The sequence below is a fragment of the Zea mays genome, chromosome 10 (genome assembly GCF_902167145.1).
Source record: "Zea mays cultivar B73 chromosome 10, Zm-B73-REFERENCE-NAM-5.0, whole genome shotgun sequence".
Classification (NCBI taxonomy): Eukaryota; Viridiplantae; Streptophyta; class Magnoliopsida; order Poales; family Poaceae; genus Zea; species Zea mays.
The window spans coordinates 76,613,957-76,686,045 of NC_050105.1; the positions used below are offsets into that span (position 1 = coordinate 76,613,957).

The 72,089-nt window shown below is 43.9% G+C and overlaps 2 protein-coding genes across 5 annotated transcripts; both read left to right on the top strand.

Annotated features, from left to right (window-relative positions):
- Positions 1–21,270: 21,270 nt before the first annotated feature.
- LOC103641246 (rho GTPase-activating protein 1) lies at positions 21,271–23,676 on the top strand. The gene is made up of 2 exons (XM_008664605.4): positions 21,271–21,913; positions 22,995–23,676. The coding sequence occupies exons 1-2, from the start codon at positions 21,471–21,473 to the stop codon at positions 23,077–23,079; spliced, it is 528 nt and encodes a 175-aa protein (XP_008662827.1). The 5' UTR covers positions 21,271–21,470; the 3' UTR covers positions 23,080–23,676.
- A 974-nt stretch (positions 23,677–24,650) lies between these two features.
- On the top strand, positions 24,651–38,109 carry LOC103641245 (uncharacterized). Of its 4 annotated transcripts, XM_020546125.2 has the most exons (16): positions 24,651–25,371; positions 25,474–25,564; positions 25,679–26,191; positions 26,835–27,028; positions 27,545–28,168; positions 28,261–28,343; positions 30,274–30,431; positions 30,587–31,008; positions 31,094–31,174; positions 31,263–31,354; positions 31,459–31,551; positions 31,624–31,725; positions 31,826–32,238; positions 32,325–32,558; positions 32,654–32,723; positions 33,264–33,595. In XM_020546125.2, exons 7-13 carry the CDS (start codon positions 30,292–30,294, stop codon positions 32,195–32,197), a joined length of 1,302 nt encoding a protein of 433 aa, XP_020401714.1. In that variant the 5' UTR covers positions 24,651–25,371; positions 25,474–25,564; positions 25,679–26,191; positions 26,835–27,028; positions 27,545–28,168; positions 28,261–28,343; positions 30,274–30,291; the 3' UTR covers positions 32,198–32,238; positions 32,325–32,558; positions 32,654–32,723; positions 33,264–33,595. The 4 variants fall into 4 exon arrangements, 3 of the variants coding, with proteins under 3 accessions (XP_020401714.1, XP_023157014.1, XP_020401715.1); XM_023301246.2 differs by lacking the exons at positions 24,651–25,371; positions 25,474–25,564 and having other exon boundaries at positions 25,576–26,191; positions 27,150–28,168; XM_020546126.2 differs by lacking the exons at positions 24,651–25,371; positions 25,474–25,564; positions 25,679–26,191 and having other exon boundaries at positions 26,204–27,028.
- The last annotated feature ends 33,980 nt before the right edge of the window (positions 38,110–72,089 follow it).

Genomic DNA, 72,089 nt, shown 5'->3' on the forward strand with positions numbered 1-72,089 from the left:
GGGTAGTTCTGGCTTTCTCCCAAGTAGACTGCCATAGAGCACTTTTCTATTCCATTTTCACGGTACTCCTTCCAGACATATTCGGGCTTCTTGCGGATAGGAGGTCCTAATCACCCAGGGGTTTTCCATCTGGTAGACAAAAAGAAAGGTCTATTAATATCGGGAAAAGGGGAAGAGTGTTTCTTGGGGGTAAGAGGTGTTTTCTTGTTAAGGCAACTTTTAAGGTCAGGGCTGTGGTCTACGGCCAGTCCTATAGCTCTGATACCACCTGAAGCGTCCCGATCCTTTGGGACTCAAATGTGATACAATTACTAGTCCCAGGAGGCTAGTAACCACATTCATTACTTCAAATAGTTACAGAGTCTGAATAATGTTATTACAATACCGGGGATACAAGCTCGAAAGTGAGCCGAAAGACATAAAGCGCAATGGAAGATAAAATAGCCCAGGCCACAGGCAGAACTGGGTGAAGACACAGCCCCATCAATCAAGCATAGCAGAAAAGAAGTCTTCAGCTGCTGAAAAACATAAATAAATTTGGGTGAATACACTAGGTATTCCGCAAGCCCACCCAGCTCCCGTAAAGAGAAAGTGACCTATATTGTACATGCTTTATATGGTGGAGTTGAATTCACTCATACTTTTTTTTTGAGAAAGGCAGTACTCAATGTTTAAGCTTTTCACAAGACAATGGAAGTAACACTTGCTTGACCACCACTGAGCTTCCCGCTCCCGTGGTACCACCTTCCTTCCAGGACATACACGCACATTTCCCTGTTCCCGGTTGTAGTAGAAACACTAATTGTCATACCATACCAGACTCGTCCATACCAGTGGACACGGACTATTCGAATAGGTTTAGACTCTGCGCAGAGGGGTACACTTTACCCACTAGTCCGACTCTGCGATCTCATGGCCAATGAGACCTGAATCTGAAACTCTTTCCTTCCTTGTACGTCCGAACCTTAACGGTTATACCGGAAGGAGTCAGGCCACCACCATGTCCAAACCGGACAAAACATTCCCCCTCCTTATCCTCCCGGTGCTACCCCAGCCTTCATAACCCTAGGGTTGGACCGTACGAGTTTAGATTGAGTGGCTGCCCACACAGCCTCGAGTGGTTGTACTTTTTGAGAGTACAGGTAATGAAAGATGACAAACCGGTCCTTATATGAGAGGACGATCCTTCTGCTCATGCCTAAACCAGCTGAGCCAACACCTTAGGCCCTCCCCTAAACCAGGGAGTCCCTGATCATCCTACTCCACCAGGGGATGAGGGTGAGTACCCTTCATCGCATTCTTTTGGAAAACATTCCACTTGTACCCTTTTCACTTGTCCCATATCTTTTAATCGAAGTAATAGTTAATGCGGGCTCTCTCATGCTCACCATGCAATTCGATTCCCATCCCATTTTCCAGGCTTAGGCAGTGGTAGAGAGAAATAGGTAAATAATGCATCAAGGGAAAGATGGACTTGCCTTCGTCGAAGCTTTCCTGGCACAAGAGGTTAATCTCGGAGGGTTCGGGTTCTTGCCCTTCTTCCGGAGCTAAGAGTTCCGGAGGATCGGATCCCTCTTCTGCTAATTAAACATAGACAATAACAATACATCAAACATAGTGACCTTTGTGGAGTGTGCAAATTGTTATATTTTATTATTTTTGTGCCCTAATAATTTATTTAGACAATTTTTGGTGCATAAAATATTAGCATCTAAATATATATGTGAAAATGGGAAAAAGAAAAGGGAAAAAGAAAAAGAGAAGGAATTCTCCAGCTAACTGGGCCAGGGGAGGGGATTTCGGCCCACTCAGCGCGGACGCGCTTGCGGCCCAGCTGGCCCAGCTGCAAGGGAGCGACGGCGGGGGACGGCGCCGTAGCGCGGGCCCACCAGCCAGGGAGAGAGAGGGGGCTGACGGCGTTGACGGCAACGGAGGGGGGGAAAGGGCTCGACCGGGGCCGGACGGCGGCGAGCTCCGCGGCGGTTCTCCGCCGCCGGTCCGGTTCTTCGGCGGGGAAGTGGTGGCGAAGTACGGGCGGGTGAAGTGGGTCACGGGGGTGGGGTTAATTGGACCGACGGGGGCCTATGGCGGCCGGTCCGCGGCGCGGTGGCGAGTGTCCGCGGTGGCGAAGCCGCCGGTGAGGTTTCCGGCCATAATTGAGTGGGGGAAGTGGCGTGTCGTGAACGTGAGAGTGTGGCGGAGCTCTTGGCACAACTTAATTGAACGGAAGATCGCCAGAGAGGGAGAGGGGAGCTCACCGGGGCAAGGTAGGCAGCACGGCTGCGCTAGCTCGATTGGCTCGGGGGAAAGCAGAGGAGATGGTCGGAGCTGGTGTGGTGAAGACGGGGCTCGGGTGGGTCCTTTTATAGGCGCTCGGGGAGGGAGGGGGATGGGGGAGACGGCGAACACTGGTGAGCTCGCCATGATGGCGGGAATGGCGCTAACGCCGATTGGGATGGCTCGGGCAGGCTGAGGGGGGTGAGAGGTCGGCTCAAGCACAGTGGCGGGGTTGTCGTGGAGGCTGGCGAGCATTAATGGCGAGGCGACGAGGCGAGAGGGTGCTCGGCGGCGATCGCGCTAGTGAGGGATGGGCGAGTGGGACGAAGCTGACGGGTGGGCCCTGGCTGCCAGCGAGAGGAGTCTGCAAGAGAGGGAGGGGGTGAGGCGCTGACGGGCGGGGCCCGGGTGTCAGCGGGAGGGAGCGGCGCACGGATTGGGCCGCCTAGGCTGGGAAGAGAGGGGGGGAATGTGGGCGCGTGCGAGCTGGGCTGGAAATCGGCCCAGCCGAGGGAGGAGAGAGAGTTTTTCTTTTTCTTTTCTTATTCTAATTCTTTTCTTTTCCTTTTCTACTTTTGTGTCTTTTTGTTTCTTTTTCCCTTGCAACAAAAATTCTCTAAATGAACTTGGGTGATAAATATGGTCTATGTGAGGTGCTCCAAGTCATTTTAAGTGTATGCATATGATTAGGTGACCTAGGGGTAGAGTTAAGGGAGAAGAATAAAATGAAGGGGGAATTAGGAGGTTATGGTTTCAAACCTCGGGTTGGGATTTTTGGGATGTTACAATCATTCAACATCTACACAACATAGCAAAAAATTAAAAAATAAATCTGCTCCAATGCTTGGTCGGCTCTCTCCTAGACAGTGTCGCGGCCATGCGGACCCCACATCCTATCGTAAAGCGCCCCGATGGACCGCTTTAACACCTCGTATCCAACCTGGAAGATCCCACGATCGAAGTCCTCGGTTACCCGATCAAAGACTTTGAAATGCCTACATTCCTCACGGGACAAGGCATTCGCAGCCCCCTCGTAGGTAACAAGCGAGGTGTAGGACATGAGACCGGTTGCGATGGATGAGAGCGTCTCCAGCTCCTCCTGCAGCCACCCGAGGAAGCGAAGGCCCACCTCTTCGCCGGATTTGTCAAACAGGGCGGTTCGCACGCCAAGATGACGGTACGCGTCAATGAGCAACGCGTGCGCTCGGTCAACCCCGACACGGGTGGAGGTCTCCATCATGTTAACATAGCCGCGCAAGCTCTTCAGCCCCGACTCCACGTTGCTAGCACGCTTGAGGGCAAGGCTGGCCTCAGCGCAGGCAGTTTGGACCTCGGCGCGCGCTTTTTCCGCGCCGTCCCTCTCTTCCGCAAGCTGACGGCTGAGGTTGTCTTTCTCCGCCTCTACCGCCGTCAGCTTCTCCAGCAGGTTATGGCTCCTGTTCTCCGCTGCCAACTTATCTCTGACGGCTTCCGTATGTTGCGTTCGGAGGCGCTCAATCCTCCCCTCAAGTCACCGCCTCTCAGTAGAGAACTTCAAGGTCAGCGCCCCCGAAGCAATGCGCTCGGCGAAGGCAGCCTCCTGTAACAAGAACTATCAAAGCAGAGCTACGAAAGCGATACAGTTCAAAAAAACTCGTCACACTCACATGTTTCAGCTGCTGCGCAACTGAGGCGGCCACATCTTTCATGGCGGCGGCCGAAGAAATCTCGTCGTCGGCGCAGAACTTGGACCACGGGTCCTGCGAGGACCCCACGCCCCCTCACCACGGTCGTCACGGCTGCCGCGCCGGCTGACTCCGCCACCGAGACAACAGCCAGTTGCCCGGACTCCGCCCCTACACCATGGCCAAGTCAGAAATGTGAATTTCACAAAAAAAGAAGTCAGAATCTCACCAGCAGGAGCCAGTCCCGTGTGGGCGTCGAACATTGCGACCCCACCCACAAGGTAGTCGTCCACGGAAAGCTCCATGGAGACTTCGGCGACCGCCACCGTCGCCTCCGCAACGTGCGGTGGCCATGGAGGCCTTCACTCATGTGTGGGCGTGGCAGGTGGAGGCATGCTGGTGCCAGGGCGGAAGGCTTCACGCTCGGCCACGCCATCTTCACCTCGCGCCTCGGGTCCGCCAACCTGGCCTACGCCCGGCGCTTCCGCGGCGCGTCTTGGCGATCCTTCTCCATCACTGCCGATACAACAGCACCAACATTCCATCCATAAGGGAAAATCTTCATCTCACGAGCTAATCGAGACGTAAACATGTCTTCACCGGTCGCCCGGGGTATCAGAACATTCCTAGGCCAGCGACTTTCAGTAACCTCCAGCATTCGCGCGGAAGATTCCCGGAGCTGGGGCGAAGACATCGTCTCCCTGGGAACCACAGAAGTCTCCAACAAGTCCACAACGAAATGACTGGAAGCCCTCAACCCCTCAGCTACTGTACCTAATTTCCTCTTCTTGACGGTCGTGCCTAGTGCCTTGTCCCGTGAGGGGCCCTCGTCGGCCGTTGGCATCACCTTTTTCCCCAGCGGATAGCAACATCAGCATAGTCGTCCCCCGGGTAGCTAGCATACGACAAACGGTTCAACTCAAAGACGCGGTTCAACCTGACATTCGAACCGTGGATATCCCAACTCCTCAGCGTCTCCGCCTTTGGCAAATATTTTCCTACAATTTTCGCGGCCTCGGCCTCCACTTCATGCATAAACGTGGCCGCGTTGCGACCGTGCAAGTCCACCACGAAGGCTTGGCTTCGCACCAGCTAACCACTAAGGGTAGGCATCTGTCGAGGGGTCACTTCGCCCAATACCCAGCCATGCGCCAAGGGCCAGACCCCGTAGGCGATAAACTCCTCCATTAAATCACGCCCGCTAATCAGGCGGGCAGCATGTCGAAGGGCCCCTTCATCTTCGTCCTCCTTCGCCACCTCGAATTGAGGGAACGCCACATAACAGTGTGAGAACAGGATGGCCAGAGGCAGACTCGACATGCCTTCGACATCACTAGGAGCACATAGGACCAAAAATCCCACTAGTTACCCCATTTGTTCCTAGCGCAGTGGACTATCTCCACAACCTCAGCTGAAGTCTTCCCAGTCCTCGGCGTGAAGGTGCATGATCCAAATTGAGCTATTTTATTCCCTATCTTCCTCTTCTGCCAATGCAGGCAATAATTCTTGGCAAAGATCTCCACAGACGGCTGCCCGCCGTAGGAGGTAACTGCCCAGACATACTTCGCAAGAGCCACCACTACGTTCGGTGTCAGCTGGTGGACTTGGACCTCAAATCGTCGCAACACCTCCACCACGAACCGATGTGTTGGGAGGCGAAGAGTGGCAGCAAAAAAGGCCTAAAAAACTATCAACTCACCTTCAGGCTCGGGGATTTCCTCCACACCCGGGGCCCACCCGACACCGTTACCAAAGTAACCAAGCCGCTGCATCTCCAGCACGTGGCCCGAGAAAATCCTCGACGTACCAAATTCCACGATGTGACCAGGCTGCAACTCAATCACCGCCAAATCACTCAAGGTCTCCTCGGATGATGGCGCGGACGACGATGCACTCACAACAGACAAGGAGGAAGACATTGCAACGTACCGTCGACGGCGGCGCGCGGTCTGCTTGATGCGGGCCAGATTTCCAGCGCAGAGCGAGCATGGAGGGCAGGCGAGCAACTGAAAGAAGCTAGGGTTTCTACAACGCAAATGCAAGCAGGAAAAGCTCTCGGCCGAGGTCGGCTTTTTATAGGCGCGACGCGACGCCTCGGGAAACCCGCAGTCCAACAGTAACACGTCCATCAACGGTCACATTTCAAAAACCCCCGCGGGACCACTTCGAGCGAGGGCAGCGTCTTCACCATCTCACGGTGGTCTTCGGCACCAGCTGACTTAGTCGAACTGGTCCCTCGGAGGGCAAATGTTAGGACGAAGGCGAACACGCCACCCTTGGCTCCATGACTTGCACCTCGCATTACGCAGATGAAGACCACGCCCACAAGTCCCACCGGATAGGCCAAGGGCATGGACCAGACGGAGGCCCGTTCGACCCCCTTCGCTCCGACGAGACAAGACGAAGGCCCCGCCGAAGACCCCAGGACCTCCCGCTCCCTCACCACGGAGAGTGGCCCATGTACGGTTCGGCCCACAAAGCTGGGCCCCGTGTGGACATGCGTGAATTGGGTCGTGTCTGTAATAAAGTATATTATAATGACTGTCTGTACCCCCCTCGTGGGAATATTCTGGGGATAAACTAGGTACTCGAGGGTCTAAATGTCTTTGACAGGGACAGGTAGCCCCTCGAGCACCTATAAATACCCACGTACTTTGCCCAAGCACGGGGTGATTAATGTGGCTTTTGACATCCCGTGTTAGCATTACAAACTCTCTTCCCAATTTCCTGTTGGATCAACCTGTCTTGAAGGGCAGGTTCCAACAATTAACCCATTGAGGAAGTCGCTCTTCACGTCCATTTGATAGAGCTTAACAGAATGGTGAGCAGCATAGGCTAATAGTATGCAAATAGACTCAAGCCTAGCTATAGGAGCAAGAGTCTCCTCAAAATTCAAACCTACGACTTGGGCATATTCTTTTGCCGCAAGTCTCACCTTGTTTCTTGTCACCACCCCATACTCGTCTTGTTTGTTGCGAAAGACCCGCTTGGTTCCAACAACATTTTGTTTAGGACGTGGCACCAAACTCCATACTTCATTTCTCTTGAAGTTGCTTAACTCCTCCTTCATGGCCAACACCCAATCTAGATCCTGCAAGGCTTCTTCTACCTTGAAAGGCTCAATAGAAGAAACAAAGGAGTAGTGCTCACAAAAATTAGCAATACATGATCAAGTAGTAACTCCCTTGATGATGTCACCACGGATTTGATCCACTAGATGATCCTTTTGAATATTTGCTTAGACATGGATTGGAGGTGCATGTGGTACATCTTCCTCCTCCTTCTTGTCTTGTTCTCGTTCTCCCCTTGATCCTTGCCCTTGGGCACCCAAGACACCCTTGGGCGTTAATCGTCTTGAGGTAAGCCCTTGGGCACCCGAGACACCCTCGGGCGACAGTCGTCATCCCGAGGCACCCTCGGGCGCCCGTCGTCTTGAGGTGCATGTTCCAATTCTTGAGTTGGGGAATGCACCATCGTTGAAGAAGAGGGTTGATCTTGTACTTGGTGTTCCTGTGGTTGCACATCGCCTATCGCCATAGTCCTCATTGGAGCCATTAGAACCTCATTTCATCAAGATCAACATGCTCTCTTGGAGAGCCATGAGTCTCATCAAATACAACATCACTAGTGACTTGAACTAGACCCAGAGATTTGTTGAAGACCCTATATGCCTTTGTTTTTGAATCATAACCAAGTAAAAACCCTTCAACAACTTTGAGAGCCATGATGTAGCATTTGCTCCTAAATAAATGAAAATAAGAAACACTAGGTTTGTTATTGATTAGAGGCTCATATGCCATCTTCTTGAGGATGCGATGAAGGTAGAGGCAGTTTATGGTATGCCAAGCCATATTCACGGCTTCCGGCCAAAACCGCTCTGGCATGTTGTATTCTCCCAGCAACGTTCTTGCCATATCCATGAGCGTACGGTTCTTTCTCTCCACTACACGATTTTACTGTGGAGTGTAAGGAGTGGAGAACTCATGCTTGATGCCATCCTCCTCAAGATATTTCTCCACTTGAAGATTCTTGAATTTCAATATATCATCGCTTCTTATCTTTTTCACCTTTAGCACAAACTCATTTTGAGCCCGCCTTAAGAAGTGCTTGAGGGTTTCTTGGGTTTTAGATTTATCCCGTAAAAAGAATACCCAAGTGAAGCGAGAATAGTCATCAACAACAACAAGACCATACTTACTCCCCCCGATGCTAAGATAAGCAACGAGTCCGAAGTGATCCATATGAAGAAGCTCCAACAATCTTGACGTTGTCATCACATTCTTGCTTGGATGAGTTGTTCCCACTTGTTTCCCTATTTGGTAGGTTGCACAAGGTCTGTCTTCCTCAAAATAGACATCGGTTAGTCCTAACACATGTTCTCCCTTTAGAAGCTTATGAAGGTTCTTCATACCAACATGTGCTAGATGGCGATGCCAGAGCCAGCCCATGTTAGTCTTAGCAAGTAAACATGCATCTAGATTGGCATTCTCTTTAGTAAAATCTACTAAGTAAAGCTTGCCATCAGATACACCTTTAAATGCTAATGAACCATCACTTCTTCTAAAGACAATTACATCAGCATTTGTAAATAGACAATTATATCCCATATGACATTACTGGCTGACAGAAAGTAAATTATATCCAAGTGATTCTCCCAAAAGACATTAGAAATGGAGTGCTCGGTAGTAATCGCTATTTTACCTATCCCCTTTACCTTGCCCTTGGTTCTCATTTCTAAAGATAATTGTGTCATGGGAGTCCTTATGCTTGACGTAAGAGGTGAACATCTTTTTCTCCCCCGTCATGTGGTTTGTGCATCCACTATCAATGATCCATCTTGAGCCCCTAGATGCATAAACCTGCAAAGAATTTATGCTTGGGGTTTAGGTCCCCAACTTGTGTTGGGTACTTTTAGGTTTGTTAGATAATATTTTGGGACCCAAATGCAAGTCTTACCTCTCCTGCATTTCGGTACCACATTGGTAGCAACAATTTTATCATTCTTATAATAAATTACACATGAAGCATCAATAGTACAAAATAGAATAGAAGGACCATGAGATGCATTCCTATTCTTAGGCAAGTGAGAAGCAACTGAGATATACTGTGCCTAGGTCTACTCCTACTATGAGCATAAGAACCACTATGAAGCAATCATAGTGCGAGGAGCAAAAACAACATCATGACGCATATATAAAACATGATGATCACTGCGAGCACCTAGAATAAGGGGTGAATAGGTGATCCTGTAAAAATTAACTCAACAAAACAGACTTGGTCTAATAAACTAGGCATGAATGTGTGCTAGACATCTTGTTGTAGTTTTCATCTCCTGGCAAATATTTTCAGAGGTGGGAGGGCATGTTGGAATATGTTGCTGCTGATCAACCACATAAGCACTATCAGCATGATCCAGGACGGAATCTGCAATGTTTGGTAAATTCATCTTCTCTTTCACATCATTAGCATTTGTGCCACTGTCCATTACTAGAACATAATCCATTTCTAAATCATTTGCCAAATGGCAAGAGTCTACTACATAGCTAATTGAAGGTCCTACTATGCAAGTGGTCATTTCAACAAGATCATCTGGCCTTCCTCTGGTGATCTTGCTATATGACACAGTGAATGTTTGCTCGCCATCCAAAGGAGATTGGATGAAATTGCTCGTCATCAGAGTATTAGTGTTCCCTTTGTCTCTTATGTTTTCAACGGACATCGTGGCATATCTTTTCTTATCCCTTTGCGTCTTACATTCCTTAGCATTGATCCAAACAAGTTTGATTCATTTTGATCACCTATAATGTAATTTTGTGTATTAGTATTCCCCTACTTATTATGTTTCAATCATTAATCGACATGTGTGTACTAACTTTTACCTCGTGTTTGAAATGTTTGTGAATGGTGTACGACTAGCATTATGCCCCATCAGATCTGTTTATGTTGGTTCTCCATTTTCACTAAAGAAAATCTGCTAGGGACAATGGACTGGTTTAGTTAGTTTTCACAAACAATCCTCTGTATATTGTCACCAGGCATCAGTTTACACACATTTTTACGAGAAATATATCTATTGTTGTCACATAGTTTTATATGATTTATACAGTTCTCAAACACACCAAAGTTCACATACTGTTGTAACATAACAAACAGGTTTAAAGTCAGCCAAAACTATCAGTGTCTGATGTGTTCTTTTTTCGTCATTACAATTTATAGTTGAGAAGAAAAAAGTACTCTCTTTTTGTTACAATGCATAGTTCAAATCATTTTTGCGTTCAAGTGTATTATAATGATGCATTCACATGTGATTAGTTTAATTAGTCGTTCCGTCTTCCAAACTATTGCACACCCTTTTCTATTTATATGGAATGTTTTTGTTCGCCTCCATATTTTGTAACAATTTTCTAGTTATATTTGAATGTATGGGCAAGGGACGATAATAGTGAGTAGTGACACATATGTATGAATAGCAAAGCTATGATTTTTATTTGATACATAGTTGAAAAAATACAAATCATTGTGACTGTTGATTTGATACATAATTATCAAATCCCCACTATAATAAGCTAAGACACGTTTGAACCCGATATCATTGTTGCCAAATAAGCATGTCTGCTCTCTAGAAATCTGTTGATTAAATAAATCTTCGGATTTTGGACCAAGGAGCATCGAATTTCTTTAATTTAGTAAATGATTTTGTAAGAACATAGTTACTTAATTAAATTATAATTTTTAAATTATTGCAAGAACCACTCACTCTACAGCTGATGTGTAGTGTGATGATCTAGATCAAAATGAACGGTGCTATGGTCCGAGGTTTGCAAGCATCCTACTATTATAGTATAGAATTTAGAATTATTAATAAGCATGAAAATTGAGTACATGTTGAAAGATTTTAGGTTCATGAGAAATTACCGTGTAGCTTGTTACGACGGAGCATAGTCTCATTAATTATGCTCTTGTTATCTCTAGCTAACACCCACCGTAGAGCAATTCTTTGCAACAGGTCATCCCACCTATAAATAAAGCTTTTATTGTTTGAATAAAACCTAACAAATGTTCAATGTTTAAAAAATGTAGTTATGAATCAATGACCTGGAATCCATTAGTATGGTCTCTCTATAAGACCTTCCATAGATGTGCTCTAATGGCATTAAATGAATAACTATTCCAATTACATATGAGCCATTCACATGTGATTAGTTAAATTTGAATAATTTATAGGGTGAAATCGTTATAAGTATAATCCATATAGAAAGACGGGGCGTTACCTACAAACGTCTTTTGAGGTTGTTGGACGGTCTCATGACAGGGCATAAGATGTTTTGGGTATGGAGAGAATTGAATTGGCATGTTGAATGGCTCCACAATAGTATGTGTTTCCAATGTCAATTCTAGCCTATGTCTAAAATTCCGAAATTGCCACACCCCCTAGTTTACACAGAACGCCACTGCATACAATGTATATGTAGATCCTTGTTTGGAGTAAGGCGTCAAATCGTTGGAAATTATAGTGGTATGAAATTGCTTCGATTTTTTATCCCTAGACAGATCGTATATGTCAGAGAATTACGTGGCTATATTGACTTTATTTTAATGTTTGATGAAGTGACTCACGGTGATGTCCTGTAGAATGAAATGTTGGCTATAATGATGACTAGGAAACTTAACAACTATTTTCGCAACGACACTTTTTACTTTTGGTAAGCCAATGTCGTCAACATCATCAAATAACATGAAACTACATGAAATAGTCACTTCAGATTAGATTTTCCACGCATATAGGTGTGACAAGTGAAATGTGTACATACGAAGACTCTGAAGGGAAGGTAGGTAGGACCATAACCATCCTATTTTGGCTAACTATACATGGTGCCATTGATCTTCTAGTATCGATCATAGAATCATTGTAAATACAAACAGTAATATGAAAAAAGGATTAAATAGCATATCACAAATATCATCAACAAACCAAACGTGTTGCATAAATATAGTGATCACAATTTATTCAAACAATTTTGCTACGATGGTTATGGTTGTGTTCACAATTGACCAGATTAATTGGATTTCTGGGTAAAAACTCTAGAGAAGATTTAAGGAGATCACTTAGACATGGAATGATCTACATATGTCTAATAGATACACCATTGAGAGAAGAAGAACAACAGCCCCTGCCAATGGCAACGACCCCACATGAAAATTGCAAGGAGGCAAAAAAGAGATACTTGATGTGTTGTGACCTCCTTCAATAGGTGTTGTGAACTATTACATTATAGACACTTTTGAATTATTTTGATTTTGAAACCACAAATAAACCAGAGAAGTGCATGAAAAGTACAAGAAAATCTGAAAAATAGAAGCTTGTTGTTACCTAGAAGAATTCATATACTCGTTTCTATAGGTTCTTTCATGTGTGCAGCTTCAAGCTCCTTTCGACGATGTTCTATTTATATAGTTGGGCAACAAATAAGAAGAGATCAATTCATACAACTGCAAAATAACCTGGGGATCTTTAACATTATAACCCTACACAATAGAAGAAAACCAATAGAAGAATTGCTCAAAGAAGAGATCACTTCAGCCACTTATGAAAACCTATAGAAGAATTGGTGCAACAGAATCTAAGGGCTACTCAATCAGTGCAGTTACTACAAAATGTATCAAACATCATGAAATGCTTCAGTTATTAAAGAAATGTTGTAGGCAAATTCACACAAGCCATATACAAGTTATGTTTAACCAATGGTAGAAAAACATAGGAGCAACTAAAGATAAGGACAACTCAATCAGTGCAGATATTACAAGATGTATCAAACATCACATAATTCATCAGTGATAAATCACTCATTTATCTAGGTGCAACATACTACCCCAAAGGTATCTTTCCCAAACTAACAATATGACATGTATATAATAATAAAAAATAGATACCTGCAATAAGTGACTCTTTCTTTGCCAATGCTATGTCTTAACCCGCTCAATTGCAGCAACTGTAGGATAGCAGGGAAAAAAATGAAGTTACAGAGACATCCATATGCAATCACTCGATAGCACGAAGCAAGTGTTCGAAAACAACGATCGTCAAAAACAAAAAAGTTACCTAGAAAAACCGTAGACAATTCAAGAAGAAAAGCTACACATATAGTTTTCTTCCGTTGTAAATAATCCTAGAATTAGTTGTAGAGTTATTTGTACCTTTTTAATCCTTACTTCTTAAAGAAATATATGCAAGACAGGGTTGCAAAAACTTCAGGCATATCATGAAAATATCCTACAAACACCGGCACCACATTGCAACCTTTTATTCATGATCTATGCAACGCTATTTGTTAAATCATTCACATACCTTGAGGTCATAGAGAATGAATAAGGACCTATTTAAAAGTAAAATATTTTTTATAGTGTTTAGGCAATACCATGATTTAGTAATATCATAATTAGCAATTCACCAAATAAAAGGTTCTATCAACAACGATGTTCCCTTTAATATGTATAGTGTATAACGAACTAAATATATTATCAAAAGGAATTAACTATTCCATCATTCTTCTATGACAAGGGAATAAAGCACGAACTGTAAGTTCAGGTTCTATTGATATCTAGAATTGAAAGTTTAGCAACCTTTGGTTGACATCTTCCGACAAGTATTTATGGACCCAAAAGAAACATGACTAGAAGAAGCTTGATTTCAGTAGCTATTTAAACGGGTTAATCAGGCATAAGAAACATGACTCAGAAGAAGCTATCAGATTCAAACTGTTAATCGTTCCCACTCAAACCGCTTTGATTCCTGGACAGAATATTATGGAGGGGGTGATTGTTTTACACCAAATGATCCACAAGTTCCATCGAAAGGAACAAAGTGGGGTCATTTTTAAAATTAAATTTGAAAAAGCCTATGATGAAGTGAACTTGGCTTTTGTGCAACAGACTCTGCGTATGAAGGGATTTTCCAGCTAGTGGTGTAATTTGATTAATTCTATCATGACAAGGGGTCATCTTGGAATCAAAGTGAATGACTAGATAGGAGCAAATTTTCAGACTTACAAAGGCTTGAGACAAGGGGACCCCGTTTCTCCGATTTTGTTTAACATAGTAGTGGATATGTTGGCTAGACTGGTTAACAAGGCGAAAAATCATGGCCAATTTGAAGGTCTTATCCTGCACATGTTTGATGGTGGTTTATCCATTCTGCAATATGCAGATGATGCCTTGTTGTTTCTAGACAATGACTTGGCCAGGGCATCAAACTTAAAGCTTTTATTGTTAGCCTTTGAATAAGTGTCAGGTTTAAAGATTAACTATCATAAGAGTGATTTGTTTTGTTTTGGCTGGGCGAAGAATAAGGAAAACATTTATCTTAGCCTTTTTGGTTGCAAAAAAGGGGTATACGCTTTAAAGTATCTTGGAATCTCGATGCATTTCAGGAAATTAACCAATAATGATTGGAAAATGGTGGAAGACAAAATTGAAAATAAATTAAGTTGCTCGAAAGGGAAACTGTGGTCGATTGGTGGTCGTCTAGTTCTGATAAATTCGTTCTAACTAGTTTGATAGTGTTCATGATGTCTTTTTTCGAGGTCCCAAGGGGAGTCCTAGAAAAATAGACTACTTTAGATCCCAGTTCTTTTGGCAAGGTAATGATCACAAAAACAAATATAGGCTTGCTAAATGGGAAATTCTTTGCTAGCCATAAGAACTAGGGGGTTTAGGTATTCAGAATATAGACGTCCAAAACAAGTATCTACTAAGTAAATGGCTTTTTAAATTATTGAATGAGAATGGTTTGTGGCAATCTTTGCTTAGGAAAAATACCTGAGTAGATATACGCTCACAAAAGTAACCTCAAAACCAGGTGACTCCCATTTTTGGACAGGTTTGATGAAAGTGAAGGACACCTTCCTAAATTTAGGTTCCTTTATCTTGAAAAACAGGACTCAGATTAGGTTTTGGGAGGACCGCTGGTGGGGAATCAACCTCTAATGACTTAATATCAATCATTGTTTAATATAGTGCGCCAAAAGAATGCTAAAGTAGCGTCGGTCTTCGGAACAGTTCCACTAAATGTTTCTTTTAAGAGATCGGTGGGTGAAAATATGAGGTTATGGCATCTTTTGGTAATCAGAGTAGCTCAGGTTGAGTTATGCGGGGAGAATGATATGTTCAAATGGGATTTATCTATGTCAGGTTAGTTCTCTATCAAGTCAATGTATAGAGCACTTCTCAACAATAATCACATGTTTTATAATAAAACACTATTGTTTATAAAGTTGTCACACCCGATTTTGGAAGGCAAACCGAATTCGAACCATGTACGTGCCAAGATAAAAAGATTCACATACACAACGATTACATAACGAACATCATCGCACAGTGCTCGAATAATAGCATAAAGAAGTAGTACTTTATTACATCATGATGTCCAAAACATCCACATGGTCATTAACTTAAACATAAATCAAAGTGCTAAACAAAACGTAGTAAGATAAGGCCTTCATAGGCAGCTGACTAGGGGTTTGTTGTTAATCTAGTTTAGAACTCCTCAAAGTCCTAAAACTCCTCAAAGTCCTCTGTGTTGCCTTCATCATCTCCTGAGCAATGGTTGCAATAGGGACAACCTGGTGTTTGGTGTTTAAGAAAGGGTGAGTACACATCAACATACTCAGCAAATGTCTCGTTTGGCTAAAGTGGACTAGCTATATGTGGGGTGAAGCTCAAGCAGTTTCTTTTAGTTTGTCAGGTATTTATTGTTAGTAGAAGCCAAGTTTTAGAAATAACCCCAAGTTATTATCCCAAAAGAGTACTTCCTCAGAGAGGAAATTCAAAAGGATCCATAATTATAATCATCATCATTAAACCACCATCTTAAATGAATCTAGAGTATCTCTAATCAAAGGAGCTCTTAGGATTGCTCATAACTGTGAGCACGACTAATATACCAGCTTCTAACCTCTGCAGAGGTCGCACACTTTACCCACGAGTCGTTATCCCTTTTTGCCTCGGGTTGTAGAGACCCTCAAAGACTCCTAAGGTGAGCCGACAAGGTTCCACCACATAGCCTTTATAAAGATTCCCTAGAGGTCATAGATGCTCGTTAGGTTTCTCCAGATTGATAAACACAGTACCTCTCCCCGCCGGAGGGGTGACTAATAAAAGCAAAACGAACAAACCTCGGCATCCAGACTCGACAGAGCAATTAGTATTGTGCCTGAACCCCATTGACGGCACAATGGCAAAGCCAACTACACCTCAAGTTCCTCTAATTAATCAGCTAAGGGCATCCCATACCACCCTCATGGTTGTACTATTTTCCCGGTGGTCATCCAACGAACAGGTCCTTACGGAGAGGTACTCGAGAAACAACCTGAGCCCCCTTTAGTTCCACAAGTTCATCATCATATCCAGAATAACATCATCGTATCACAAAGTATTATCATCATGTTCATTGGTTAAAGTAAAGAACTAGCATGATGTTAACCATAATAGCTCAACCCAAAAAGGTAATTCAAGGACAGGATAAACAGAAAACTAGTCAATCCTTAAGTTGATCATGGTATGTGGGACAGTGAATTATAAAGTAAGTAGGACATAATGGGTCAGAGGACACTTTCCTTCACCAAGTTGTTGCTCAGGGACTTCTCCTATAACTCCCTCGGGAATCACGGACTGCTCGTTGTCTACGCAAAGCAATCATTCATTCAAAACACTTGGGGAATAACAAAAGAACAATACACCAAACTTATGCAATAGAGTAAACACAGGTTCCACAGAAAGGTAAATATTATAAGGTGTTTCATAAGTTCGGGGTAGGTCACTATGCCAAGTGGTTTATTATTCTCTAACCAAGTCTATCTTGTTATAACACTTGTTCAAATTTAGTTAGTTCAGGGATGGATTACTCATTAGTTAGTGTTAGGTCTATAAACTTAAGTATTTGAACATTTATTAGAGGTTCCTACCTTCATTTTATTTCCATTAGGATTCTAATAACATCAACTCTAAACTAGAGATAAACTATAAATTGGGATCTGAAAATAGTAGATGAACATTATTTTAATAGGTAGACAAAAACATGATGAACATTTTGCAATTTCAAGCACCCAATTTGGAGTTCATATGACAAAGTTATGAAATTTACAAGTTTTGGAATTTAAAACTCAATTTTAAGTACCACTTTCCTGATTAAATAAGAGTCTGAGGGCCTTTCTGCAAGATCCTAGAGACCCAGGTGAAACACACAGGGACAACGAGTTTATTCTCAGAAAAATGAGGGTCTCTTTAATAAAAGTGTCACACAAAGGGGTATCAGGTTTCCTCGGTCGTTGGATCTCAGACCAATGGTCGAGATTAGATTGGTGGGATGGGCGCGCAAGGTGCGGGCGACTGACAGGTGGGGCCCAAGAGCAAGGGCGCAGTGCTGACGCATAGGGCCCACAGGCCAGTGGCTCGGGCGGGCAGCAAGGCACGCGGCAGGCTGACACAGGGGGACCACGTGGGACCGGGCCTGCTGGTCAGCGACCTAGGATAGACGCGGGTGTGGTGAAACGCGGGGGCTGCCTGGACGGGCAGGGTCCACCTTTCGGCGACCCAGAGAGGGGGAAAGAGGGGGCAGTGCAGGGAGGCTTACAATGGGCCTTGGATGTCAGGTTTGCTGTGTACCTCCAGCCCGTGCATGGCGTAGGCACTATGGCTGGGGCTGGAGGCACTCGAGGGAAAAAAGGGGGACATGGAGTGGCGGCGGTCGATCGGAGGACCCTAGCACGACGCGCGCAATGTCGTCGCCGGCCTTCACCGGCGGCTACACAATGGAGAAGAGAGAACGGGGTACAGAGAAAAGAAAGATCAGTCGGCGGCTTAACTCAGGTGCAGCTCGACCGGGGTGGGGCTTTGGTCGACGGTGGCGGTCCTCGGGTAGGGACACCGGGGCGGCCTTGTCGTGGGGCTCTAGTGCGTGGGCGGCTCGGTGGGCGCGTGTAACCGGCGAGCTTGGAGCGTAAGCGGTTCTATGTAGGTAGGCTGTGGTTAAAAGAAATGGGGCAGGGGAAGGGGGCGGGTGTGCGCGGGGCTCAAAAGGAGCCGGGGCAGTGGCAGTTGCGTGAGGAGCGTGCAATGGGGGCCGCCTTCCGCGGCGTGTGTGCACGCCGGGTGGAGGGGCAGTTTCGCGGGGGGGGGGGGGGGAGGCAAGAGTGAGGCTAACAGGCGGGGCCGCGTGGGTTTAAACTCCCGCACTCCCATTGACGAGCAGGGTCCATAGGGCGGCTCCGGGGCACGGTGGTTGTGCGCGCAAGGCGACTGGTAAGCGGGGCCCGCAGGGCAGAGGGAGTGGGCGCGCGTGGGGGCTGAGGGTGACGGCGCCGACAAGGCTGGCCACCTGGTGGAGAGGGGGGAGAGGGTGCGTGGGAGGGGGAAATGGGCCAGTTGGGCCGAAAGGCCGAGGGGAGAAGGGGTAGCAGGTTCTTTTCCTTTTTCAAGGTGTTACAAAGGTTCCACTAAAGATAAAGATCTTTATGTGGTATTTAATTAGAGGGGTGGTTTTAACAAAAGATGATCTTCTTAGGTGTAACTGGCAAGGAAACAAAAAGTTGCCTTTTGTCACTCTGATGAAACAATTCAACACTTGTTTATTGATTGTCACTATGCTCAGTTCATGTGGAGATTAGTTTTTTGGAGTGTGGGTTTGAGTCCTCTGAGGTCAGTTAGACACGCTTTTGGGAACTTGCTTTTTGGGATGCCTTCAAAAACTAAACATTTGATTATTTCGCTATATGATGGGCTATCTGGATAAGTAGAAATGATTTAGTTTTTGACAATAAACCCATGTTAACCTATTTGTAGGTTCTCTTCAGGGCGACACATTGATTTCGGACGTGGGCTAATCTTCATAAACAAGATGGGGTATCTAAATAAAGGAAGCTTGCCGTCGGTTGGAGTCCGCAGCTCTTCGGATTTTGGCGCAACATGGATGGAGGTTTACAAATCGAATTGCTTCATAGTTCTGTCTATGTGTGTGAGATTTATTTGTTTATCAAATTGTGGTCTTTACAGTGTGTTTTGGGAGGTTTGTCCCTCAATGTGTGACTAGTAGTGTGGTTAGTTCATGTAAAAACATTTTTTGCTGGCTAATCCTCCAAAAGAGGTGAAGTTGGACTGGTCTCCATTATCTAATAAAAAAGTATGACCCAAAAGAAATATACGTGAATGGTTTCACCCTAAATTATTGACTACAATTCAAGGGGCAAGTTTATGTATAGAACAAATCCTTTCCAAAGTCCAACCATGTACACCAAACCAATTTATACCCCAGGGCTTCTAGCCCCATGTCTGCTATATAATACTGAAAATGGAAGTACCAGCTACAGGAACAAACTAAAAAATGGACAGCTTACATTCACCTAATATTTTGACAGTTAAAGCTAGACCTGCGACATGACCAGGATGCATCACACGATGTAAGCCACAAATTAATACTAACAAATTTCTTATGGCCAGCAACTCTAGATACTTTGACTGAAAAAAGGAAAACTCACATGCTGAAATCCAGATGAATGCACCATCTAGTTTCATGGCAGATCTCAAATTCATGCAAACAGTATAATATAAAGTAAATAATCAGTAACTAGGGGTATACTGTGTACTACAAGTGTATGCTTCTATTTTGCTCCCGTGACACGAGTACACGACTATATAAACAATGAACACGAGCAGCGCATGCGCTCGTGACGGTACGAAGCAGAGAACTCACCGGTGACGAAGCGGTTGAAGAGGAAAGGGGTCGTCACGAGCAGCGAACAGAACACGAGCGTCGAAGATGATGGGAATGGGGTGGCGGCCTCGACTTGGACGTGTTCTTTAATATCAGTTGATGTCATCAAGGGTGCCAAGGATGGTTCCCATTTACTCGCCGTCGGTGGAATGTGTCCATCGACGATGGAAGGTGGGAATCGACGATGGAAGGTGATTGCAGTCTCGATTTGGATTTCTATGTTTGATGGAATGGCGTGGATGGAGGAGATTGGAGACACGCGATCGATTGTTCTCGTGCGGATGGATGAGATTGTGGGCTGGGGGATGACGATGCGGGCGTGGGGGCGAGGTTGTCGTGCGAGCGTCGATGGATGCGGGCAGATGGGGCGCGTGGAGGTGGAGGCTAGTGGAGCGGCGCCGAGGTGAGGTAGCGGGAGAGCGGAGTCGGGGGCGTGGGTGCGCCCCAGTGTGGCATCGCGGGGGAGCGAAGCCTGGGGCGTAGCCGTGGTATCGCGGGCGCCCATTCTAGGTACTTAATTAGTAGTAGGGATTTTGTATCATCATTAACCACCAAAATCACTTAGGACCTAGATACTTCAATCATTATCATTGTTCCTAAGCTCATTTGAGATACCAATATTATGTAGTACACAATTTCTTAGTTTTATCATTATACATATGCATGAACGAACATACTTCTCATCATAGGGTGAATATCGTTTGTGCACCTAGGCCTACCGGTTAGACCATGATGTCACAAAATGATGAAACAAGAGCTAAGGTTTCGGCTATATATAAATTGAAAATTCATGAAGGCGTGGAATGTAAAACATGAAAATTACATTCATAGAGTAAATAGTAATTTGTCACAACCAAGTAGATCTTATATAGTATCTAAATAAGTATTTAATTGCAAAATGAAGTGAGGCTAAAATTAATGAAATTTGATTAGTTGTATTACTAAATTTATCCAAAATTTCTAATACTCATACAACACAAAAATTTAGGCCATGTTGTAGCACGAGTTGATGGGCTAGCGATCTAAACAACGATTTTTTGGCCGGTCTTAATCTCTACTACTTAGGGAGTGTTTGTTTGAGATTATAATCTATCCAGATTATATAATCTAACAACTTTTGAACTAAGAGTTAGTTCAAAAATTATTGGATTATATAATCTAGGTGGATTATAATCCCAAACAAACACCCCCTTATTAAGGCTGTAAGGGTAGCCTGTCGTTCTGCCTTCGTTCAATCTCTTCGTGCAAAAAATCGACACAAGTTGACAATACCAAGAGCTGATTACACGAGCTGACTGCTTCCTCTGTAGCATGAAGGTTTATAAGTTGCTACCGCAACCTTTGGTTGGCCGATATAGTACATTATATTTGTGCCGCGGTAGCCTACGTGAGCTGAGTTATTTGGTTGCCGTATGTGGCCCATCTATCAATTAAATTCTATAAGGCCCATCTATGAAAAACCCTAGAGTCTTCACGCAGGCAGTCTTCACCGCGCGGCGGCCTCATACCCGCAGGCAGTTTTCACCGCGCGGCGGCCTCATCCCCGCCGGCGAGCCTCCACTCCCCTCCGCCGGTAAGCCTCCACCGCCCCATCGATCGCTCCTCACCCGTCGGTGGCCTCCCCCTCGGCGGACATTTCTGGGTGCATTTGGCCCCCCTCCACCACCAGCGAAATTTACCCATCCCGAATCGCCCCCCAAAATCGGTCCTACACCGCACCAGATCACATCTCATGATTCCAGTGAGAATTCGAAAAGGAGGAAGCAATGACGGAGGTGGCGCTCCTCCGGGGCCCGACCAACCTCGCTTCCACCGTAAGCCGCGCCTCCGTCTCCTCCCCCTCCTCAACGCTGTGCTATTTAGCCAATGCCGACAGCGACGTGCTCCTAAGAAGCGGTAGCCCCGAGCGCACTGCGGGATCTGCTAGGAGTCGGCGACTCCTTGAACAGCGCGGGCAAGAGGCCGTGGAGGAGGAAGACGAGCGGTGGTCGTTCTTGGCGCTGCTCTTCGAGCTGTTGCAGAAGTCGCTGCTCGGGTGCAGGACGGTGGGCGGCGACGGTGAAGGCGAACACGGCGGCGGCGGGATGGAGATCGGGCTGCCCACGGACGTGCAACATGTCGCGCACGTCACGTTCGATAGGTTCCATGGATTCCTGGGGCTGCCCGTTGAATTCAAGCCCGAAGTGCCCCTCCGTGCTCCCAGCGTGAGGTATGTCTCTTAGTGTCCATCGTCAATTCAGATTAATTTTAAGTTCACGCTTCCAGAAATCTGACTTTATTTTTGCAGAATTTACTTATGCAATAACATGAACTTTTTTAGCTCCAATTTGAACTTTAACTTGAGGGTGTTTGCAGTTTTTCTTCTTTTAATTCCAAGAATGTGTGGTGCTTTGGTAATTGATATGAACAGTTGATAACAATAAGTATTAGATTATGTTCTTTTAGAAAGCTGTAAAATCTAGATGATGTTTGCTTGACACAGGTTCGTTAATAGTTCATCACTCTTTAGCATTTTGATGGCATGCTCGTTTCCGCAATATAGTTTTGATCCTTGAAAAGTAGTCCCTTTTGTTTGTGTTACAGCCTCCATGCTCCCTTGATCTGAAATATCATTGAAAAAGCAAAATTTTAAGTGGAATTTGAGTTTCGTTTGAATTGTGTTATGAAGTATGAAGTTGGTTTTCGTGTTGGCGGCCTTAGCAGGATCTGAACTACGGTTGATGAAATGGGCATGTCTTCTGATAGTGGATATGCTTTGGACCGCAACTGTTCATAGAAATAATTTCTGTGTTTTTTCCCATGTTCCATCAAACAATTGGTCAATCATTTCGCTGATGCAATCTTGTAGCATCCATGATTTTACTATACTTGCTTACCTCATCTAAGAATTATTCCGATTGTACTAGGTACATAAAGTTGATTGTTACATCATCTGTCATTAGTAAGATTGGAAAGTTGCCAGGGATTCCATGATTTATGTATGGCCTATTTTGTATTGATTAGATTATTCACTATTTTTTCTCTAGACTTGCAAATTACTTTGGTTTTTACCTTTTTTCTATCCTTCATCTATTGTTCGTACAGTAGACCTTGGCTTCAAATACTTGGTATATTATTTTTGTCCCATATAACAGAGCTAGAAATATTGCCAGCAGTTGAGCACATATGACTCCATATATTGTAGGAATATTTCTTTATCAGAATATGATCCAAGACCACCTGAAGGAACAATTTCCAATTCTGAACATGAAAGATGAGTGTAATGCTAATGCATGAATCTGAAGGTGTAGGATTTTCGAACCAGTGCAGGATGGGGCACAGGTTGGCTCCTGTCAAGTGCCAATAACTTCCGTACTAAATTCTAAATGCTGGTGAATAGAAGTTCGCCAGGAAGACAATGAAAAAAAAACTAGACCAACAAGGAGGAACTAGGCAGCTTTTATATCAAGAAAATAGGCACCCAATTTGCCTGGACAAGTACTTGAACGTGGGTGGTATAGGAACACCACAAAGCACAAACAATTGAGCTTGTTCAGCTGCCTTAGCCAGGAACCCGCTGAGAGAACAATACCAATATTGGGCCAAAAAAATGTTGTCAAATCATGTCTGGCAATTTGGAAGTTGCGAAGTTAGTTAAAAAAAACTGTGTGAAAGATATGTTTATGGACATGAATGAACTCAGTTACAAGAAAAATCATCAATAAATTTGCAAAATTGTAATAACTGTCCTAATGATCAGCTACTACTTCTAAAAGTTTACTACTATTGTTTACCAGCAAGACAAAGGTGATAAAACTTGATGGGGAACTAATTAAACCGTTTGAGGAGAAATATCAGAAGGATGCTTATACATACCAAGCGAGACATGTAAGAAGCAAGCTCTCCATCCTTTTGACGAAGTGCTGACTCAAAGGGTCTGTTTGGTTGGGCTGTGGCTGTGAAAAAAGTTGCTGTGGGCTGTGAGCTGTGGAAAAAGCTGCTGTAGGCTGTAAGATGTTAAAAAGCTAAAAACCGTTTGGTGGAAACCACTAAAAGTCGTTAAAAATTCTTCGATATATGTTTTCACAGTTCCATCCGAAAAGCCACTAAAAGCAGGTCCAGAGGTGCTTTCAGATTTGCACTACGAGAAAGTCGGCTTTTAGAAAAAGCTGCTTCCTGGATCCAGCCTTTTGGTTGGCTTTTGGCTTTTAGGGGGCAAAAGCCAAAGCCAAAAGTCAAACCAAACACACCCAAAAGCACTTGGAGTCATGGTCCTCAGATAATATGACATTACTTTCTGAAGACATTCGCCTCTCTAATGAAGCATTGTCAGATAAATCCAATGAAGCCTGAAGGAAATGGCTTTCTTCTAGACTATTTATACTGCTAGAACTAGGCAGCTTTCTGAGAGGGGCATTTCCTTCAAAGAGAAAAATAGGAAACAATTTAAAAAGAATGGTACTTCATCAATGCAAGAGGTGTCATACTATCTGACTTATTATAGGAACAGGACGCAAACTATAAGAAAAGTGCATAGGTGTCATGTATCATGTTTCTTATTGGGAGTTCCAAGTTGTCGGTTTTCAGCATTAGGCTAAAAAGAATAAACAAAAGGGTTCTATATTAGTTTTGCTTTATAATTGTTTTGTAGGTGTTTATTCCGATAAACATCCGAGGAACGCACTGGTATCTTACCGTCATCAATGCAAGAAATATGGAGATATAAGTGCTCGATTGACTTGGTACTTCATCCGGCCACAATGACCTCACTAACTCCGTGAGTTTGCATAAACCAAACAATTAGTAATCTCTACTACTAATTATGTTAGTAGTGTAGGCGTCCAACCACTTGCATGGCGCACATTCTGCCAAGCCCGCATGCCGCAGCTGCCCCAGCCGCGCATCCCGCAGCCTCCTCGCATACGCCGCGTGATCCGCCCGCTTCCTCCTCCCCGCGCCCGCAGCACCCGCCGCCGATGGTAGCCGCCACGCCCGCGCAAGGGAAGTTGCTTCCCAAATCCGCGCACGGGTACAAGATTTCCTCTGTCCAACCACTCGCATGGCACAAGTGCTCAGATTTGGATCCTTCAGACAAGATTTCCCAAATCCCGCAGACAAGTTCATCCGAGCGCATCCCGCAGCCCCACGCGCGCATCCCGCAGCCGCGCCGCAGCCGCTCCTTCCATCCGCGAGGATCCCCCAGCCGCTCTTTCCATCCTCACGAGGATCCCCCAGCCGTTCCTTCCATCCTCGCGGATCCGAGCGCGCTCGATCGGATACCCTTAATCGCGGCTACCATAAACGCGCTCCTACCCCACGAAATCGATGGCGCGCGTGTTGAGGGCGTGGGGAGGAGGTGCGCGGCCGCCATCAACGATGTCCTACCCATCTGCTCCGCGATTCTTGCCATTCTTCCTGGTTACCAATCAGTTTTTGGTTCCCCCGCTGAAGCTCAGATCTATCTGAATGGCTTCCCTATGAAGCATCATCTGGTTGCTCATTGGCATCACCTTTGTTCTGTTGAAACTGGTCATCTTCTATGTTGGTTGTTAACGTTAAGAACTGTTCTTGTTAGGAACTGTTATCTTGTTGGTTGCTCTCCCATGCAGTGGTGTTGTACGAATTTTATTCTTCTGCAGTAACAGGTACAGAACCATTGTTGCTTTCAGATTTGTCGAGTACCACAAGGTCAGAAGTTGCATTATCTTCTTTTGCTTCCACTATAATGTTCTCATTCTGGTGGCTGCTATCTGATGCATTAGTGTTGCTTGATTTTTTTTTCTGGAGCAGGCATGAAATCGTTGGATTTTTCAGATTTGTCTACCACGGTTTCAGAAGTTGCATTTTCGGTGTTTGCTCCCACTACAATGCTCTCATCATTGTGGGTGCTCTCTGATATTGTAGTATTCTCGGAATTATCTTCTACTGTAGCAGGAATGGGATCACTGGAATTTTTGGATTTGTCAAGATCAGGCTCAGCTTCTTTCTGCTGCAGGAGTTCCTTTATAGTTGTCGTCTGATCTGGGTTTGAAGCAATTGCGTTCTCTTTCATTTGGTTGATATGGCTCTCTTTCTCCACAAGAGCTGCTTCCAATTCTTTCTGCGTGTTGGTAAGATATGTCGTGGTAGTTTCTGAATCCATGAGCTTGTTTTTCAATTCTGCCCTCTCAATACTTAGGACAAATGTTTTTCAATTCTGCCCTCTCAATTCTGCTTCCAATTATATTTGTTTGTTACAAAATACTTTAAATTGTCATTTCATTTAAACTGTTTATTGTAAACTAGAAAGTATACATACATATACACAGATTTGTACACGTAATCATGTACAAAATTTGCCACACCTCAAATTTTGTGCGTCCTCCGCCACTGCTCGCCCCCACACCTCGCCCTCCATCCACCTCCCCAAATGACGCGCCTTCCTGGAATTAAAAAGGCCGAAGGGAGGCCACACACGAGACCACCAATCGGACACACGCGAGTACATCCGACGCCCACCATCAGCCAGGTGATGGTCGATTATGAGTTCATCCTCCGCAATTCTTTCTTAGTGTTGAGTATGTTGTTCTTTTTTTCTAGACATAGGTTACAAGTTTATTTCAGAAATAAGTTTATGCAATGTGTTTCTGCAATGTGTTGGGTTCAGTCATACATTGGACAGTCACAGGTAGGTTACAGGTTTATTTCTGAAATAAGTATATTTCTGAGACATAGGTTACAAGTTTACCGATCCTCTCCATGCAACTGGTCTGTTATGTTTCATTCGATTTTCAGTTAAGTCATAGTACTAAACTGCACAGTCTCATTCGATTTTCAGTTAAATCAATACGTTAATTTTGTACCATAATTTTAAATATGTTCATCTTCTCTTTGTGCGTTTAAATATGTTAGTTTTGTACAATTCAAGTCTGTCAAACCAATTTTGCTAGACTATTTAGTAGTACGGATATCTTTAACTTTGTTGTCTGCTCTTTGCTCATGCTCCAGCTAATTTCAGTGCCTAATGCTATTTAATAGTTCCTGTTGCTAACTAAAAATTTGTAGCTATTTAATAGTTATGTTAGAATATCGTTTGACTTTGTAAACATGATTTTAGTGTACTGAGTTCAAGGTAATATATAGCTAACTGGTATCTTTGAATACTGAACCAGATAGTGTACAGAGCCGTTGCGATGCCCGTGCCTCTGCCCCCGCCTCCTCTACCCTCGCGACGCAACATCACTGCGAACACTCTAGCAGTGCTAGAAGCCATGGCTGCACACAATGTGAGGACTCTCATCTACTCCAGCACGTGTGCGACCTATGGAGAGCCTGACAAGATGCCCTCGCTGAAGGAACTCCCCAGGTCAGCAGTTCAGTTATGATTTCTGAAACCATTAGTTCCTTTCTAAAATCAAGTTGAACGCCTCTCTAGCTAGCATTAACAAAAAATGAGGTTAAAGTTTACAAACTTCACTTCTGGTCAGGAACACGGCTTTCTTCAACACTTCGTAAGTGGATTATTTCCTATCCAGAATTTGCAATAACCATTACTAGGCAGAAATCATCATTTGGTTTCATAATTTGCTAATTGTAGTAAATGATTAATTAAACAAGCAAGGAGTGTACAATTTTCCTTAGCCTGTTTCTACTACTAATTATTGTTTTTGAACTGGTATTTTCATTTTCTTTGTGCAATCCAACTACTACATCTATCACTCCAGTATCATCCCGAACGTTTCAATTTCAAATATGTACCCTATTGTAGTCTGGAGTTGCACATATATATTTTAGATCCCAAGCCCAAAATCTTTTAGATCCCAGTTCATACCAATTTAATGTTAAGTTTGCCTCCACAACTGATCTCGATTTCTATTCTCAGCATTATATTGGTGATATCTCAGAGTTGGATGCATTGGAAGGCTTTGCTAAAGGTTTTCCTGGTTTTTATCATAGATCTGTGCATAAGATTTTCTTGATTTTTTGTTTGTTTCAGAGAAAGCAGTATTCTAACATGGCATGTTCCTACCTTGTTTTCTTATTTGTCTGTGTTGTCTCCTGCATGTTATACACAAAATCTTTGTACCCACAATCTTTGTATTCTAAGATCGATAAGTGCCCAAAATCTTTGTATGCTTCTAAACAGACCTTTGGTATTGTTGTACACATTGGATTCAATACCACTTCTGTTGTCTCGGTAAGTAATTGTCCATATTTATATTATTAAGGGTTTTCAATTATTTACAGTGTGTTCCCATGCGTTTGGTGAACATTAGCCATGTTGTTTGGCATATACATCTTTCAGCTGCACTTATCATGTCATTTACATTTCACCATTTTGATGTGGATCTGAAATCACATTGTTAATTTTTTTGTATTGATCTACTACTACCTTGTCAATTGTTTTTATTTTCTAAATTTTTAGGGAGTTCCAATGTTCTATATGGGTGATGAATATGGTCACACAAAGGGAGGGAACAACAATACATACTTCCATGACCATTATGTCAGTCCGATGCCAGCACATATTAACACATTGTTTTAATCAATTTCTTTGACATTCTTGTAATTTTCTAGCCTTTTAATTTGGTTGTGCAGGTCAATTATTTCCGTTGGGATAAGAAGGAAGAACAATCCTCTGAGTTGTACAGATTCTGCCGTCTCATGACCAAATTCCGCAAGTAAATAATCTTCCCGCCAAATAGTTTCCGTGCTAAACTGATGATGGTTCCTCTGTTCACCAAATGGCAAGATCTTGTATAGTTTACGTTGCCACTGTCTATTCATGTAATACCCAAATTTGTAAAAGCATAAGAACTAAGATTATTTTCCCTATATGTGTTGCCTTTACTCATTGGTACATGTGAATAACCACATTGAAAAGTGAATAATTAAAGTGGCACATAAACAACTTATGCATCATGCTGGGTCTTATTTGTTTGTGCATTTAAAATAATAATAATATATATAATACTTGAGTGAGAGTTTGAAGTTAACAAAAAAAATGTACTTAAGGAAATTATGTATATAAAGCAAGAGAGAAAATACTATGAGAAACAGAATAAATTTGTAAATAAATAAAATTTATTCATACTATGTTCAGAGGAATAGAACATATAAATTTGAAGATGAAATTGCCACAAATTTTGGATTTAAAATTGAATTCGAAATTAAAAGAGAAAAGAAAAGGGAAAAGTAAGAATATAAAAGAGAAATGAATGAAATGCTTAGCTGGGCCACTATTCTTCATTTCGGCCCACCAGGAAAATCCTCCTGCGTAGCCCACTCAACCCCACGCCCTGCGCAGCCACACAGCCCTGACTCGCGGGACCCGCTCACCAGGGATCCCCGCGGCCACGCCTTGTTTGGCTTACCAGTGGGCCCCACCTGTCATCTCTATCTCTTCCCCCTTCTTCGCTGTTTCTGTTTCCTATCCGCGTCAACAACCCGGACACCGTGCGCGGAGCTCGCCCTGGTTTCGCGCGTGTGGATCGGAAGAAGGGAACTGCCTCCGGGACCGGGTCCAGGGCTATTTGAACCGTGCCGCTCTGCCCTTCTCGCTCGCACACCCCTACCACCGTAGGTAATTTACGCCCCGCTAGAAATCTTGGTGAGGAGAGAGCGAACACCGCGGCTGTCTTCCTGCCGTATCGCGCCTAGACATCACCTTGGGGGCTCGACCGCGGCCGGGGATCCTATACGGCGGTGCACCAGCGCAGAAGGTGCGGAGAAGCGGCCCAATTTCACGTCGGTGTCCAGCTGGGATTGTTGGCTCGCCGCTCGCGCCGTGGATCGCCCGCCTGCGCGCATCATCTTCGGTATGGCTCCCTCAACGACATTCGTTTTCGTACCCGAATCGTGTAAAGTCGTATGGGTTAGAGATTGGGGCGCTTGAACCTTGGACTCGCCTCACCGGTGATGTCCTCTGCCTGGGTTGTCGTTTGGCACCACCGTGAGCCGCCCCCTTCCGTATACCGTAAATTCCTTAGAGCATACACCTAAATTGGCTCGCTAGATAGGTTCGCTGAGTTGTGGTCTAGGTGTGGGTACACTGTGCCGCTCGGCTGCCGTCGCCGGCGATGTCTGCCACCGCGGGCTACTGTACGCCTGCTCTCCACGCTGCGCGCCCTCCCCACGTTCACCAATCACCACCGCTTCAAGCTGGCTTGCTTTTTACTGCTGCTGCACTTCGTATTATTCTACATGAGCATATGCAGAGAATATGATGCTAGTACTTCGTATTATTCTACATGAGCAACAGTGCTATTGTACTTGGTATTATTCTACATGGCGTGCATGATGCTAGTGTGTCTTCATTATACTTAGATAATTCTAGTGCATTACTACTCGAGCTTGTGAACACAACCAAGGTGGCAAGTTGTAAGGGATTATTTGATCATTAACAGTTAGCTAGAACCACAGCAAAATGACAGCTCCAGCAAATATAAATATATATATATAATTATGGTGTTTCTTGTTTGGTGTCTCTCTTATCTGCAGATGAAAAGTAAAGTAGAAGGCAAAGCACCGTCAGCATCTATTACTGCACATAATTCCATAAACCAATCTATTGTTATACTTACATGATTTTTTCGTTCCCTGCCCTGTCAGCATCTATTTTCCTGACCTATGATGACGACTCAAGGAGGTTTGCAGCCGACAAGCAATGAAGCTAATATGTGCACCAACGACAATGGTAGCCAACTTGGTACACGGATTGTGGACGAGATTATGGCCGGGAAGAACGTCTTCTTTGATCTTCCTGACAAGTAAAAATCTATCTACCCATATTGTTCTCTACTGCTTTGGCCTTGGCGCAGATCATAATTATAGTATATTGTTTTCATACCTCTTAATTGTTGAATGAAATCTTTTTACAACACTATTTTAGTCATTGTTTGCATAAAATATATTTGTGTGGCAGGTTGACTGGTGAGATATGGACCTTGAAATTCCATTGCATTGGAGCACAACCTGGAAAAGAAATTGTCACAGTAAATATTGATAAAGCTTATGTTGCCTTTTACAACGTGGTGTACATAAAATCGAAACTTGGATATTCTGGGAGGGACTTCTTGTTTTACAAGAAACGATGTGGCATTGATCGATCCAGGCTATTGGCACTTGATTACATCCACCAAGAAGAGGCCATGCTGTCTGATAACATGGATGAGAGAAAAATAAGTTTTGTGCTCACAAAAGATCCACCCAGTGATCTAGAGGTAAGCATAACTCCCATCAAGCGTCCAAGACAGCGAACAAATGTTGATGAAGAAACTATAGAAGTGTCGATTGATGCATATAAGGAGTGGCTTGCAATACTACAACATGATAATCCAGAAACGGGTAAGTTAAGATGTCAAACTCATTACATTAAATACATGATATGTTATAGTTTCCACAGTTAAACTTACATATTGTTTAAGTGCAGATTTAATGGATGACTTCAGGGAGGATACGATCAAAACATATAAAGAATGGTTAAGGCATCAAGGCGATCTTCCAGATATCTGTAATTTCTTTTATTTACAGCCTACTAACATATAGTGTATATTTTCGCAAATTGTTAGAGATGTAACTGATGCCTATGCTATCCGCAGTATTGTATGAAAGGATGAAAAACAAGCCTGAAGATGTAGACATCGTCGAGTGGCATTACATGGTGTTGTATTTTGGATCTGAGAAATTCCAGGTTTGCTATTTCATTTCCTTTACTTTAACGATTGGCACTTGCATAATATGGATGATTCTAGCGATTTATTTATTAATTCATTTCCAACTATTATTATTTTCTAGAAAATAAGCAGCCGGAACTCGGAAAACCGTCAGAAACAAAGAACGAAGCATATAATGGGTTATAGAACTTTTTCCCAAATAAGCTTTCAACAGGTAATGATATGACCACTACTTTATTTTCCATGATTAATGACAAACTTGTATGATACATTCTTCACATTACAGAGAGATCCAGAAACTGGTATAGAACCAACCGATCTATCCCTTTGGATGATTACTCATTGTAAAAATGATGAATGGTCGGAAGAGGCTTCACGTGGCATTTATGTGAGTAAATCACAAAGCTTACTACTAAAACATACTTTAAAATACTCGGCATCAATTCTTATTTGAATTGAGCTAACTTGAACTATATTGTTTTTTTCAGGAGAACGCAGCTGAGAAAATTGCTGAGAAAATATATCAAACAGAAAAATTTTATCTAACAAGAGAAGAGGAAAATGCTATTTTCCAAACAACATTCAAGGAAACAACAGGATGTAAGGCAAACAGACTTCATGGTCATGGGTACCTATCAAGATATCCAACAAGAAGTCAAGTGATGGAATCAAAGTTCCTCGAACAAGCTCGTGCCACGGTTGCAACCAACCAAAAAAACATTGAACTCGAAAGTCAGGTCCAGTTGTTAAATGAAAAACTTGCGTGTGAGGTTGCAGAACGAGAAAGAATACTCCAGGAAAAAATGCAAGCACTGCAAGAAGAAGAAGAAAAAAAAGACAAGTGCTTAGAGAAGAAATGAGGCAAGAAATGGTTGCTGCCCTTGCTGTTGTAGCACAACAGGTATAAAATTTGATATTTGTATTTTTACCATCATTGCTATTAGAAACTTTTGCAACATAAATTGTTTGATCAATTGTTTAATGCAGAGCAACCGTGAAAGCACCACTCCAATCGATCCTTCTTCCGTTGTCCCTACTAAACCTCCTGAATTCATCCCAGCTGATTCTCCTGCACCTGCACCAAGTAGTGCAAACAACGTTCGTACACCAGACACAAACAATAAGAAAGACAATATGCCAGCAAACTATATTAGCTCTTACACTCTAAGGAATGCTGTGACAAGACGTGTGCAGGCAAGGGGCAACAAAAGAAGCGAATGTGTATGGAATGCAAATGTTCTTGTATTATGATCATATAAACTGTTTTACAACATTTTTTGATAGTTTTGTTTTTGTAATCCTGGATATGATAATAGGTACAATCCGCAAGTGCAAGCGAGAAGCAAGGTAGATCAACTTAAGAAGCTCTATCAAAGTGTGTTTAAGGTATGTCCACAATCTTTTTTTATTTCTTTTGTAGTTGTGCATGCAATGGATTTTAGTAGCCTAAACAGATTTTAGTTAACCATATGAGCAGTACACATGTTTGTGGCTCTGTGCAGCATGCTTATTTGGTAGCCTGTTTTCGCTCTTGTTAGGCTGGTGCTGCAGCTGCCTTCTCTGGTAGAGATAGAGTAGAACGTTTGCTGTTGCGTGCTTCCTGTTTGCTGCGTGCTACTGTTTGTTGCTTGCCGCTGCTAGCTGCGTGCTGCTGCGTGTTGTTGTTGCTGCTTGCTGCATGCTGTGTGTTGCTACTTGCTGCTTGCTGATGGTTGCTACTGTTTGTTGCTTGCCGCTGCTAGCTGCGTGCTGCTACATGTTGTTGCTGTTGCATGCTGCATGTTGCTGCTTGCTGCTTGCTGCTGATGCTGCTTGCTAGGAGTTGTGTTGTAGCTGTAGCTGTAGGCACTACAGTTGTAGTCTTTCACTAATGATTAACCAAGTTATTGTAGCTTTACTAATTATTGTTTTTAACACTTCCAACAGGTTCCTTGTCGTCGTGATATCGTCGTCAGCCTAGCTAACCATCGCTTGCATCAATGGAGGGGATGGAGGGGTACACGATGACAAAAAAAAAACTTCCAATAATTTGCTAGTCCTGAGTAGTTTATTATCTATGTTATCACAATCCAAGATAGTATGAGGATGTTGTGACTGTGAGCTATGTTATCAAATTAATTTGTATTTGGCCACTATTTATTTGGTGCAACCTATTTGTTACAACTTATGGTATGGATGTAGTTAATATATGAGATAAGAGACAAATATTATGGTTGTCAATTTTGGTTCTTACGTTACTGATGTAAAATATAATTCTTTTGCATAACATTTTCTACCCAATACAAATGCAAAATGCATTGTCGTATAAATTGTGGGTTTGAATATATGTAAATGCAACGGTTTTATTGGTTGTTGTATGGTTCAGTTGCAATGATTTTTTTGTTGCAATAAGATGTAATTACCATGGATCTATTTCGTTGGGACTTCGGTAGTCGCAACCTTTTCTTCTTGTTGCAACATCATTTGTTACGATATTTTTTGTTGTTATATCGGTTCTTACCACAGATAATTTTATAGCAAAAAGGTCATGTAGCCACGAGACACATTATGTTGCAAAATGATCAAATGCAACGAAATTATTTGCATGGCAATACATCTTGTTGCCACGAGTCACTGGTGTGGCACTAGTGTTTTGTTGCCACACAGCATCTTGTGGTAACAAAGCCATTTGCAACAGATTTAAACGTGGCATTAACACTTATTACCATGAAATATGTTGTGGCAATAGAGTTTTTGGCAACTATCGTAAATGTTGCAATATAACTTATTGCAACAGAATAGTCCATTGTAACAACGAACTGCTGCAACACTTGAATACGTTGCAAAAGATGTAGTAATTGCAACAGAACGTAAAATTGTTGCTATAGCCTATTGCCACTCTGTTTTCTGCAACAGCAGGCAACGACAGTTGTTCTATCGCAATTGGTGCCTATCGCAACGATTTATGGTCTATCGCAACGATTTTTGCCCATTGCAAGAAGGTGATTTTTTAGTAGTGTGACCTAATAGATGGCTAGACATACAATATCCATGTGTTCCAAATCGTCTACTAACCGTTATGTAAAAACTTGAACAAAACTTTGATTTCCAAAACCCAAATGAGAAACTAAAATTCTAGACCAAACTTATTGTATCCCTTTTCTTACAAATCTCGAGGACGAGATTATTTTTAAGGGGGTAGGATTTGTAATACCCAAATTTGTAAAAGCATAAGAACTAAGATTATTCTCCCTATATGTGTTGCCTTTACTCATTGGTACATGTGAATAACCACATTGAAAAGTGAATAATTAAAGTGGCACATAAACAACTTATGCATCATGCTAGGTCTTATTTGTTTGTGCATTTAAAATAATAATAATATATATAATACTTGAGTGAGAGTTTGAAGTTAACAAAAAAAATGTACTTTAGGAAATTGGAAATAATGTATATAAAGCAAGAGAGAAAATACTATGAGAAACAGAATAAATTTGTAAATAAATAAAATTTATTCATACTATGTTCAGAGGAATAGAACATATAAATTTGAAGATGAAATTGCCACAAATTTTGGATTTAAAATTGAATTCGAAATTAAAAGAGAAAAGAAAAGGGAAAAGTAAGAATATAAAAGAGAAATGAATGAAACGCTTAGCTGGGCCACTATTCTTCATTTCGGCCCACTAGGAAAATCCTCCTGCGCAGCCCACTCAACCCCACGCCCTGCGCAGCCACACAGCCCTGACTCGCGGGACCCGCTCACCAAGGATCCCCGCGGCCACGCCTTGTTTGGCTTACTAGTGGGCCCCACCTGTCATCTCTATCTCTTCCCCCTTCTTCGCTGTTTCTGTTTCCTATCCGCGTCAACAACCCGGACGCCGTGCGCGGAGCTCGCCCTGGTTTCGCGCGTGTGGATCAGAAGAAGGGAACTGCCTCCGGGACCAGGTCCAGGGCTATTTGAACCGCGCCGCTCTGCCCTTCTCGCTCGCACACCCCTACCACCGTAGGTAATTTATGCCCCGCTAGAAATCTTGGTGAGGAGAGAGCGAACACCGCGGCTGTCTTCCTGCCGTATCGCGCCTAGACATCACCTTGGGGGCTCGACCGTGGCCGGGGATCCTATACGGCGGTGCACCGGCGCAGAAGGTGCGGAGAAGCGGCCCAATTTCACGTCGGTGTCCAGCTGGGATTGTTGGCTCGCCGCTCGCGCCGTGGATCGCCCGCCTGCGCGCATCATCTTCGGTATGGCTCCCTCAACGACATTCGTTTTCGTACCCGCATCGTGTAAAGTCGTATGGGTTAGAGATTGGGGTTCTTGAACCTTGGACTCGCCTCACCGGTGATGTCCTCTGCCTGGGTTGTCGTTCGGCACCACCGTGAGCCGCCCCCTTCCGTATACCGTAAATTCCTTTGAGCATACACCTAAATTGGCTCGCTAGATAGGTTCGCTGAGTTGTGGTCTAGGTGTGGGTACACCGTGCCGCTCGGCTGCCGTCGCCGGCGATGTCTGCCACCGCGGGCGTTCTGGCGCCGCCGCGCGCGTGGTGTTGGTGAGAGTAGTCCACGCCGGTGTTAGCGGGCCGTTGATTCTTTAGTCTACGGTGTAGATTAGATCCTGCGTACCCTTTCGCGTGATGGGTTCTGGACCGTAGACTTGCGATCGTGCGGCTCTGGGGAGTCTCTGGTATTTAAGATCTGCACCGCTAGATTCCGATCGGATGGGTTACATCAGAACGGGCTTAATCCAATATGGGCCGTAGATCTCGTATCCTGTGGTCATAAATAGATACCGCTTCGACGCGTTTGTGTATTTAATCTGCGCCCTCGATTTTGGATCCAACGATCAGAAAACCCCCATACCCCTTCGGCCAGGTTATCTTACTAAAGAGACCCTGTATTTTATTTAAACTAACCCGCCATCCACCTGCTGGGCAATCTGTGTCTAGAGAATCTTTCACGTTGGCCCCTGACCTTTTGTTTATTCATGCGCGCAATCCAGGCATCAGTGAAATAATTATAAAAATAGATTTTTAATAAAAAAATAAATCCAGAAACTTATATAATTCATATTAAATTCATTTTAGCTCCAAATTAATTCATTCCAGAGACGTTAATTTTGTTTTAATATTGTCTACCACCTAGTAACACTGTCTAACCATGAAACTTGAATTAAAATTGTTCATTTAAATTAATCTATTCTAAGTGCTTAATAAATTAAGACAACCATAACTTCTTAACCGTAGCTCCGAATTTAGCAGTTCTCGAGCCCTCGACCTCGTAACAACGCGTAGATTATTATTACATAATTTGTACTTATGTTTGGTGTAATGTTAATTTTGCCTATACAATGTTTGTTTGTATTGCTACGTTTAGCAGTGAGGACACGTGTCATCTGAAGATCATCCTGGTACCTGGAATCTCAAAGTCTCAGGCAAGTTGTGCCCTTGATCACTTTTTACCCAATAATGTTCTTTAATATTATTTATCCATGCATAGGTTAATTTTGATGGGACCCAATAGGTCACCCTAGATTGTTTATCTCATTACCTTGCTTACCCCTGAATCACTTGGGTAGTTTGCTATTGCTTTACATGGTTTTGGGATAATCATTTATCATATCTATGTTCCAGTTATGTTGTTATTCTATTTATGTTCATGTCAAGATCATTAATGTTAATTGGAACATAGAGCTTAACTTGAGAAACACGTGCCACCACAAGGGTTTATGGACGCCCTTGGCTGATTAATTAGGAAAGCTAGTGGAGGACTACCTTACCCGAAAGGGGCAAGGGCAGTAGGGGAGTGGTCAGTGTAGGGAGGTCCTTGGTTGATTTTGCTGCGATGGTGGTCAGGCAAGAACCCTGCATTGGAGCTTCCTATAAACTGTAGCGGGTTTTCTGAAGCTAGTGAAACTTTGTAAAGGCCTCGTAGTGTTACCCTGCCTCGCCTCCTCGGTAGAGGTGTATGGGAAGTCGCGATCCCTTGGCAGATGGGTAACATGACTTGTGGGTAAAGGGTACCACCTCTGCAGAGTGTAAAACTGGTATACTAGTCGAGCTCACGGTCATGAGCAGCTCAGGACTCTCTGATGATTAACTTATGGAACTAAATTCAATTTGTCATATGCATTGCATCGCAGGTGATGTTGTTACTTTTGTTCTACTACTTAATTGGGTTGGTATTTACTTATACTTAGTAATTGCTAATAAAATTTTGACCAACTTTAAAAGCAATGCTCAGCTCTAACCATCCTCTTTGGTAAGCCTTACACTTCACGTGAGCTCCCACCTTTGGCGAGTTCATGCACATTATTCCCCACAACTTGTTGAGCGATGAACGTATGTGAGCTCACTCTTGCTGTCTCACACCCCCCCACAGGTCAAGAACAGGTACCGCAGGACGAGGCGCAAGGAGGATGCTGCGATGAGTTCGTGAGAGATCTAGGTCGTCGTATCCCAGTCAACTTTGGGTTGCTGGACCGTTGTCTCCTTATATGTAATTATTTATTTTGTATAGAACTCCTATTATATAGTAAAGTTGTGACATTCGATCATGTGCCATGATTCATCATATGTGTGAGACTTGGTCCCAGCACACCTGGTGATTATGTTCGCGCCCGGGTCTTGGTGCCCCGAAATCCGGGTGTGACAATTCATGTTCTTTTGGTGTGCAATATAGGGAATGTGAATCTCTTGGCCTTGAGGATTTCCCGACTTCAGAACGGTTGCGATAGCACGATCATCAGCCCGGGAAGCCTAACTGGTCAGAGGCAAGCCGATTCGTTGCCTTCACCATGGTACAGACATAACACCTACCACCATCATCACTATAGTCATTTCAATAATCGTTTTTCTACCATTAAGTAGATCAGAGAGAGATCAAAAAAGAAGCTGATGGTTTCTTATGTATCTGTTACTGCAGAAGGACGAAACCAAAGGCGAGTTCTACGTGGCCTTCAACACCAGTCACCTGCCGGTGGTCGTCGGGCTTCTAGAGCGCTCTGGGTTCCGATGGGAGCCAGTGGTGGACACCGGCAAGGAGGCACCATATGACTTCCTCACCGATGGCCTGCCAGATCGTGCTGTCACCGTCTACCAGTTCTCTCATTTCCTCAACTCCAATCTCTATCCTATGCTGAGCTACTCCTCCATCATCCTTGTATTGCGCCCTGATGTCTGAAAGAAGCGGATACAATAGAGTATACTGTAGCCGTAGTATATATTTTCTTTGACTTTTCTTTGACTTCCTTTTGTAGATCTGCCAAACACAAACACAACTAAGCAATGTAGCACATACTATTGGCATGGCCCTCCACTCATTTACATTCTAAATTTTATATATTTTTATAGTTCCTGAATTTGATCGCTCCTAAATACTTTGTCTGAAATCTGTTACTTTTTTTTGCCTTACACTTACAGTGAAAATGTCAACTGCCACTTTGTACATGCCTGATAAATAACTGAAGTTGACCTCATGTTCTATGCTTAAAACTGAATGCAGTGATCAGTACATGTATTTGTTTCGAAGCTTGTATTTCCTTCAGTTTGTAGGGGCTTCTACACTAAGTGTAGACACACCTATTTGTATATTGGCCCATGGATCTTATGTGATTCATGATATAGCATCGACATCATGGTTCAATTATCGTGGTATATGTTTCCGTTGCAATGCACGGGCACTCACCTAGTCTAACCAAAGATTCATTGTTGCCACGTGGGTCTCTGCCAAAAAACATAGAATTAAAATAAATGTACTAAGGACTAGTTTGGTTTTCCCAAGTAAAATTAGTTCATTTTCTCTTGAAAAAATAAGAATCTTTTGGATAAATGGAGTTGTCAAACTAGTCCTAATCATTTGATTTTCTCCTAGGACATTTTTCCTTTCACCCTTCTTTTGCCACGTGTAATCCAGTCACCACTTCTCCGGTTAAGATTTCAACTTTGCTATTGCCGACATGGTCCCATATTTCCTAAGTTTGTGTGGAAGGAGCATAAGCATGGAACTGTCATTTTCCAAATACTAGCAAAGTGTTCTTACGTTTCTACGGTTTTCATTTATAAGTATAAAACATAAAACATGTGTATTTTGTTGATTAAATGTGTTTGGATATGTTTTTGGAGTCAATAATCATGACTCGTATCCCCATCTGTACATAGGATTAAAAGGATTAAAGTAAGAGAAAGCCAGCCATTTGGAAGAAGAGGTGCATCTGTTCAGCACGCCAAAGACAAGAGGGTGCAATTAGCATGAACGAAGGACAGCTGTAACAGAAACATGATTGGGCCTGCCTGCTCCATGATTGGGCAATGAGCGTGCATCTTCAGTTCCGCACCAAGCGTCAAGCGCGGCTATAAATTTGGCTGCCCTCCTACTGAAAGAAACAGCATCTCTCCCAGCTGTGGATAGTTATTTCCTTTGCACTCATCTTTGTTGGTATTCACGAGGTTCTCAAATCAGGCACTAAAAGTGAGAGTTGGAGAAATACAAACCGGTAGACAAACATGACCAAACACTCGTTGTCATTGTAGTGAATCGGTCTGTTTTTTTCCTGAGACAAAGGGTGTAATGTCTATACGAGTAGTCCAGATTGCATTGGCTATAGAAGTGAGCATGTGCTTATATGGCATGTGCTATTTCAATTGTGGATTATTAGAGGGAACTGAAACCAGATCCATGAGAGAGTTGTCACATGCGTTGGATTTGGTATGGTCGCTTGTGTTTTATTTAATATGTTGGTACATTGTCGCTCGATGCAGCATATCTGTTGTCTTACTCGTCCTCATAAGCTAGAAAATTAGGGATGTCGAGAGGGTCTTCTACTATATGCTCTCTAGCGACCAGCTCCTGTTGTACTCTCTATGAGATAATGACGTCGATCATCACGTCATAGTCGTGTGGGTCGTCCAAGTACCTATTGAAGTGGATATTGGTGTCAATCTGTCTCACGAGCCTAGATAAAACAGTTGATGGCACAAAAGAGTTTGTTAACATTCTTGACATCTTCCGCCTTCAAGAGTGATTCTTCAAGAAATCGTTAACAAATTTTATGCAACTGTGATGTTCATCTATATGGTGTCGCTAAAACGACTTTTCTCTACTAGGCGCGGCGATATCAATTAAATATATTGAGTATTATCTATATACTGATGTATTTCTATTATAGTCACAACTAGCTGCCGTGGATGAAATCATCGTTTCTAGAAAAAAATTGTCTAAGATTGAATTTAAAACCGAACAAAAATATATTCTCCATTCTAAAAAAATTTAGGATGAGACTTAAATATTATGGTTGGTTTCAGTTTATCAATTTTATTGTTATACCTTAATCAAATATGTCAGAATTGTTTGATGCATGGACATCAACAACTGTCAAATGAATTTCAAATACTAGAAGTTGGTTTAGAAAGATTCATACATATACAAACTATTTATTATACAACCAAATTGCCTCAGACTGCACATGCATAACCTTGGTCAAATGTTGAGGAAGGGAAAAACAACTTGCTACACTAGTTTGTCTTCAATGTATTTGATTTGCGTACCCACTCTCACCCCTAATGAGTTATGACATGACAGTGTGTTGTCTCCATTGCAACCAAGCGTGCAATTATCCTAATGTTAAAGCCTCATAAAAGGTGGAAAATATTTTTTATCTGAGCTCACGATCAATCGTGATAACACATCATGCCTCCAAAGAGGACTAGGGTTGTTGCTCTAGAAGACTATGGAGTCCAACCCTCTGGAGTCCATGACCAAATGGTGACAAGAGAAAGACCACAGACCCACCACCACAAGATGACAACGACCAAGAAATCGAGAACTTAGAAGTCATCTAGGAATAAGTCAAACCTCAAAAGGAAAAGATGCTTCGGGTTGCCCAGCTACAACAGCGATTGATGAAACATCTGAAGGCTTACAATGCATGGCAAGATGAGATGAGCAAAGGGAAATCAACATCAATATTGTTGACGCCTTTTTGGAGCGCCAAACACTCAACAAGAACCGTGGCGGTGCCTTCTGCACAGGGGCGGACGGTCCGCGCGCAAGGGCCGGACAGTCCACGGCCTGGTGCGAGGCGCGGCGGTGCTCACTGCATAGGGGCGGACGGTCAGTCCACGCCCTAGGGCCGGACGGTCCGCGCGTACGCAGGGGCGGCGGAAGATCGTCGACGACGCCTGGATCTCGCTCCCGGGAGGGACCCTGTCGGGGAGGACAGATCCTAGGAGTTGTCTAGGATCGGGCCGGCCGACCTAGACTCCTCTAATCGACGTAGAGTCGAAGAGAGGTGAAGAATTTAGGGATCGAGAGGCTAAACTAGAACTAGACTAGAACTACTCCTAATTGTACTGGAAATAAATGTGAAATAGAAGTTGTATTGATTCGATTGATGGGGGTTCAATCGGTCGTAGCCCTTCATCTATATAAAGGGGGAGGTCTGGATCCGTTTCAAACTGATTTCTGAGTTAATCCCGCGGTTTTAGGTAACAAATCCCGCGAGAAACTAGGAACCCTAACTGACTCTGCGCACACGCGGACCATCCGTGCCACCACCGTGGACTGTCCGGACCACGGACCGTCCGGCCTCGGGGCCGGACCGTCCGCACTGCTCTTTTTAGCATTAAACATATGCCCCCTGCCTTTTGGTGAAGGTTGATGAACCAAAAGCATATGAACTAAATCTGATGTAAGTCATCGGCTTTTCAACATGGAGATCATTCAATAAAGCACCAATGTATAAAGGCCGTTTCAGATTGTATCCTTCTCGGCCATGACCATTTGGTCAATGGATCAAAAGGAATAGAATGGCGGTGCCCCCAATCTGGATAGACAAAGGGACTATACATGTACCATGGATTCATCATTATACCATTTCATGTTTGAACAGGATAATATAACGATGATGAGTAAACGGGTGGAAAGTACCCTGGCCTCATAGGATGAATAGGCGATGCTTGTAGTGTCGCCTTTCGGGTCGTTTTGTTTACTCGTTTCGTCTTAGCAAGTGACCGAGGTTTCTTCGTTGACCGATCACGTAGAACGGTCTTCTTGCTAGTATCCTTGGAGAGCAACTGATCAAAAGTAGGGTCGGCTTTGATCAGCCGACCATATGTGTTCTGCCCTTGCGTCTCCTTCCCTTTTAAAGCTTTGTGTGGAGGCTGACGTCCTTGGCCATAGGCGAACTGTCCGGCAGAGTTAGCCGGACCGTCTGTCTGAGCACCGGACCGTCCGCACGTATGTGCCAGCCCGTCCGTGATGCTCCGGCGAGGCTATTGTGCTTGGCTCATTAATTGTGCTTGCCCCCCGGTTCCTCCGGACTTTTTAGCCTTATCGTCCAGAGCCTTTCGAGCAATCTCCTTTTGTGATATCTTTGATATGCGAGGATCGCCAATGAGGATGTCTTTGCTTTTGCCTTTATCGGCTATTTCGGGCCGAACTAAGATCTTTTTGCATGCGATATCTATTGTATTAACAGGAAATGGTTGTGTGTCCACTTGCATCTCCTGAAAAGCCAACCGGCCCTCATTTATGGCCGATTGTACCTGTCGACGAAAAACATTACAGTCATTGGTGGCATGAGAAAAAGAATTATGCCACTTACAATAAGCACGCCTCTTTAATTCATCTATAGGAGGGATATTATGAGTTAATTTAATGTTGCCATTTTTAAGTAGCTCATCAAATATCTTATCGCATTTGGCAACATTAAAGGTAAATTTAATCTCTTCTTGCCGATTCTTTTGAACCGGTTGTAAGGAAGAGCATGCTGAAGATTTGGCCTTTGTTGGCCGAATAAACTCAGCGGTATATACATCTGCGGATTCATCATCTAAACTATCACGCTCTATTAGATGTATAGTACGGGCGTCCGATTTTGATGTCTCTTTAAATCAGCTTTCACAGGCTAAAGCCCACTGATGTAGCTGGGCTATCGAAAAGAACTGGGTTCCATCTAATATGTCTCTTAAGTAGGATAGTGTCGGCGTTTCGACCCCGGGGGGTCCCTGGACCGACGAGTAAATTGTCGCCGCGTGTCCCAGCCCAGATGGGTCGGCGCGAGACGGAGCACGAAGGGGGGAAACAAGGAGACATGCGTAAAGGGGAAGCCCGCGGCCTTCGTGTTTGTCCTGCGCCCAGGTCGGGTGCGCTTGCAGTAGGGGGTTACAAGCGTCCGCGTGGGAGGGAGCGAGAGGCTTGCACGCGCCGTCCCGTCCTCTCCGCGTGGCCAACCTTCTCGTACGAGTGCCCTGGGCCTTCTTTTTATAGGCGTAAAGAGAGGGCCCAGGTGTACAATAGGAGATGTAGCAGTGTGCTAACATGTCTAGCAGAGAGGAGCTAGTGCCCTAAGTACATGTCGTCGTGGCAACCGGAGAGGTTTTGGCACCCTGTTCATGTGATGTCGTGGCCGTCGGAGGAGCGCTGGAGCCTTGTGGAAGGACAGCTGTCGGGGCTATCGAGTCCTTGCTGACGTCTCCTTGCTTCCGTAAGGGGCTGAGAGCCGCCGTCGTCATGGAGCACGCGGGGCGCCATCATTATTTGTTTACCGAGGCGAGCCAGATGGGACGCCGGTCTTGTTCCCCGTAGCCTGAGCTAGCTAGGGGTAGGGTAATGATGGCCCCCCTGTGATGTGGTCGGTCCGAGCCCTGGGTCGGGCGAGGCGGTGGCTCCTCCGAGGTCGAGGTCGAGTCTGTCTTCCGAGGTCGAGGTCGAGTCCAAGCCCCGGGTCGGGCGAGGCGGAGACCATTGTCTGAGGACAAGGCTGAGTCTGAGCCCCGGGGGTCAGGCGAGGCGGAGTTCGTCGTCTTCCAGAGCTGAGGCTGAGTCCGAACCCTGGGGTCGAGCGAGGCGGAGTTTGTCGTCTTCCAGAACCGAGGCCGAGTCCGAGCCCTGGGTCGGGCGAGGCGGAGTTCGTCGTCTTTCGGAGCCGAGGCCGAGTCTGAGCCCTGGGTCGGGCGAGGCGGAGTTTGTCATCTTCCGGAGCCGAGGCCGAGTCCGAGCCCTAGGGTCGGGCGAGGCGGAGTTCGTCGTCCGAGGCCGAGACGGGGGCCGAGCCCTAGGGTCGGACGAGGCGGAGCTTCCTATGGCGCCCGAAGCCGGACTTGGCTGCTGTCAGCCTCACTCTGTCGAGTGGCACATCAGTCGGAGCGGCGCAGGCGGCGCTGTCCTCTTGTCAGGCCGGTCAGTGGAGCGGTGAGGTGACTGCGGTCACTTCGGCTCTGTCGACTGGAGGGCACGCGTCAGGATAAGGTGTCAGGCCATCCTTCCATTAAATGCTTCTGCGATATGGTCGGTCGGTGTGGCGATCTGGCCAAGGTTGCTTCTTGGCGAAGACTGGGCCTCGGGCAAGCCGAAGGTGTGTCCGTTGCTTGAGGGGGCCCTCGGGCGAGACGTGAACCCTCCGGGGTCGGCTGCCCTTGCCCGAGGCTGGGCTCGGGCGAGGCGAGATCGTGTCCCTTGAGTGGACCGAGCCTTGACTTAATCGCACCCATCAGGCCTTTGCAGCTTTGTGCTGATGGGGGTTACCAGCTGAGATTAGGAGTCTTGGGGGTAACCCTAATTATGGTCCCCGACAGATAGCAACCCATTAAAAGCTAGCCCTGCTAGCTCTTTGTCTGCAACTTGGATCCGAAAGCATCGGTTTCTAGTGTCCCGGAACCTCCGGATATAATCATTAACCGATTCTTCGCGTCCTTGTCGGACTGAAGCTAAGTCAGCTAATCCTAATTCATATTCCCCGGCAAAGAAATGTTCATGAAATTTATTTTCTAACTCATTCCAGGAATTAATGGAATTAGGAGGCAGGGCGGCGTACCATGCAAAAGCGGTACCAGTAAGGGATAAAGAAAATAACCGAACACGAAATACTTCTTCATCAGCCAATTCGCCTAGGTGTGCTAGGAACTGGCCTATGTGTTCGTATGTGCTTCTCCCATTCTCACCAGAAAACTTAGAAAATTCCGGTATCCTTGCCCCTTATGGATATGGGACAGTGTCAAACCGGTGATTATATGGCTTTTGGTACGATTGCCCTACTCTGGCTACATTAACTCCGAACTTATCTCGAAATAGTTCAGTCATCTCTTCCCTAATTTTTTCCATTGCACCCGGTGGTAGACCACCGGATCCTGGGCTGTGGGGCTCATTTGGTCGGGTATTAGTATACCGACCTTCTTGCCGTGACCGATCGATAGTGTTGATCGGTCTGTGATTGTATGGTGCATTATGGTTTAAATATGTAGAGGGCGAAATATACTGCTGTTGTGGAGTGTAATAATTTGGTGCATGGTGTGCAACAGCAGGTTCCGCATATGTGTATCCGGTTTGTATGGTGGTACATCCGAACTGGCCGGTCGTGTTCGCGATTATTGGGGCGCCACGCGGTAGTCCTGGTACGGCCCCGGACTGTCCGGCATAGAGAGTCGGACGGTCGGCGTAAGGGTCGGACGGTCCGGGTAGCAGCTCGGACGGTCCGGCCGCGTCCAGGGTCGCCGATCTGCCAAACAGGGACGGCGGCGGTCCTAGGGCGGCCCCGGACTGTCCGGCAGAGCAAGCCGGATGGTCCGCGTATGGGCCAAATGGTCCGGGCAGAAGCTCGGATGGTCCGACCGTATTCAGGGGCGCCGATCTGCCAAGCAGGGATGGCGGCAGTGGTCCTTGCCCTAGATATGAGTTCATCGGCATACCATATAATGGTTGGGTATGCAAATCCCCATTTGTTGCCGATGTATTAGACATAGATATCCTGTTACTAGTCTCATATGATGTAAAACTAGGAGCAACAAACTTCTCCAACGTATGCGTTAATTTTCTAATTGACTCTTCTAACCCTCCAATCTGTTGTTTCATTTGATTCTGCTGATGATCTACATACTGTTTAATAAATTGGATGTCGTCGGGTTTACTTACGTTGGGGACTTGAAGCGAAGATAGAAGAGATGCGACGTCGGTCTCTCCATGTTTGACAACTTCCTGGTGGCGATCCACCGTGTATTGTGATAAGAATTTCTCCTTCGCTTGACGCATGTAGTCCTCGTATTGCTGTTGCTCATCGGTCGTCAGACTTTCTACAGCCGGCTTCAGGATATTGTCCGGGGAGATATCGGTGTGATCTTTAGAACCGGCCATTTGAGGGCCTGATTTTTAGTAGATCAAAACACCTTCCGTAGCGGAGTCGCCAAAAAGTATGTTGACGCCTTTTTGGAGCGCCAAACACTCAACAAGAACCGTGGCGGTGCCTTCTGCACAGGGGCGGACGGTCCGCGCGCAAGGGCCGGACGGTCCGCGGCCTGGTGCGAGGTGCGGCGGTGCTCTCTACACAGGGGTGGACGGTCCGCGCGCAGGGGCCGGACGGTCCGCGGCCTGGTGCGAGGCGCGGCGGTGCTCTCTGCACAGGGGCGGACGGTCCGCGCGCAGGGGCCGGACGGTCCGCGGCCTGGTGCAAGGCTAGGGCTCCTGCCTGACGGCCGGACGGTCCGCGCCCTAGGGCTGGACGGTCCGCGCGTACGCAGGGGCGGCGGAAGATCGCCGGCGGCGCCTGGATCTCGCTCCCGGGAGGGACCCCGTGGGGGAGGAGAGATCCTAGGAGTTGTCTAGGCTCGGGTCGGTCGACCTAGACTCCTCTAATTGACGTAGAGTCGAAGAGAGGCGAAGAATTTGGGGATCGAGAGGCTAAACTAGAACTAGACTAGAACTACTCCTAATTGTACTAGAAATAAATGCGAAATAGAAGTTGTATTGATTCGATTGATGGGGGTTCAATCGGTCGTAGCCCTTCATCTATATAAAGGGGGAGGTCTAGATCTGTTTCAAACTGATTTCCGAGTTAATCCCGCGGTTTTAGGTAACAAATCCCGCGAGAAACTAGGAACCCTAACTGACTCTGCGCACGCGCGGATCGTCCGCGCCACCACCGCGGACTGTCCAGACCGCGGACCGTCCGGCCTCGGGGCCGGACCATCCGCACTGCTCTTTTTAGCATTAAACAAATATGATGTAAGGGACCTTCATCCTGAAGGTTACAACTATGATGCCTTTATCTTTGATAAGGCATCTCTCCTGACAGTAGATCTTCAAGCTGCACCATGGCCAACCGTATACATGCCACCACAACTCCCAATGTAAGATGGTCTGTCAGATCCGAAGCAATTTTTAATGAGCTATGAAGCAACCATATATTCGTACGGAGGCAACACAATAGATATGGCCAAGTATTTTGTTATGGCAGTAAAAAATGTGGTATAAAATGGTACTCTTCCCTTCGACTAGGATCCATTCCACCATGACAAAAACTCAAGGATCTGTTATTCTTTCGGGTTTCCAAACCAAAACAGTAATTGCTCAAGCTTTGTTCCAATACACTCATGTTCTAAATGACTACCTTCAGGCACATGTCCAAAGGTTCCTTCGTCTTCGGGCTTAGCTAGGCACTAAGCAGACTTGATAACATTGTTGTTGAAGCAATGGTTAAGGGGCTTCGTCTAGGTCCGACAGCTCAGTATTTCATAAGGAAGCCCTCTTAGTCCTTAGAGAAGTTGCTTCAGAAGATGGACAAGAACATTAGGGAAGATACTGATTTTCGACGGTGTCGAATGGAAGCACAACAATATTCAGAAATGTCCAGAAGTTTTGGCGGCATGTTTAATCGAAGGCATGTTCGAAGCATTCAGAGCTCAAGGCAACACGAAGATAAATAGCCTAAGGGGCAGCATTATCAGCCTAAGGATTCAGCTCAATCCTCAAGTGGGCACTCACAACTCTCACAAGGTAACTTATTTTGTCTCTATAAAATACACATAAGTCATAATAATATTGTATCATCATTAATCACTAAAACCTCTAAGTACCTATATGTTTTTAATAATTATCATTAATCCTAAGCATATTTAAAACAACTACAATAGATAGCAAGTAGTTTCTTAGTTTTATCATTATGCAAATGTAGAAACAAACTCATTATATAATCAATAGTTCTATCTGTAGGTATCATGTCCTCGTCATAGGGTGAATATCGTTTGTGCACTTGGGCCTATTGGTTAGACCATGATGTCACAATGATGCAATAAGAGCTAAGGTTTCAGCTAAATACAAATTAAAATCATAGAGGCGTGGAATGTAAAACATGAAAAATACATAAAGTAAACAGTAATTTGTCACAACTAATAATGAATTTATTAGTTGTGACAAATGTAGAGCTTAATAATGTAGAGCTTATGTAGCATCTAAATGAGTATTTTATTAAAAATGAAGTGAGAGACTAAAAATAATGAATTTTGGTTAGTTGTATTACTAAATTTATCCAAAAGTTCTGGACTTGTTTGGTTCGCGTCTAACCATGCCACACTTTTCCTAAGGTTAGTCGCTCGAATTGAAGAACTAATTTTAGACAAAAAAAAGTTAGGTAGAGTGTGGCAAGTTATGTAGCGAACCAAATAGGCCTAAAATGGAAATGGGCCTTAAATCCATTTCTATAATTGTTTTGGTGCTTGATGAGTGATGACCATCACAACCAGATTAACTAACTAGTTTGCTAAGCATATGATCACATGTCCATAAGATAACAAAAGATGGTTGAAAGATTGACAAAACTCAAAGTCTAAAAAATGATAGGGTCGCAGACCATCCGACACCAAGGGTAGACCGTCTGCGGTACACTTTTTAGATACTGGACAGGAACTGTGTTGATTCACACATTTATGGACTGTCCGGATCCAAGTCAAGCACCGCCCGTCACCAAGTACGGACCATCCAACTATAATTTGCAGATCGTCTCCCTATTCAATATTTATTCAACCCGAAGGTGATAAGTTGAAGAAATAACTTTTAGCGCTAGGCCCAGACCATCCGGGATCAAGGACGGACCGTTCGCATGACATCACCAAGGAAAGATAGTCATTGATCTGTCAATTATATCAACTGAGCTATCAGATCCTACCATTGTGAGAGGCACGAACTGTCTGGACATAGGCCATGGAGCATTCGCGAGTGCGTAGAAACAGAAGAAAGGGCATAACAACTATATCTTTGGTTGAGGGCTATAAATACACCCCAACCAGCCTCGCATTGCATCCAAGCAATCCTTTCAGTCTCATTAAATACAAGAGCTAGAGCATTCACTCCAACATTGAAAGCAACACCTCTAAGAGATCAAAGCCATACAAGTGCCTCACTAGAGAGATTAGTAAATTGAGATAGTGCCCTACGTAAGAGTATTCTAGAGGAGTGTGTGTTGTGCTCTTGAGCATGGAGTTTTGACTCCCATTGAGATTGTAAAGGCTAGCAAGAGTCTCCAACATTGTGGAGTACCTTGCGGGAGATTTAGGTCTCTTGATAATTTGAGAAAAGAGGCCTCAAGTTTGATCTTTGGGATCACTCGAGAGGGTTGAAAGAGACCCCATCCTTTGGGACACCTCAACTAGAGCGTAGGTTCTTTGGAACCGAACCTCAGTAAACCAAATCACTTGTGTCTTTTATGTGTCTTTATTTGTGATTTATGTTCTCCCTCTTCTATTCTAAAGCTCTCTCCACTCTGATCATATTACTTCCCGTGCTAACGCTTAATCGGGAATCAAAGTTTTGTTTTGAGTGTTAAATTTTAGGTTTCGCCTATTCACCCCCTCTACGTGACTTTCAAGGCCCCTAGTACTCATACAACACAGAAATTTAGGCCATTATGTAGCACGGGTTGATGGGCTAGCGATCTAAGTGCATGTACAATCCTGAGCTCTTGGATCGGTTTTTTATGTATATGGGATAGCTAAGAGACTGCATACAACTATGAGCCCCTAGATCATAAATATAGTTAAGAGATAATATGTTTAGAGAGTCATATAGAGACGAGCTCTTACCGAAAAGTCTATCTCTTGTACTTTTTTTAGTTAGTCCTATAAAGACTCCTCATGAGACCCCATATTAAATGGGTTGAATATGCTCGGGGCATATAAAATAGGTGTCTTGAGTTGTATCTTCGGCTGTGTTTTTTTTGCTTGCAGTACCATGCAAAGGGTTCGGGCTTGTACATGATGCGCTACAACAATTTTTTGGGCGGGTCTCAAGCTAATCAAAGATTCATAGTTATTTACAACGTGTTTGGTTTGAGAAATAGGTAGTTCATTTTCTCACTCCTCATTTTCTTGTTTGATTTGTGGAATGAAATGAGTTGATTCATCACCATTTCATGACTCATAGGCTAATAATTAGTAATAATATGAGAAATGTGTTTATTCCAATAAATTTATAGAATGGACTTATGATGCATCATCTTCTTTAGAATGGATTGTTTTTTTAAACCAAATACTCCTTAATGTTCGCATGCCCGATGCATCCGTGAACCATCTGCTCTAACCCATCTGTTCGAAAAAAACATAGAATTTAAGAAATGCACTAATCATTTGATTTTCCCCTAGAATAGTTTTTTTTCCTTTCACCCTTCAGTTACCACGTGTGTAATCCAGTCACCGCTGCTTTTCCAGTTAAGATTTCAACTTCGCTATTGCTGACATGGTCCCGTATTTCCTAACTTTGGGATGGGAAGGACTCCCGAAGGAGCATAAGCATGGAACTGCCATTTTCGATTTACGTATGGAATAAAGTCTTGAATTTAAGGTTTATGTTGTACTATCGTGCAATCCTGCAATACTTCAGTTGCTGCCCACGGAAAGAAAAAGGTGTAGACCATTGTATTTTACCGGTATTAGGGTCGTCCTCTCTGAAATTGAAAGCGAGAGGTGCATCTGTTCAGCACGCCAAAAAAAGACAAGAGGGGAACAATTGGCATGAAGGTCAGGTGTAACAGAAATCTCCTGCTGCCGGCCGGCCGGCCTGCCTCCCTGCTCCATGATTGTGCAATGAGCAGCATGCATCTTCAGTTCCGCAAGACCGCAACAAGCATCAAGAGTGGCTATAAATTTGGCTGCCCTCCTGCTGAAAGCAACAGCTTCTCTCCCAGCTGTGGATAGTTATTTCCTTTGCACTCATATTTGTTGGTTTTCACGAGGGCTCCGAGAGAAATACAAACTGGTGCAGAATCATGATCAAAGACTTGTGGTCCTTGAAGTGAATCGGCTCGTTTTTTCTGCCTACACCTTCAGACATGGTGCTTGATGCCTATGCGCACTATAAGCTGTCTACGAATATGAGCAGATCACATTGGCTGTAAAAGCCGGCATGTGTCTTTACATATAGCATGTGGATTATTAGAGGAAACCGAAACCACATCACATCCATACAGTGGCGAAAGACACAGTAGGGCTAAGTATTGCGGCTTTGGTAGTTGTCATATCTAAACTTTTGATAGTCTTATATGTTAGAGTACTCGTTAGGGTTTTGATTGTCTCCTGTGTATTTACCCTCTCGCACTTATTGTAATGGGCCTGGCCCAACTATCGAGTGTATCAATACAACGCCGCCCAACCCCACTCAAGGGTTAGGGTTTCCCACATTATATCTTCTATGTTAGAATAAAACCATGTCTATTGCAGTGATTGTGGTGTTTCAATTAGCATGTCTTGAGTACGATTCCTATAGTGTGCGTTATTTCCCCATTTTTCTACCAGCTACTACAATGTTCGATTCCAGCATGCACCATTTCCTCAATTTTGTTTCTTTTTTCTAGTAGCTATTAGTTATATTATCATATCTTATATTTCTTTTGTCCTTCGCCACTGCAACCATACAATGGATAAGGATCAAGTGTCGTAGTTAGCGTTTACATATTATATTATTGTGACAACTAGAGAATTATGGTTGGTTTCAATTCATCAATTTTCTTGTTATACTTTAAACAAATTTGTCGAAATTGCTTGATATATGAATATCAACAACAGTAAAAAAATTAGTTTCAAATACTACCAAATTTATTTAAAAATTATTGCAGATGGCCTACTTATTATACAACCAAATTGCCTGCTGATTCTGCCCATGACCTTGGTGAAATGTTGAGGGGGGAAACAAAACAACTCCCCATTTCATTATGACATGACAACATGTTTCGGGGGACTTCTGGTCAACGAAAGGCATTTGAGTCAGTATTTACACCTTGTGCTATAAGAGATGTAGGCATTTGTAATGAATGCTTGTAGCTTAAAGTAACAACTCCACAATTGCACAGTTGCAGCTTCACTTACTTTACCCTTCTTAGTGGCGAAGCTATTGTGAATCACAGAAGGGTGCAAATGCTTTGGAGATACAAAGTAATGATTTATAGGTGGTGCATGTATTATGAAAATCCAGTCTAAATCGCTGATTTTGCAAATTTTCGTGAGTGCATATGTACAAAGTAATGATTTATGAGCAGATCACATTGGCTGTAAAAGCGGGCATGTGTCTTTACATATAGCATGTGGATTATTAGAGGAAACCAAACCACATCATATCCATACAGTGGCAGAGGATGAGAGGACACAGTATGGCCAAGTATGGCAGCTATCATACCTAAACTTTTGATAGTCTTATATGTTAGAGTATTCGTTAGTGTTTTGATTGTCTCCTGTGTATTTACCCTCTTGCCCTTAATGTAATGTGTCTAAACCAACTACCGAGTCTAGCTATTAATACAATACCCAACCCCACTCGAGTGTTAGAGTATTAGGGTTTTCTACAATATATCTTCTACTGTTAGAATAAAATTATATCTATTGTAGTGGTTGTGGTGTTTCAATTAGCACGTCTTGGGTTCGATGCGTCATTTCCCCTTTTTTCTACCTGCTACTACAATGTTCGATTCTTGCATCATTTGCTCAATTTTGTTTCCTTTTTCTAGTAGCTACTAGTTATAATACCATACCTTATATTTCTTTTGTCCTTCGCCACTGCATCCATACAATGGATAAGGATCAATTACAGTAGTTAGCGTTCACATACAATATTATTGTGACAGCTAGAGAATTATTGTTGGTTTTAGTTGATCAATTTTTTTGTTATACTTTAATCAAATTTGTCGAAATTGCTTGATATATGAATATCAACAGCAGTAAAAAATTAATTTCAAATACTACCAAATTTATTTAAAAGTTATTGCAGATGGCATGCTATTATACAACCAAATTTCCTGCTGATTCTGCCCATGACCTTGGTGAAATGTTGAGGGGGGAGACAAAACAGCTCCCCATTTCATTATGACATGACAACATGTTTGGGGGGACTTCTGGTCAACTAAAGGCATTTGAGTCAGTATTTACACATCGTGCTATCGGTGATGTAGGCAGTTGTAATGAATGCTTGTAGCTTAAAGTAACAACTCCACAATTGCACAGTTGCAGTTTCACTTACTTTACCCTCATCAGTGGCGAAGCTAGAGTGAATCACAGAATGGTGTAAATGTTTTGGGATATATAGTAATGATTTATAGGTGGCGCATGTAAGATGAAAATCCAGTCTAAATCACTGATTTTGCAAATTTTCATGAGTGCATATGCACCCTCTCTAGTGCATGTACCTTCGCCCCTGACCCTGCTCAGTGCTCACTGTCTTGGCTAGTTGAGGCAGACCACCGAGAGTTGGAGCAATACAAACTCATAGATTCAATTCAAGGCAGCAAACGTGGCTACTGAATCAGCTCGTTCTTTCTTCAATTTCTCACCTTCACTCATGTAGTTAATCTCTAGGGTAAGTAGTGTTAGTAATTTTATGGACGTGATCCATATAAATATTTAATAATTCTAAAACTCATATTAAATAAAATATGTGTTATGATTTAGTACCATCTAGAAAGTTGATGGGATAATAACACAGTTTATATGGTTGAACCTTGATTGTCTACCTTAAATAGTTAAGAAAAGGGTTAACACTTCACACGCGCATGCCGCCGCGAGGCCGTGGCATTGCGTGGCGGGATAATGATCAAAGATTCATAGTTGTTTAATGTTCTCATGCGCGATGCATCCATGAATCACTAGCTCTAACCCATCTGCACAAAAAAGCATAGAATTAAAGAAATGCAGTAATCATTTGATTTTCCCCTAGAATATATTTCCCTTTCACCCTTCAGTTGCCACGTGGGTAATCCAGTCACCATTGCTTTTTCCGGTTAAGATTTCAACTTTGCTATTGCTGATAGGGCTGGAAAAAAGCTCGAGCTCAACGAGCCGGATCGGGCTCGTGATGGCTCGGCTCAACTCGGAGCGGCTTGGTGCTTAGAACGAGTCTGAGCTAAGCCAGTTTTTCTGGCTCGAGAAAAAAACGAGCCAGCTCAACTCGTGAATTGTATCGTGGCTTGATCCAACAATAATTTGTTACATAAAATCCTAATTAGCATATATTATAGGTAAATAGATGATTAGTCTATGTTTTTTAGATTACTGTACAAAATTAACCTATTTTCTATATTATATTATGTTAGTAATATTTTTACTTTACTAATCTAAAATAGGTTACTTTAATAATTATTTTTTAGATTTTATATTATATTTTGGAGAACGATTTCACGCTTATGGCTAGACTTATTGGCTCAGCGCGATGGCAGTGAGCCAAGTCAAGCCAACTTTTTAGACTCGCCAAGGAGCGAGCCAAGCCGAACTCGGCTAGTTACTTGACCGAGCCGAGCTAAGTTAGACTCGTTTCCAGCCCTAATTGCTGACATATGGTCACGTATTTCCTGATTAATTTTGGATGAGAAGGATTCCTGAAAGAGCATAAGCATGGAACTATTTGGAAGAAAGGAATTTCACAAACATCGACTTTTGTGTTTTTCGGTTGTTCCCTCACGAAAAAAGGATTTTACCGGTACAAGCACGGCTAGGGTACTAGGGTTGTCCTCTGAAATTGAAAGTGAGAGGTGCATCTGTCGTTCAGCACGCCAAAAAAGACAAGAGGGAGACAATTGGCATGAAGGTCAGGTGTAACAGAAACCTCCTGCGGCTGGCCGGCGTGCCTGCTCCTCCATGATTGGGCAATAATGAGCATGCCGCATGCATCTTCAGTTTCGCAGCAAGCGTGAAGCGTGGCTATAAATTTGGCAGCCCTCCTGCTGAAAGCAACAACTTCTGGCCCAGCTGTGAATAGTTATTTTCTTTGCACTCATCTTTGTTGGCTTTCATGAGGCTCTAAAAGTGAGAGTTGGAGAAATACAAATCGGTGGACACGCATGACCAAACATTCATAGCCGTGGCTATAATTTTTTCTTCAGACATGGCGCTTAATAATGTCTACGTGTAGTCTACCTATATGTGAGCAGATTTGGCCTCTAGGAGCGAGCACGTGTGTTTGCATATGGCATGTATCGTGTGGGTTATTAGAGTGAACTCGAACCACGTCCATCGGAGTTGCACATCCATGTGAGTTGGCAGAGGTGTTTGATGTGATGTGGGCATTTGTGTTTTATGTAATAGATAGTATCATCCTCGCTCGTTGTGCCGCCTTCGTCCACACAAGCGACGGAGCTAAGGTTACGAGAACCGGCCCAGTGGCACCATGTTGGTCTACCAGGATCTGCTATCTGACGACGACCTCCAGTAGGACTCCCTCCCCTACAGGCAACTCAGGAACGGCGTCACAGACGTCGAGGACAAGTGCACTATCAAATACGCGATCTTTGCCGAGTGCATATAATCTTGCCGAGAGCAAAATAAAGGAAAAGGCTATCGGTAAGGAGGCAGTATTCTGAGTGTCGTCCTCTCGGCAGAGATAGACACCTGGTAAAAATGCTTTTGCTGACCGTGAGCTACCGTAATTTTGTTGAGTGTTTTACCGTGGCACTCGTCAAAGAGATAGTTTGACGAGTGCCTTTTTGACACTCGCTAAGATTTTTATTTTTGTCCTAAAACGTTTATATTCTGGAGGTAACCGGTGGTGGCACACGGTGTGACCGCGAAGGGTGCATCAAGGCGAAGCAACTCCGTGTGAAGGATGTGGCCGTCGGATCGAAAACCTAGAAGTTGCTCCATTTCGCCCCCAGTGGAGTGGATAGGCTCTATGTAAATAGTAGTAGTTTAGGAAGTGAGAATAACCCTCTATAAATGTATAGGAGGGCTGATTAGTTCAGCATATCTTGGCTGCCATTTATTTAGAGCACTCATTATAGAGCTCCTAGTTTTCTCTCTAGGTAGACATCAGTTGAGCCGAGGGTTCCACAGCGATTTTGTACTTCGACTGTGTTCTTGATTTTCAAGTTTAATCAAAGGAAGGGTCACCGGTCCGGCCCACAGGGCTATTTGGCTTCAAATCTCAGTTTGTACCCTTGCTGGAATTTCTGAAGTTTTATATTATTGGTTTCTCCTTATCCTCGATCTTGTGTTGTTGGTGAAAAACCCTTGATTCCTTTGAGAGGATTTGGTTTGGGGATTGACTTGTGGTGAGTTTCACACTTCGGACCACTGCATACACCTAGTTGTTGCAGATTTTGGTCACGATTTAAGAAAAAAAACTCAGTTTGAACTCGTTCTAGAAAACCCTAACAAAACCCTGATTTATGGCTGTATTTCTAAATCTATGGGTGATTCACAAGTCCGATTGAGCTCAAAATTTGGGGAGATCTTGGAAACATATTTGCTCAGGTGTGTGTAAAATTTCATCTCTATTGGAGTTCGTTTGGTTTAGTTTTGAAATCAAGAAGAGAATTTCATACTGCTGAAAACAGCGTTTGTTGACGATACTGTATTGGGCCGTTTTGGACTTTTTGGTGTCTGATTTGCAATCTGTTTGTTTTGCTGGTTTCTTGTGACTATTAGGAACATTTTTTAATCATAAGATCACTCGTTTGCTGATGTGTTCATGGTTTGAGCACTTGCTTCATCTCAATTGAAGTGAAGTGTTCATTTTTAGTGTTTGGAAGCAAAATCTGATTGGCTCTCATTCAGCCCCCCCCCCCCCACTTCTAGTCGCCTTATCTGTCCTACAATTGGTATCAAAGCCGGTTAAGGATTTTTCCTTCCCTAATTGGTTCGAAATCAATGTAGCCGACATGGAACGAGGTGTTGGCAAACCTCTGTTCTTTCATGGGACCAATTACCCATACTGAAAGATTCACATGTCTGCGTATCTTCAGAGCATCAGTTACTGGGTTCGGGAAATTTGCCTCGATGCAAATTTGAGCGAGTTGGACATCTAACTATGGCTCATCAGATCTGGTCTACTCTAGAAAGATTTCATGAGGGCAATGATCATGTGAAGACCAGGCAGTTTGAGACGTACCGGCGAGAGTACGAGAACTTCACACAATTAGCTAGAGAGACCATTGATTCTATGTTCTCCAGGTTCCAGTCAATTGTGAACAAGATGCGTGCCAACAAGGCACAGTTACCCTATAGTGATCATGAGAGAGCGCTAAAATGACTACATGCTTAGATCGGAGGGTTTGAGAGGTGAAGGTCTCGGCGATCATCGAGTCGCCCAACTTCGAGACTCTCACCGTGGACAAGCTCTTCAGCAAGCTCAAGTCCACAAAGATTGACCACCAGACTCGGGCCAAGATTGACAACCCTGGTGCACCCACCATGGCCCTGGTCTCTGGAGGTGGTTCTACTTCTAACTCCTCACCTGCTATGTTTGCTCTATCTTCTTTGTTGTCTATTATAGAGGAGCAGGTGGAGAGCCTTGGCGATGAGGAGTTGGCAATTGTGGCCAGCCGGTTCACGTGGTTCCACAACAACTGTATGAGTCGGTGGCGTGGTAGGTCCAAGGACGAATGCTACAATTGTGGCAATCCCGACCACTTCGTTGCCAGCTGCCCCAAGAAGGGCAAATAAGAGTCTGGCCCGCGCTACCATCACTCTGGTCGGTGCAAGGGCAAGTACTCCTCCGGCAAGTACAAGTCCAAGGGAGGATTCGACAAGGAGGCGCTCAAGAATAAGTACCTTTAGAAGGTAAATGTCAAGGAGTGTGCCTTCCTCGCCTCCCTCAGCGACCTCGACCATGACCCCGACGATGTTGTATCTTACTTGAGCGACGAGGAGACTGAGAGACGGGTCGAGGACAAGCTGAACAAGCTGTGCTTCATCGCCGACACCGCAGGAGGCTTCTGCACCATGGCACTTGGTGAGGACGCGGTCAGCACCAGCGATGACAAAGACATCAGCGACGACACTACTTCTGAGGCACTACCTTCCACTGATGATCTTGTCGCTGAGATAGAAGAGTTGAAGGCTTCTTTGGCTAGTCAGGATAAGTTGCTTAGGCAAGCTGCTTTTGAGAGGAGACAGGATACAAGAGGGCATATTTGTATGGCAATGGAGATAGAGAAAGTGTCAAATAATCTTATCCAACATCCTATGAAGCAGATGATGTCTTCGACAAGTTCCAAGTATGAGAGGTGCTTTGAAACCAAGAAAAGGAGGGGCACCAATGAATGAATGTCTTTTGGTTTCAGTCACAGGAAACCAGCCGCTGCGGGACCATCGTGAAAGCTGCACCGTCATGATTGCAGATCCAGAATTGAAGAGAATAAAAAGAAGATTGTGACGACATTACCTATCACACCTAGTTTTAAAGGCAAAGTCGGGTGCATCTCATACATGCGCCAAAGAAGAAACATATATAATAACAGAGTGTATAGAGATAAATGTCACAATAACATCAGAGTACTTATTACATAGCGGAAGTCTTAAAAAATAAAAGATAAATATAAAACGAACTAAATCCATCCTTGGCGCCAATAAGTCAACTAGGAGACGCCCCCTAGATCAGATCAAACTCCTCGTTGTGTGGCTCCTCTTGAACCACCTGTTCTTCTCCTGTGGGGGATGAGACAGCAAGGGTGAGCTCACACATGATCATAGCTCAACAAGTTGTGGGGAAACCAGTGGGCATGAACTCACCAAAGGTGGGAGTTCATGTGATGTGTAAGGCTGATCAACAATAGGGGTTAAAGTTGAGCATTTCTTTTAATAAGTTGGTCAAACTTTTATCAGCAATTATTAAATGTAAGTAAATACCAAACCATAATAAGAATAATAGAACAAAATTAATAAATAATCCCATGCAATCCAAATGACAAATTGAATTTAAGTTCCATAAATTAATCATGCGAGAGTCATGAGCTGCTCATGACCGTGAGCTCGGCTAGTATACCAGTTTTACACTCTGCAGAGGTTGTACCCTGTACTCACAAGTCATGTTACCCATCTGCCAAGGGATCGTGACTCCCATACACCTCTACCAAGGAAGCGAGGCAGGGCAACACTACGAGGCCTTTACAAAGTTCCACTAGCTTCCGAAAACCCACTACAGTTTATGGAAGAGCACTTGCAAGAATCCCCCGTCTGACCGCCATCGCAGCAAAATCAACCCGAGAACCTCCTTGCATACAACTCCCCTACTGCCCTTGCCCCTTTCGGGTAAGGTAGTCTTCCACTAGCTTTCCTAATTAGTTAGCCAAGGGGTCCCATTCCTCCCTTGTTGTGGCACGTGTTTCTCAAGTTAAGCTCCATGTTCCAATTAAAGATAATGATCTTGACATGAACATAAATAGAATAACAGAATAATTAGAACATGGATATAATGAAATATTAACCCAAAACCATGTGAAGCAACAGCAAAACTACCCATGTGATTCAAGGATAACAAGGTAAAGAGATAAACAGTCTAGGGTGACCTATTGGGTCCCATAAAAATTAAACCTATGCATGAATAAGTGGTATTAAAGAACATTATTGGGTAATAAAAGTGGTCAAGGGCACAACTTGCCTTCAATGAGCTCCTACTCAGCAACTTCTATCTGCTGGGCACCAGGATCCTCAGTCACAGGCTCTTCTACTCGCCACAATACAAATAAGCACAGTATATAGAGAAAATTAACATCACACCAAATATGTAAACAAAATATACAATAAAAATCTACACATTAAAATAAGAACCTAGGAACAGGAATCATTAATTTTGGAGTTATGGATTTTAAATTATGAATTTCCAAAGGTTTTATGTGCTTGATATATGATTAAGTGGGAAATTAATTTTCTTACTGTTTTTATGTCAAAACAGAGACTCTAGGTGATAAACAATAATATTAGAAACTGGAATGGATCAATTTGGAGTTCATATGAATTTTCTATGATTTATACAAGTTTATGCAATTAATTTAATACTAAACATCATTTTCTAATTGATTTTTCTTAGTTTTCTATTTCTCTGGACTGGGCGCCAAATACTATGAAGCGCAGGGGTTATTCTACAAATATTCTCGAGACTCAGTCCAACCCCGCAGTGGACCGCGGGCTCATTTCCCAAAAGCTTAAGGGTTTTTCTGCAAAGTGGCAAACTGAAGTGATATCGTCATGTTCTGGCCGTTGGATCTCGCGCGGACGGCGCAGATTACATCCCACCCGCGATGAACCGGTATGCCATTGAGACCACTAGATCAAAGATCAACGGCCTCAGGTTTATTAACTTAGATCGAAGCGTATGCGTTCGATCCGAAACGAACGCTTCAGATCATCCTAGCGACTTGGTATTCTGCGATCTGATCACAGTCGTCTCGCGGTCATCCAACGGTCCGGCGTCATCGTCTACACACGTTTCCCCCCCCCCCAATGGCGACGGTGTTTCCCTAATCCACGATGGTGCATCACCGCCGATCACATTTGCCGCGAGCCGGTGCCCCGAAGTTCCACCCGAGAGGTGCTACGCGCAAAGAAAATTAGGATGGAGCTTTTGGGGATGTGCTCACCGGGATTTGGCGCTCAGGTGAGGGTTGGTCGCGGTGCCAGGCAGGTTCGCGACGGACTGGTGGCTCCGGCGAGCAATTAACTTGTCTCCACTGGTTCTCCCGATCCAATTCCTCTGTAGCGCCAATCACCGGACCCAGCTAACTCGATAGACACCACGTAGGACACCGGAACGACCCCGAGGTGTGGATTCTGCGGCGGGGGCGCAACTTCACTTTCCCAACGACGACCCCCAATTCCCGGTGTGATGGTTGGCAATCGATTGAGCGGAGGTGGTCCGAGGGTTGGGCGCATCATATAAGGGTGTGACTGACGAGGTCGTGTAACAGCTCCGAGATCCCCAGCGCTCGCTCCGCCATGGCTGGGTTTCGTTGAAGGGGAGAAGTCAGTCCCACCGGGCCCACAGTCAGGGAGACACCAGCATAGAGTGCGCGTGGGAGGGATGTGCTGACACGCGGGCCCGAGAGCCTGTGAGAGGGTGAGGGGTGAGTGGTTGCGCGGGCTGGCCCCCTTGTCGGCGCGTAGCGGTGGGCATGTAGGCGGAATAATGGGTCGCGCGCGCGTTTCTGTAGATGGGCCAAAACGTATAATGAGGCCCAATTAGACTTTCTTCTCCTTTTTCTTTTATCTTTTATTTTATTCTCTCCTCTCTTCTCTTTTAAATTTAAATTTAAAATTTGAATCTATGTGTGTGAAGTTCAAATTCAGATTAAATGTCTATATTTACATAACAATATGAACTGAATTTTAGTTCATTTATATTTTTATTTTATCCTTTTTGTATAGTGTTTTCTTCTCTTTTTCTCAATTCTAGAGTTTCCTTTAGGATTTAAATCCCCATTTGGATATTTTACATATTTCTTTATTACATTATTTTTATATCATCATAAAATGCACACAAAATAAAACCTCAGCATGATGCATATTCCATTTTAGTATTATTTGTTTTAATTCATCACTCTTAATTATAGGTATGCTCTTTTATGATGAAAATATGGCACACAAAATAAGAAGATCAACTATATATTCTTTGTACACATTTTTGGGTATTACAAATCCTACCCCCTTAAAAAGAATCTCGTCCTCGAGATTTAGGAAGGACTAGGGAAAAGATAGGGAAAATCTATGCGAAGCTCTTCTTCTCTCTCCCAAGTAGCTTCATCTTCTCCATGGTGACTCCATTGGACTTTACACATTTTTATCACCTTATTTCTTGAAACTCGAGTCAAAGTGTCAAGAATCTTGGTAGGATATTCCGTATAAGTCAAATCTCCCTAAACACTGAGCTCCTCCATTGGTAACTGTTCCTCAGGGACATGAAGACACTTCATAAGTTGAGACACGTGGAATACATTATGCACATCAGATAGATTATCAGGTAGCTCGAGTTGGTATGCCATCTCCCCAACTCGCCTAAAGATTCTGAAAGGTCCAATAAAGTGAGGGGACAATTTGCCCTTGACTTTGAATCTCCTTATTCCATGAAGTGGTGACACCCTGAGGTACACATGATCTCCTTCCTCAAATTCCAGTGGTCGTCTTCTATTATCAGCGTAGCTCTTTTGCCTGGTCTGAGCTACCCTCAAGTTCTCCCTGATTATACGGACTTGTTCTTCTGCCTCTTGAATAAGCTCAGGCCCAAAGAACTATCTTTCTCCAATGTGATCCCAGTATAGAGGAGTCTTGCACTTCTTGCCATACAAAGCCTCGAATGGTGACATCTTCAGACTGACCTGATAAATATTATTATATGAGAACTCAGCATATGGTAGACTTTTATCCCAACTTCCTCCATGCTGAAGGGCACAAGATCTCAACATGTCTTCCAACACCTAATTAGTCCTTCAGTCTGTCCATCAGTCTGAGGGTGATAAGCCGTACTAAAAGTCAACTTCATATTCATATTCTCATAAAGCTTCTCTAGAATCTTGAGGTAAACTGTGAACCTCGATCAGACACGATCTTCTTTGGTACTCCATGTAAACACACAATCCGAGCCATATATAACTCTGCAAGCTGAGAGCCTTTATAAGTAGTTTTGACAAGAATGAAGTGGGCTACTGTTGGGGGCCTTCGTCTCCCGAAGGTCCTCAAAAACATGATTTAACAATGTTTCCCAAGTGTAATATATGTACAGGTACCTTTGGACTCGGAATAAAATTGTACATAATATGAGAAGCATGGTCGAGACGAAGATTGATGCAGCTCCGAAGCTACACGCAGGGGAGCTTCGGCTCAGCGGCAGGAAAAGGAACCGACCTAAAGGGGAAAAGGCTATGTAGTCCTCGTTGAATTGTCCTTAAGTCAATAGTAAACATAAAGGGCATAAATGTAATTTTACACAGGCTGCGCCTTGTGCCTATAAATAGATGAACAGTACCCCCGTACTGTTCACGCTGACTTGTATTCATTCGCGCGTCACGCTTGGACTTTTGCCTTCTATCAAGCCGAAGGTACAAATGTAATTCAATATTGTTCATATTCATTTATGATGATTTAATGAAGATATATTAAAGATGTTGTATAATTATTCATGTTGTCTCTCATGTTTCATATGCTTCTTCTTTTATTAATATATACTGCGATGATGAAGGTACGTCCTTCATGACCTTCGTCTGAAGATCATTATATCCTAAGGGAGATAATGCTTTGGAGGACGAAGGGCTTTAATCATTAACATTTTGTGTTGCCTTGTTCTTAACTCATAGCATTTGAGAACAAGTCCCCAACATTGGCGCCCACCTCCGGTGTACTCACTTCCACAATCTTCGGCAAAGCATCAACCTTCATCATGCCTCCAAAGAAGATAACAGCGCCAGGGGCTGCACTGCAGCCACTGGACACAAACCAGGAGACTCTCTTTCTCCGAGAGGCCAGAAGCCAAAAGAGAAAGGCCACCAGTCCAACACTTCTGGAGGAGGAGTTGGACCAGGAGATCAGGGACCTAGTAATCATTCACCAGCAGGTGCAAAGGAAAAGGAGAAGATGGCTCGACTGGCCGACCTTCAGAAGAAGATCGACGAAGCTACTGAGGAAGTGTGTCATCTTACTCAAGATGATCATGACCGAAGGCCTCAACAGAGGGAGCTTCGTCAAGAGGGCTCATTCAACGAAGAAGAGTGGTACGATGATTTTAATCATGGTAGCTTTACTTTTGATGAGCTTCTCCTCTGGCAGCAGAATTGCAGGCTATCTCATGGCCACAATCCTACAAGCCACCTCAGCTACCCATGTACGATGGGCATTCAGACCCAAAGCAATTCTTGATGAGCTATGAGGCAACAATATCCTCATATGGAGGCAACGCAGCTGTCATGGCAAAGTCCTTCGTCATGGCAGTCCGAAACGTGGCTCAGACATGGTACTCCTCTCTTCGGCCAGGGACAATCACGTCATGGCAGAAGCTCAAGGACATGCTGGTTACCAGTTTTCAAGGCTTTCAGATGAAGCCAGTCACAGCTCAGGCCTTGTTCCAGTGTACACAAGACCATGAGGAATACCTTCAGGTGTATGTCCGAAGGTTCTTGAGACTGAGAGCACAAGCGCCCATAGTGCCTAATTAAATTGTCATTGAGGCCATGATTAAGGGTCTTCGGCTAGGACCTACAGCCCAATACTTCGCCAGGAAACCCCCTCAAACTCTGAAAAAGCTGATTCAGAAAAATGGATGAGTACATCCGGGCTGACAATGACTTCCGACAAAGAAGGGAGGAAGCTTACAGATTTTCTGAGATGACTAGGGGCTTCGGAGGGAGAATCCACCCTAGGCATGTCAAATCAATCCACAGCTCCAGTCAGAATGATGACAAAGGAAGCCAGCTTCAGAGGCCACAACACACCTCACAGTCTTCTGAACAGCAGCAAAGCTCCTTCAGGCCACCGGCTCCAAGGGGAAGAGGCGCCAGGGGCTTCGGAGGAAGATATGGGGATCAACCCAGAAAAATTTATTGCTTATTCTGTGGTGAGAACAAAGGCCACACTACAAGAACGTGCCAGATCACTATTCTGAAGCAAAAAGAGATTGCCGAAGTAGAAGCTCGGCAGAATCAGCCGAAGCAAGTCCTACATACTGCTGCTTTGTGCCACTCTCCCTACATACCAGAATATGTGGGCAACCAACCTGCAGCTTCTGTTGCTTCGGCTAGCCATTCACAGGCTTCTTGGCCTCAGCTCCCACCGCCACCACTACTGCAACCTACTTATTCCCGAAGCCAGCAGCCAGAAGGGCGCCAGCACTCCCAACAACAACGTGAATTCAGGGAGGAATCCGAAGCTCGTACAGTCAATAGTACTATACCAGAATCGAATCATATATACTGAGCAATATCCTGCTTCTGAAATACTTTTATGTTCTATGTCATTTTGCTTTTTAATAAGGAACAAGCAATGTAAATTTAGTTTAAATTCCTTGTAATGATTTTGCTTCTATCAGAATGAAATATATCTTCTTCACAAATTTACGAAGCTCAAAAGTCGTTCCTAAGGGAATGCAGAGCCAAAATTGTCGAAGTTACAAAAAAGTCGTTCCTAAGGGAGCGCAGTGTAAGTTATGTGCTCAAAAGTCGTTCCTAAGGGAATGCAGAGCCCGAATTGCTAAAGCTACAAAAAGTCATTCCTAAGGGAGCGCAGCATAAGTTTTCTTTTCAAAAGTCGTTCCAAAGAGAATGCAGAGCCAAATACCGCCAAAATATAAGGCGAAGAAGTTCAAAAGTTGTTCCTAAGGGGATGCAGAACTTATACCGCCGAAATAGAAGGCGAAGAAGTTCAAAAGACATTCCTAAGGGGATGCAGAACTTATATCACCGAAATAGAAGGTGAAGAAGCTCAAAAGTCGTTCCTAAGGGGATGCAGAGCTTGTGTGTTCTAGTGTGGGTGTCTGGGTGTGTGTCTTCGGCATCCTCATCATTTTGCATCATACCATCACATCATTTCGCGTAACATTACATCATACATTATATTGCACTAATGGCACAAGAATCAAATACGAAGCCAATCTTCGGCAAATGCTTCGTCAGAATGAAAAAGTGCTAAGGCACCAAGTAAGCTTCGGGAAATACAATTTTATCAGCCTTGTCATAAGAAGGGATATCTCTCTTTACGAAGCATGGATCTCTTTCTTTACGAAGCATGAAAAGAAGAGAAGGTGTTTTTTCACCGAAGGCTCAAAAACGGTATGTGTGTAAATTGTATGCATCGCAAAGAAATAAACTGCAATAATTTACATATTCAATTCAATATTACACACTTCAAATATTACATAGTTTTGTTACAATAGAAGACTAATCTTCCTTCATTTGTTGTATACATCAAGTTTTTCAAAATGCTTATTACAATAAAACCTATTCCTCTTTAAGGACTTTCTCTACAACTTCGTTTAGTAATTTGTTGACGACTTCGTCGACAATGGATTCAGCCATGTTTATGATGTCCAGCACCTCCTTCATTTTTGGATCAGCTAAGGGATCGTATGGATCCGACGGCGGAGGTAGATCAGCTGAAATAGGAAAAATTGATTAGTTTGAAGCCACAAAGCAAGCACCGAAGCTAAAAAGCCAAAAAATAATACCTATGCGCCTTTCACGTTCTGCAGCTTCTTCAGCTCGCTTTGCTTCTGCTCTAGCATCGTGGATGTCTTTTTCACTCTTTTTATAATTTCTTGGGCTAGCTCTCGGCCACCGTTCACCCAGACATCGTTATAAAATTTCCTGCCCATTAAAGTTGCTTCGGCTGAAGGATCCTTCGAATCATCTACGGAGAAGGCAGCTTCGGCCTGGGCCATGGTCTTAACGTGATCACACCCGGCCTTCTCCAAGATGGCTGAGATCCCCCGCGCACTGGAAAACGCACAAACATCCCCACGATCACTTAAAATTTCTTCGAAGGCTTCGACTTCTCCACTTATCCATTCAACGACACACTCGGGGTCGCCTCGTACGAAGTTTTCTTCAGCAGAATAGGCACCCACTTTGGCGAAGCTAGTTTTTAATTTCTTCACGCAATCGAAGGATTTCTCAAAGCATCTTTCCTTGGATTCGCGAAGTTCTTTAACATTTTTCTCTAGATAATTTTTCCAGTACTCGCTGATCTCTCGGTTAGCCTCTGCGAGCGCGCAATTCTCTTTAGCTTTGGCCAGCTGTTTCCGAAGATCTTCAATTTCAGTTTTCTGAGCTTTGGCCTGAGCTTTATAATTAGCTTCGTCTTCTTTTACTTTGTTTACCAATGAAATCAAAATCTTATCTTTCTCTAGACCTTCGTTTCTTAGTTCAATCACTTCGGACCAAAGGTTGTTAAGAGCTATTGTATAGCCTTCGTCTTCGACGTTCTTGTACGCCCTCAAGGCATTACTAAGAATTAAGCCCTGTAAAGAAGAAGAGTTGAGCATGGCAATAAAATACTTCATTTTCTAGCTTCAAAGATAATTTATGTACCTTTATGTTGTTGTATGCTAGGCTGTCAGCAAGATCATCCTTTGACAAAATCGAAAGGCCTTCGGGAATCCCATGCTCTTACCTATCTCCTGGCAAACGGATATTTCTTTATTGTCTGGAAGACAGTATAAGAAGTCGTCATCATTAGTGTCGTTAAACACTAAAGCTCCCTTCGAATATTTCAACTTTCGCGCATAATGTCTAGCTTCCAGAAATTCTTCGTCGGACAATTTCTTCCCTGAAGCGTGTTGAATGACGTAGTCAACATTTTTGATCAGAGCTTCGGGAGCAGGAGTCTTGATCTTTTCAGGGTCAATCTGCCCTGTCGTTTTTTCCTTAAGCGCGATAGGCTTCGCCGCGATGGACGCTGAAGGCCCAGCTTCGGCTTCAGCTTGAGCTTTCGTAGCTTCGGCTTCTGCTTGCCCAGTTTTGGCTTCGACTTGCGCTTTGGCAGCTTCAGCAATTTTCTTTGTAGGTGCAGGGCTCAAGGCCTTTGTAGTCTCCAGCACAGCATCCAGCACGTTGGCCATCCTCCTCCTCTTGGGAGTCGTGGCAGAAGTCTTTTGCACCTTAGGCAGTTTCGCTTTTTCCACTTGTGGCTCTTCGGCCTTATCATCTTCAGCTTCGGCGGGCCCGACTGTAGGCATCTTCGGCACTACAATTGGCTCTTCAACGCTCTGTGCAATTGGAGCATCTTGTCTTGCTTTGGCAGTTGAAGAGGCCCCTTCGCCAAGTTCAGGCACTATGGTTGGTTCAATATATCGCGGCCGATGGGTCAGAACCTTTATTTTCTTACTTTTCGGCTCACCTGGCACACCAATGGTGGCCGAAGCGGTGGCTTTTCTTTTCTTCCCTTGCCCTCGTAGCGGGTAATGGTAGTCAGGGTATACGGAGCCAATAGCGTCAAATACCCTGTTTAATCTTTTCTTGCCCCGACCTCCAAAGGCTGTGGATAGAGCATTATCTTCGGCCTTGGAGTATGCTCCAAGTAGCTCATCACTCGTAGCTTCAATACACTTCAGCCAGTCACCGTTTGGCTCATCAAACTTCTCCCTAAATCTGAAGGTATACTTCAGTCGGACCAGACCACCCTCACTAGAGTCGGCGGTGGTCTTTTTCGGCATATCCCAGCTCTCCACAAGTGGTCATACCCTGAAGGATATATGCTTTTGAATCAAATCCCTTGTGCCAATGAAGGCACACACAGTGCTGAAAGCCCTCTGACATGCTTCGACATTGCCATCAATTTCTACCTTTGGCCTTCGGAGGCCAAAGCGAGACTAGATGGGTCGCTGAATGATTTCTTTGATGTCTTCCCTTGCCTTTAAGTCATTTTTAACATAAAACCTCTCCTCCATCTAGGCTCCAGGCCATCTTTTCCGGAATGTTGGCACCGGGTGGCTTGCATTAGGGCGAGCAATAAATCCATAACAACTGAAGTTGTTGTGGTATTGTTCTTTGCCAATAGCCTTCGTCTCATATAAAAGCTTGTGCATACTGCAGAAGCACTTCGCGCTTGGCTCTAGTTCCTGACTTCTTACAGCCTAGACAAAAATCTCCATTCTAATTATAGCTTCGGGGGTAATCTGATGAAGGAAGATCTGATATATCTTCAACACTTCAACCACAAACTTGCTCAACGGAAACCGAAGACCCGCCTATAAGAAGCTTCGGTATATAACAACTTCGTTTTCCTCCAGAGCAGGTCCAGTACTGTCTCCTCCAACTCTAATAATAGACATATCGTGAAAATATCTCCCCCTCATGGCATCAACATGACTTTCCTTGATAGTCGATTTTCCGAAGATAGTATGGCTTGGGCGCCACGGCCGATCCTCAAAGTCTTCATCCCCACTTTCCACGTCATAACTATCGTTGTCATCAGAATCTTTGGATAAACCCTCCATGATCTCCTTAGTAATTTTCTCTGTATTTGTTTTTGCCATGGACTCAACAAATCCAGCAATGTAAGGATCTGCAACCTTCTTCTCTTCAAACAGCTTCGTCTCCTCAGTCAACTTCGCTTCCTCGGTCATTTTTTCCCCAGACATGGTGCAAACGCGTCTTCAAACCGAAGCTCAAAAAACTTGAAAATCTAGCGACAACTAGTGAGCAAGAACTAAAAGTTTGAGAAAATAATGCAAATGGCAGAAACAGTGTATCAAATGCTACCGGTGTGAGTTCATATTTATACGCCCAGTGCTTTGCAACTTGGTGGACCCCATCTGTCATTGACTATTGCTATTCTAGCAAAGGGAAGGTGTTTTTTTGGACCTTCGGCTTAAGGCCTTCGTTCATGTCACAGTCTGAATTCGTTGTTATAACAAATTAATACTGCGAGGGGCTACTTTTGGGGGCCTTCGTCTCCCGAAGGTCCTCAAAAACATGATTTAACAATGTTTCCCAAGTGTAATATATGTACAGGTACCTTCGACCTCGGAATAAAACTATACATAATATGAGAAGCATGGTCGAGACGAAGATTGATGCAGCTCCGAAGCTACACGCAGGGGAGCTTCGGCTCAGCGGCAGGAAAAGGAACCGACCTAAAGGGGGAAAGGCTATCTAGTCCTCGTTGAATTGTCCTTAAGTCAATAGTAAACATAAAGGGCATAAATGTAATTTTACACAGGCTATGCCCTGTGCCTATAAATAGATGAACAGTACCCCCGTACTGTTCACGCTGACTTGTATTCATTCGCGCGTCACGCTTAGACTTTTGCCTTCTGTCAAGCGGAAGGTACAAATGTAATTAAATATTGTTCATATTCATTTATGATGATTTAATAAAGATATATTAAAGATGTTGTATAATTATTCATGTTGTCTCTCATGTTTCATATGCTTCTTCTTTCATTAATATATATTGCGATGATGAAGGTACGTCCTTCATGACCTTCGTCTGAAGATCATTATATCCTAAGGGAGATAATGCTTCGGAGGACGAAGGGCTTTAATCATTAACATTTCGTGTTGCCTTGTTCTTAACTCATAGCATTTGAGAACAAGTCCCCAACAGCTACTTTAGTCAATCCATCCACAATAACCCATATAGAATCACATCTTTTCAGGGTGCGAGGCAATCTAGTAACGAAATCCATGCCAATTTCTTCCCACTTCCACTTGGGTATCTTCAACGGGTGCAATAATCCAGCTGGCCTTTGATGTTTAGCTTTGACTCTTTGACACACATCACACATAGCCACATGTGTAGCCACATCTCTCTTCAATCCATACCACCAGTATTTCTGCTTCAAATCCTGATACATCTTGGTGCTACCAGGGTGGATAGAGTAATCAGAATCATGGGCTTCCTTCAATATAGTCTCACGAAGGCTATCAATCTCAGGAGCACATATCCTGTCCTTGAACCATACGGTGCCTTGCTCATCCTCCATGAATTCTGTACCTCTACCTTCAGTAATGAGATCCTTGATCTCTTGTATCTTAGCATCACCAACCTGACCTTTATGGATTTCTTGCTCCAAGGTAGGTTCCACATCAATAGTAACTCCTTCAGTATGTGTAACAATTCCCAGGTTGAGCCTCCTGAAATCATCAACAATCTCCTCGGGTAGCTGGGCAACAATAGCTGAATGAACGTGTTCCTTTCGACTCAAGGCATCTGCAACCAGATTCGCCTTGCCTGGATGGTAATGAATCTCCAAATCATAATCCTTTATGAGCTCCAACCATCGGCGTTGCTTAAGGTTGAGATCCTTCTGAGTGAATATATACTTCAAACTCTTATGATCCGTGTACACTTGGCACTTAGTTCCCATAATGTAATGTCTCCAAATCTTAAGCGCATGCACTACAGCTCCCAGTTCTAAGTCATGAGTGGAATAGTTCAACTCATGTTTCCGCAACTGACGAGGCGCGTAGGCAATCACATGTCCTTCTTGCATAAGCACACATCCCAAGCATTGGCCGCATGCATCACAATAGATGTCAAATCCCTTCTATAGATCTGGCATAACCAACACTGGGGACGACATCAACCTCATCTTTAATTGATCAAAGCTATCTTGGCACTTCTCGTCCCACTTAAACTCTCTTCCCTTCTCCAGAAGTGAGGTCATAGGCTTAGCAACCTTAGAAAATCCTTCAATAAATCTCTGATAGTATCCTGCAAGTCCCAAGAAACTTCGAATCTCAGTAACTGTAGTGGGTACGCTCCACGCCATAATCTCCTTGACTTTAGCAAGATCTACTGATATCCCTCCATTAGAATTGATATGTCCAAGGAATGGCACCTCGTCAATCTAGAACTCGCATTTGCTATACTTGGCATAGAGTTGATTATCTCGTAACTTCTGTAGCACCAATCTCAGATGTTCCTCATCATTGCTATCACTCTTGGAATAAATAAGAATATCATCGATGAATACCACGACGAATCTGTCCAGATACTCCACAAACACCTTATTCATCAGATTCATAAAATAGGCTGGTGCATTAGTTAGTCCAAATGACATGACTGTGAACTCATATAAACCATATCGGGTCGAGAAAGCCATCTTGGGAATATCAGAAGGCCTAATCTTCATTTGGTGATAACCCGATCGGAGATCAATCTTCGAGAATACCCTAGCACCTCTCATCTGATCAAATAAATCCTCAATGTGGGGTAACGAATACTTGTTCTTCACAATAACATCATTAAGGGATCTATAATCCACACACATTCGCTGTGATCCATCCTTCTTCTGTACAAACAGAATCGACGCTCCCCAAGGTGAGGAACTCGGACG

What these genes read in the sequence shown, in the direction of transcription:
- LOC103641246 (XM_008664605.4), top strand. Translation starts at nt 21,471, where the DNA reads ATGACGGAGGTGGCGCTCCTCCGGGGCCCGACCAACCTCGCTTCCACC. An exon ending in CTCCGTGCTCCCAGCGTGAG is followed by an intron (nt 21,914 to 22,994) that starts GTATGTCTCTTA and finishes CTGAAGGTGTAG; the next exon opens with GATTTTCGAACCAGTGCAGG.
- LOC103641245 (XM_020546125.2), top strand. Translation starts at nt 30,292, where the DNA reads ATGATGACGACTCAAGGAGGTTTGCAGCCGACAAGCAATGAAGCTAAT. An exon ending in AGGCGATCTTCCAGATATCT is followed by an intron (nt 31,175 to 31,262) that starts GTAATTTCTTTT and finishes TGCTATCCGCAG; the next exon opens with TATTGTATGAAAGGATGAAA. An exon ending in AGGCTTCACGTGGCATTTAT is followed by an intron (nt 31,726 to 31,825) that starts GTGAGTAAATCA and finishes TGTTTTTTTCAG; the next exon opens with GAGAACGCAGCTGAGAAAAT.